We start from the raw sequence: 72,089 nt of genomic DNA, 5'->3' as shown, positions 1-72,089 counted from the left end.
TGAGATGCCTAATTTGGGTGAACACTTCACTCAATTTCAAGGACCGAAAACTTAATATTATGAGAACAATGCCAAACACTGAACAAATAGAACTAGAATACTACCATGAATATGACCATTAGAGATATTGAAAAGAATGTAAACATGGGTGAAAATGATGTTATTATTAATTATTGAAGTTTTAGGGAAAAAAAGTTAAAATGATATAAAATAAAATTAATTTAAATAACTATTAATAAAATTAATTTAAATAACTGTTAATGAAATCAAGTAATAAAATAATAAATTTATTTAATGAAATTAGTTTGGTCCAAAGATTTCGTCAAAATTATATTAATGTTAAAGGGATTTAGTTTCATTTAGAATCCAAAATAAGATTCATAATTTAATATTAAATAATATTAGTACAAATTTGTTTCGGGAACAATGCCAAGCACTGAACAAATAGAACTAGAATACTACCCTGAATATGACCATTAGAGATATGACCAATGCATATGAGATTGAGTTGCTAGAAGGGATTAGAATATCCCCCAATTTTAATGTTGTAGATTTATATCCATACAGAGAGGCAGAGACAGAGTTGCAGGAAGAAGCTACAGGGGATGAAGTTCAAACCATGAACTGGGAGGAACAGGTACCAAAAGTAGTCAAGAAAGAAGTTGAAGCTATTTTGGATCAACAATATCCAAGAAAACCAGAGGGCAGACTTATTTCCAATATCTAGTCAAGTGGAAGGGACAACGAGTGGAAGATTCCAGTTGGTTAATAGCAGCGGAACTATAGAAGTATGGAGTAAGTCCTGAAAGTTTGAAGGACAATTATTTTCTTCCCCGGGAGTCTCATGCAGGAGCATCCAGACTTATACAGCAATGTGAAAACTTGTTCACATGTTGTGGCTAAAAGAGGTTGAAATTCATTGACTTGATTAGTAAAAAGTCAGTTTTACTGAGAGGGTTGGATCTCTCAAGAAATTAGTTATAATTCATTATTGTAATAAGTTAGAGACTATCTTATTTTAGATTCAGAGATAGGGATTGTTAGCATAGAGCTAGGAATTAGAAGATTGCTGTTAGATCTATTAAAAATAGAGATTTGTTGTTAGATATTGTTAGAGTGTTTATCGATTGATAAAAAGGAGGAAAATGTAATGAGCGAGGGATGAGTGGAGCGAGAGCATAGAGAGAGGGAGTGAATTGCATTATTTTGGAGACAGAGGTCTTTTTTTGTGTAATCAGGCCTAAGGCTGAGACTTTGTTATTGTTTATTGTGAATAAATCAGTGTTGTGTATATAATGATATAAACTGCCCATGGAGGCCCTCAAATGCTTGCTTTTCTCTGATTCAGATGTTATTGATGCTCTCACTGTGTTTTTCATACTTTATAATGGAGATATTGTGTTAAAGGATCGATTGGTGAGTGCATTCCATTGTTCTGGTTTCGCAGGCAGAAAACCCAAAATACACTAAGTATCAGGCTCAAACCATGTTTAGATTGAGAATCCAGACCTCAAATCTTTTAGACAGAGGTTTTGAATGTTATCGGGTCCGTAGAACCCAATCGCATCGCCTCAGTGTATATACCCTGTTGTATCACCGAATGCCATTTATATAAAGAAATAACGCTAAACACTTAGCGGATTCAAGAAAGTGGACTTGGAATTTTATGCTTGGGAGTTTTGGATCCTATCGGGTCTGACACTTACATCGCATCGGCACTTCCGAGCAGGAGTGGTAAAGTGTTAACTGACCATTGAAAGCGCTGATAGCGATCAGCGATATCGCATCGGACCTCCGTCGAGGACTAGCGCTGATAGTGTGGACCATTGGAACCCCGATCGCTGATATTGCGATTGAATTATGTCTGTCCAATCGGCCAGATCTAGATCCGCGGCGCTACACATATAATTGGTGGAAAAGGTGTTAAAGTGTTGTTTTAACATTTTGAAGGGTATTTCGGTCCTGAAAGGGAAAAAGCAATGTTTTAAGCCTTTTCATAGGCTTTTCGGTTCCGATAGGAAAAAGGGCTTATATTTTGTGTGAAAAGGGGTGATTGTTGGATTTTGTAGATCCACTTGTGGGTTTATATAACACCATTATTGCTGCTGCACCATCCCTTTTTGTGCGTTCTCAACTAGAGAAAAAACTCATGCTACAGAGGCATGTAATTACCCAGGTTAGAGAGCAGTGGAAGCACCACGTCCCAGAGAAAAGGCTACTTGGGAGATGGAGATTTTATGTGTGAGGCATGTTCTAGTATGCTTTGAAGCCCAAGAAATAATGAGGATGGTGTTTTGCTTGAGGGGGGGAATATAATACCCCTCGGTGAACAGTAAATATTTTATTTACTTTTTACTATGATGGTTGGGCGTACCATTGGCTAAGTGGAAGGCCTAGTGATAAATTATATGTATTAAGTTTATTTAAATTTTTAAAAAGTTGGTTATGGTAGCCATGGAAATTATGGGAAGAAGTCACTAAGTGAAATTTCACTTACTAGATAGTTAGAAGATAGTTACTCCCAACCCTAGAGATAAATCATCTCAGTTGGGGAAGAAAGAGCACGAAGGTATCAGAGAAACATGAGGTAACTCAGAATGGAGAGCAAGAGAATGAATCCTTTGATCAGGATATTGTTAAGGGAAAGGCAAGACACTGTCATTTAGAGTGTTCTTGAGCTGGTTGGAGCCCGTGGAATCCCTAAATCAGACTTGTGAGTCTGTGAGTTCCTGGGATGGACTTGTAAATTCTTGATGCTTGTGGAAAAACCTTCCTCAGATATTTTCAAACTACTGTTATGGAAGTGCAAGTCGCATAGGGGGAGAAGTGGTAAAGACAACCATTCTCATTGGTAGGACGGAGTGAACTTTATTACTTATGAACTTCTTGGTAGTCTAAGATTGAACAAATAAGTTTCTTTATTGATTGTTTTCTAGAACTTAGTGTTTATTTTATATGTTTATATATATATACATGTTCTTGTTGTTACAATTGAAGTGAACTAGCAATAAAATTGTTAGTTCAATTATATAGACCAGTTTATTTATTGAACATACCTCATTCTTTAAAGTAGACTATACCTAATTATTATAGTAGTGTGGATAGATGGACCCGAGAGACACTAAGTCTCTTCTACCCTCAAATTCTAGTAAATAAAAGTAGAGAAATATGTGAGTAAGTGGAAGCTCAAACTGTAAAACGAGTGCAAGAAAAACTGAAGGTCAAAACCGATAAAACTAATAATAAGGGTTATGTGCAACAACCATGTTAAGCTAACAATTTTTCGAACTTTACCTGGAACCATTTTAGTTCTAAGGCCAAGCCAATTAGAACCGGAAACCTAGACCATTCCTGAAACCATGCTAGAAAATGTGATAGGTAAGGTAAGGTTGCCTTAAAATTTTAACTAAGAATCAATATTATAACTCTTTTAATGAGAGTCTTGCGAATAGAACTAAAACTAGTAACGATTAATTTAATACCCGCTGCAGAATAATAAAACAAAAATTTGTAGAATGTTGACTTCAACCCTTAGAGGGCTAAGGGCACCATGAAGTGTTCATGAGCTAACACTTTAAAAAATGTAACCAGAAGATGGGAGTTCTTAAAAAAGTTTCACATTACTTCAATTCTAATAGAAACCCTTTACAAGAGGGGAGTCTACATTTTTAAATAGAAAAACTCTTAATTAGTCTTGTCTTGAAGAAGTAAGATACATAGGAAAAGTTATTGAGTGTTGAAAAGGATTCACAAATTTGAGTTGGAAAGGATTCATTTGAATTGTATTAGACCTTTTAACTGTAGGTAAGTTTGGTACAAATATTTAAATTCTTGGATAATAGTGACTTTGCAAAATCAAATCTATTACATAAGTAATAAATACAAGAAAATAACAATAGAGGTTGTAGTACAACTATTTCAGTGAAATCACATAACCAAAATTTAGAGAAGAACAAGTAAAGCACAATTGGTCCCTGTGACAAAGGACTAGAATAAATAAATAAACCAATGAATTCATTCTAGAAAACAGTATAACGCATTGTATTAATAGTATTGAAAGGATATGCAAGAGTTGGACTAACATTGAGCTCGATCATAATAGTACACATAAGAAGTTTAATGTCAATTACACATAAGAAGTTTAATGTCGACGAGTACATAATAGAGCCAACTTCTTGAAAGGAGCTAATAGGAGCATAACTTCTCCAATAAGATTATATGTAATATGTCAAGTACCATTGGTGAGAATAATCCATAATTATGCATACGACAGTGGCAGCTTCAAATAAAAGAGCAATTTCTAGAGTTTTAGAAACCTACACATATAACTATGTTTTAGAAACCTACACATATAACTCTGATCACGGGTATACAAGAATGATTAAATGGCAACTCATTTAGAGAGGGTTTAGACCCAAGTCTGTGATGATTAGACTAGTAACAACCCCTAAATTCATTCAGGTATCTCCACTCGTACCTACATAAGGAAGGAGAGAGTGTGTTATGAGATGAACATATGTAATGTAATACCCAATGCCAAAGGAAATGATCGAAAGATCCATATCTTAGCCATACCAGCTGACAACATGTAATGTGTTAAAGCAGTGTGATAATTAAATCAACAAAGAATAAAGAGGGTCGACTCGTTTTCAAGAGCCTTTCATTATTCCTAAAATTAAATAAATAAAAAAATCAATTCATCGGCAGAAAAGAGATACATATATATAAAACGGTGAAGTTGACCTTGGATATTGCGGAAGGAAAGAGGAGTTGAGCTCTCAACAAACCCCAGCTGCGAACCTGGAAGGTGACCATCCATGATTTATCTACTGATGAACTCAAAACAAAAAAAGTACCCATTGTCATAATATATGGAAGGAAATATTCCGCTGGGGCCATATTCTGCTGGCTTCGGCAGTAATTCTGTTGGCTTCGGCCATTGATTGTAAAAAATATCTGTAGGCTTTGGTCATATGCGGATTTTTCCTCTGAAAAAAAAGTATATGGAAGGAAATGCACCAAGAAACTCAAATTCATTGTAAAAATAAATTTATACAAAAAAATTCCTTGCAATTATCCTTGCAATTATCCATTGAAATGAATGTGAAATGAATGTGAAAACCTCTGTGGTATTGTACATGTCTGAACAAAGTGTTGGCATCAAATATGGTTCACTGAAGCGAGGGTTTCTTTTCCAAAAGTTGCAAAGCCATCCTCTGGTATGGGATCAATCAAATTAGGGTTTCCTGGCGCCAACCTTGGAGAGCGGTTACCCTCTAACCGACCACCCTCTAACTGACCCTTCCAGATGGGGACCGTGGATCTAACACTAACATTTCGAACCGTAGATTTGGCATCCTACAAATCCCAATGCCTCTCTTCATACAAGTGGAGGACAACTCGAGTGGGATTTCGGGAGTTTTTGGAGACATAGGGAATAACAAAAAATATTAATTCATAGACCTAGTCTTTAACGCGACTTTTTGAAAGCTTTTCCGGCGATTTTTTCCGGTGAAAATCCGGCAGTAATTTATTGAAATCGAAGTTTGATAACTAGTTTCTGCACAATGAAAGCGTCCCAGGGGTTTTTCAGGGTGCTGAATCTGAATATGCAGTTAAAAAACCATTTTAACTGCAACAAATCATGATTTCATCTCAATTTCTTCCGCCGGATTCCGTCACCGGAATCTCAAAAAATCGCATTATAAACAACTCCTTAATTCATATATATAAGCATATGGATAATAACCTTGGTTGTATAAAATCTAAGGCCTGTGCACATGTGCATTCATACGAGTCCTTAGAACTTAAGATTAGGACCTTGTGTGTCATGTCAATATAAATACAATTAATTGAATAATTAAGGAATTACTTGCACTCAAAATATCTTATTAGAGAGAGAGTAATGTTAAAAATTTTATAGAGGTATGTTACAATATATATAAAATAAATATCAATAATTAAATATAAAAATATGTAATAATTTTTTTTATACTATTAAAAATATCGATATTTAAATAAATTTATAATTTTATGATTCTCAAACTTAATATTAAATGTATATGAATATATGGCTATATTATTAAAATAAAATATCAATATTTAAATATATGCAATTGAAACTCTAATTATATTACTATCTAAATAAATTAAAAACATACAGCAATCAAACTTAATATTAATTAAAAATAAATAAGTAAACTAATGTTTATATCTAAATAAACTAAAAACATGTAGCAATCAAACTTAATATTAATTAAAAATAGATAAGTAAACTAATAACGAATAATAAATAACTATAAGTAAGCTAATACTCATTAACTATAAGAAAACTAATAACTCATAATAAATAACTAAAACTAAAAAAAAATATAAACCATAGAATAATAGGAAAATCATTATTCTCTCTTAGCATTATTATTTATGTAAGATATAGATAAATATATGTCAAAAAGTATAAAAACAAAACCAATTAAAAATTCTAATGCATAATAAATGGAATTAAATTATTAAATTAAAAATAAAAATATAGTTAGATAAATTAAAAGCATAATAATAATAAATAAATAAATAAATATAAATAAAATAAAAATTAAGAAGAGAGGGAAGGGATCCAACGACTATTAATTTTCTAATATTAATCTTCCAATCATCATCCATATTCAAATATTTGGTTTTCTCTCAATCTCAATAGCCTCCCTCAACTAGTAATAATCTTCCAACCATCATCCCTATTCAAATATTTGGTCTCTCGATGATGGAAATGGTCAATCTTAGCAATGACTTGGGAGTCTTCAATACATATATAGTGTTTTGTCTTCTCTATATGGTGTTTTGTCTTCTCTGTCAATGTTGAGGAGTGGGTCCTACCATAATTGAGGTCAACTGCATGTTAACTGCTTTATGGAATGACCAATTTCTCCAATGTATAGGGTCATACAGGAACATGGGATGACATAAACACCTTTCATATTTTGAGGGTCTATAGGGTCTTTAAAAGATTTAAAGTACTTTCAAATGATTTTTAAGGGCCTAAATGTTGAAAGAACCTTGTGCTTTTTAATTTATTTATGTTTAATATATTATTATTATTTGGTTTTGTTACTTTATTTATTATTATTTACTTCTTTGTTTAGGTATTTTTATTTTTATTTTTACTTGTTGAACCCTGTGCTTTTTAATTTATTTAACCTATTCTTATTATTTGGTTTTGTTACTTTATTTATTATTATTTACTACTTTGTTTATGTATTTTTTTTTTATTTGTTGTTTTCCTTTAGATTTTTGAACATTACATCAATCTCTTGACTAGTTATTATTTATTATTTTTTCTTTTTTTAGTGTTATATTTTATGGGTTATGGAACAATTTTCTTTCCTTCTCTACATTATTTATTTTCAAGTTGGGATCAAACTTTCCATCTTAGTCTTGATGATGAACTACAATGGGTGGTTTGAATGAGTTGACCCAATAATTTGAACATGATTTTCACTAAAAGACTTTATAGAATATTATATTAAAATTTCAAAATTTTAATATAAAATTTAATTATTACGTAAAAATGGAAAAGTATTATGATGATGATGATGATGATGATGATGATGGTTAATGTTCATTGAGACAAAACTTTGGTCTATCCGACCTATAGAAACGAATTATTAAGTTTGATTTAAGATTTTATTCCTATGCTCAAAAAGCTTGGAGAGAAGTCTCTCGAGCTCACTGTAATTTTGACAACATAAAAGGCTAGGAAGGTCAGTATTGCAACAAAGATTTTGAAACTGAGATCTAATGTGGTTGTATGCGGGGAACTCTAAGAGGAAGTGATTTTCATCCTCGATGTTCGTATTCTCACAGAGATGGCAGAACCTTTCCATCCATGCTGTTTTAGGAACTGCCTAATGACCCGTTTCACTATGGAGCTCATGACAGTTTGTTCTAATCTTGGCTATATTAATTTTCTTCTTTGAGCTAGTTAAAACAGAGAGATACTTTTGATTTTCGTTTCACTATGGAGCTCATGAGAGTTCATTCTAATCTTAGCTATATTAATTTTCCTCTTTGAGCTAGTTAAAAGGGTGGGGTTGATGACCTCCTTATAATATCTTAATTTTCTTTTAGCTGTTAAATCTTTCTCACACCACATTTTTTCTTTGAACTTAGAAGTAACAATACTTTTAATGTTATTAATTTTTTGCAATGCAACATTCTCGTCGATCTCCCAATGGTTTAACCAGGCCCTGGTGTCTTTATACCAACCTCGTTTGAGCCTTAGGTGGTTTTGGCTGGAATTTAAAGGTAGCTTAGGAAGTCTATGGTCTCCTATGTTATTGAATTTGTGCTTGTACAACAGAAGCCTAGTCATAGCTAGGCTCTCGATAGGGGAAAGACCCACTTCTATAAGGAGAATATGATAAGGTGTGTTGCTTTTAATTTTGAGTTTATACGTTATAAAACACTTCTAGATTTTCTCAGTCTTTCTCCAGGATTCTCTAGAGATGCTACAACCCCAAACCTCACATCCATATAAGATAACAAGAGTGACTAAAGTTTCAAAGAGGAACTTCTTTCTATCCCACATTACGAGGTTTGCTGCTTTACAATTATTTTCAAGCCAAAATAAGTTTTCCATCCCCCATTAATCCTTTGCTCAATGCTATAGTTCAAGCTTGTGATGAATATCAATTCTTAGGTACTTGTAGGAAGACACTTCCTCCAAGTTACTATTGTCATACATAAAATTAGCGTAAGTGTCCTTCTTGGATTTGATAATCATAACTTTTGTTTTGTCAGTGTTAACAATCATACACATGGTAGAGCAGAAATCCTTAAGTATAAGTTGCTTTTCAAGATTAGATGGGCACCTTGCGAGAAGAACAATATCGTCAGCGTAGAGAAGAAGGATGATGACTATCCCAGCTAAGATCGTGCCAGCACATCCTTCTTCCTCTAAACAACCTTCTATCTTGTTGATGTAAATTCCAAATAGGGTAGGGGAGAGGGGACAACCTTGTTTAACTCCGATATTACACTTAATATCTTTCGAACAACCCTCATTGCTCTTTAACTTGGCAATTACATTCTCGTATATTAAATAGTCAAAATTTAAATTTTTAAATTTCCATAGTGATGAGTACATATTTTTGTGTTTAAATTTTTCTCCTTTTCATTAATTTCTTAAATTTAATTATTAATTTTATATATAAATATTTTAAATAAGATATAGTTTCATTAATAAATAAAATAGCTCTTTTTCAATAATTTAGAATACAATTTTGGATGAGATTGTGATTTCTTGTTATTTCAAAAGTATTTTTAAATGCATAAATGGATTGAACATCCTATAAAACTCTTCCGGGAATTTGAACTTTATAAATTAAACAATTTAAACTTATGAATTCTTAAAAACGTCTATTGGATTTTGACAAAATTAATTAGGAAAAATTCCCCAAAAAATGTCATTTTTCTATTAATTAGACTACATTTTTAATATTTGTAAAGTTAATAATAAATGAATTGAAATAATAATAATAATATAAATTTGTAAATTAATGATTGCGTAGAGAGGTGCTCTCGAGGGTAGTATGCAAGAGATGTTATAACGTCCTTTTAGTAAACATTTTGATGTGGTCAAATTACATAAAAATAAACATAAAAGAAAAATAAAATAATAAAATTAATAATTATAATTATTAATTAAAATGTTTTGACTCAACCAAATTAAATAATAATAATAATAATAATAATTAAACTAGCCTAGATCCATTTTAACTCCACATATGTCAAGGGCGAAGAGGGATAAAATATCTTGTCTTGAGGCTTTGTAAATCTAAGTTAAACTTTTATTAGATATTTTTTTTTACTATTTAGTAAAATGAATTATATCCATTAGTTTATTTGTTGGTCAAATTTCCATTAAATCGAGTAAGGATTATCACAAGCTTGAGTTTTGAATTGTGCATAGTTTTTCAGGGGGAAGAGGTCAATTAATAGAATGACTTTTTCTATTAAAATTTGGAAATACAATTTCTAGTAAAATTGTTATTTTTTTCTTGTTTAAAATACATGACTTCTTTTTTATCAAATTTTGGAAATACAATTTTGAGCAAAATTGTTATTTTTCTTGTTTAAAGTACACTTTTAAATGCATAATTAGATTCAACACCTTTAGAAACCTCTACAACACTAAAAATTTACATATTAAAGGATTTTTAAAATCTGTATAGAATTTTGGGAAAAATTAATAACTATCTGAAGAAAAAAAATGCCACTTCTCTATTTAGACATCAAAAAAATTAAATAATAAAAAAAAACATGATCTAACTAACAATGGTTTCGCCTATTCCTACCAAAACCTTCGAAACATAAAAGTAGTTAAAAAAAACTTAAATTATATATTAAACCCACTTAAATTTAAATAAATAAAAAAAAAAATAATTCACAAAATATTGAAACCTAAATTCACAAAATCCTAGTTATGACGTCTGGCGAAACCCATTACCTCTAACTAACTCTTTCCTTCTTATGACCGCTGAGCCCATTGGAATCTTTTATTAGGTGTTTTGGGGGGTTTTTAAATAGATTTTAGGCGTTGGAGTTTTTAAATAGATTTTAGTTATTTTTAATTTCCATTCAATTGAATTTTTATACCCAAAAAATAAGCAAATAAAGCGCTGATCAATTGAAAATTTCAGTTGATATTAAATTAATTTTATAATTGAAAAATCCAGAACATATAAATTTAACTAATTTTAAAATGTGATTGAAGGGTATAGTTTTATTTATAAATAAAATAATTTTAAAACAATTTTTTTTTAATTTGTATATTTTCACCATTTATAATTTGATGTTGAAAATTTCTAGATAACTGTGTGTTCTCATTGAGATGTCTAATTTGGGTGAACACTTCACTCATTTTCAAGGACCGAAAACTTAATATTATGAGAACAATCCCAAACACTGAACAAATAGAACTAGAATACTACCATGAATATGACCATTAGAGATATTGAAAAGAATGTAAACATTGGTGAAAATGATGTTATTATTAATTATTGAAGTTTTAGGGAAAAAAAGTTAAAATGAAATAGAATAAAATTAATTTAAATAACTATTAATAAAATTAATTTAAATAACTATTAATGAAATCAAATAATAAAATAATAAATTTATTTAATGAAATTAGTTTGGTCCAAAGATTTGGTCAAAATTATATTAATGTTAAGGGGATTTAGTTTCATTTAGAATCCAAAATAAGATTCATAATTTAATATTAAATAATATTAGTACAAATTTGTTTCGGGAACAATGCCAAACACTGAACAAATAGAACTAGAATACTACCCTGAATATGACCATTAGAGATATTGAAAAGAATGTAAACATTGATGAAAATGATGTTATTATTAATTATTGAAGATTTAGGGAAAAAAAGTTAAATTGAAATAAAATAAAATTAATTTAAATAACTATTAATAAAATTAATTTAAATAACTATTAATGAAATCAAGTAATAAAATAATAAATTTATTTGGTGAAATTAGTTTGGTCCAAAGATTTGGTCAAAATTATATTAATGTTAAAGGGATTTAGTTTCATTTAGAATCCAAAATAAGATTCATAATTTAATATTAAATAATATTAGTACAAATTTATAAAATCCTAATTTTATTAAACTTGTAAATAAAGAACAAAGTTACATCCTATGGATGCCATTGGGCATTTCATCATGTCCATATTACAGTTATGCACAAATAGAAGAAAAAACTGTAAAAAAAAATACATAATTTTGCTTGGGGCTGTGTGTGATAATAATTACTTACCTTCCCCTTTTTCCTTTCTTTTTCTGAAATTTTTTTCAAAACCCATGGCTGGGATTAGTTCTTACTATTGCTAATTGATTTCCACCTTCCTACACAGAGTCTTCTTGTTATAAATATTAACTCTCTGATACATGGATTATTTTTATAGCCCTCAATCCCTTTTCAATGGAGGTATCATTTTTCTATTGCTCTCGTATTTTTATTTTCGCTAATTCTATACCTTCTGGATATGGGTCACGATTTCTGACTGGTCCCCAACTCCTTCATGTGCCTAACTTCCATGTTGTTCCTAAGAAACCATATTTGGAGTATCTTCCACAAGCTCTTCTTCTTCATCCTTAGAACTATCAGGTACTTGCCACTTGCCTCAATTTTTTTTGGGATCTTTTTTTGCCTATGGGCATGTGTTTTCTAGTTTTCATGTTTGGAAGAAGATTCAACATTTAAATGTGGTATTCTCACAATCTAGAACCTCAGCCCATTGAAATTTTTCATGTTTTAAATGAATATGATCAGGTAAACCTTTATTAAGGTCTATCTCCACACAAATTATGGAAAATGTAAAGAGGTCTTTTACTGTTCTATTAGTGTCCATGTTTTTGAATTTTCCAAGAGTATTCCCAATATCTTCCAAGACTTGATGGTGCTAAAAAGGCAGAGGGAGATTTGGTAATCTCACCCAGATTTGCATTGTAGTGACCACCATGCTTGTAGCATTAAATTATAAGAACCATGGGGGAATGAAGAACCCAACTCTACCCCAAAGACATGGCCCATTATTTTGGACTCCTACTTAGCTTTTTGTGTATCAAATTGACAATGAAGAAACCCTTAGAACATAAGTAAAGTTCACAATTAGGTGTCCAAGAAGAATATACCTACTAATGTAAGTCTTTAGTTCTCATCCAAATTCCATTAAATCTGCATATTAATGTTGTAGATTGTAGATCAATAAAAAATGATTTTCCTCTAGGGGTTTAAAACGTCCATTGCTGGTGCTTTTTTCGCTTATTTGATTATGGAAGGTCCCGACATATTTTGGATATAATATACAAGAATGGAAGACTTCCTCTTCGCTACATCCTTGAACAAGACTAATTCATTATGGTTTCTAGAACCTATATTAGGGTTTCTAAGACCTATAGCTCCACACTGCAGCCTTAGATTTAATATTATGGTGGAATCCTTTGTCACGCCATAATATTTCAGCTAGAAATAATCTTGGAGAAATTTTCCTTCATATAAAAAAAATGAAGAGTTGTTAGTATTCCCAAGTCATTTTGAATCCTTTGATTTAGGGATTACACTAGATACACACCCTAGATCCAGACGATAGATGTCTTCCCATTAAATTTTTTGAGTAAAATCTGGTATTTTTCTTTCTTTATCCATATTTTTTCTAGATCTGGAGATAAAAGATAGAGAGGAGACCCATAGGAGGGAAATTCCTCTTTGTGAGTTTGATCTAACACTGGATTTGAAATGGTAGCCTCCCTTTCATGAAACACCACTATCAAAACTTTCTTGTAGTATTTTCCCTCTTAAACCCACTCAGCAACAATTGTTGATACACTTCATCCCACACATTGAGCTACAGGACCAATGCCTTCTCACAGCTAGATCGATACACAACCACTCCTCCCTACTTATCTCACAACTCCCTACGGATACCATTTTCGCTGAAAAGATTTCACCCTTTGTTGCCACTCCCAATGTTCTTTTTGTTGGCTTGACCCAAGGGAAAATTGAACCTTGAATAAAGTGTTTTTATATAATACTTCATAAAATTTCCAAATATATTTTACTATGTGGTATATTTCAAAATGCATATTGTGAAAAATACTTCAAAACTTAGAAAAAACATATGATATATAAGTTGTAGATCAAATAATATTAGTACAATCAAATTAATATAGATTGGAATAAAGCCGTTCAAATAAATATAAGAGGAGAAAATAAATAATTTAGGTTTAATTAGTATAAATTATAATTAGAATTCGACAAATTGAAAGACCAATTTAAATTAATACTAGAAATTGGGGTTGAGTATAGATATTGGAGTAGAATTGATGAATTAGCTAGTGATTAGATTCAAGGTATTAAATAACATTAAAAATTAAACAAAAACAAAAAAACATTACACTAAAAAAATAATTAAGGAAATAGAAAGAAAAAATTATAGGATTAAATTAGGATCTAAAAGATAATAAATAGAGATTGGAACAAGCAGATTATAGAAAATGGATAAAAATGAATGATCTAAAAAGGGGGGATCAATAATAAATACTAAAATTAATATTAAGAGGATAGAGGAAGGGGGGAGAAAGGGGTTTACAATAGGTAAGTGACTGAAAGAAGGCAGGGGGGCGTGGGTACAAAGGAAGAAAAAAAGGAGATTGAGAGAAGGGGAGAGAGGGGGAGGGGGTTAAGAAGTCTTAGCGTTGACTTCACAAGAAAAAAAATGAATAGTAGGCTTCCAAGAATGACTTAATTGGAACCAATCTTCACGATTGAATCTTTTCAGGTGCTTTTTGATTTCAAGAGCTTCCCTAATGACACGGTTCAAGTGGAAGGGGACACGGGTCAATATTTTGGTTTTGTCAAAATAAATTAAGTGCTTGGTATTGTGAGAGTGTTCTGCGATGGAGGATTTAAAAATTTGATTACAATATATGTCGGATATATGCTCTTTAAGGTGGGTTTTGAATGACCTCCCAGTTTGTTCTATGTAGGACATTCCATAGGAGCTAGGGATCTCATAAACCCCAAAGTCAAGCATAGGATCATTCTTAACGTTGGGCGATTTTTAGAGCTAGTTGAGGGTAGTCTAAGGCTTAAATATGGTTTTTATGTTCCTTTTAGAAAGGATTTTGGAAATATGATGAGTAAATCCTTGAATGTAGGGAAGGGATACTTTGGCTAAGGGTGGATTGTTGGAAAGGCTTATGGGATTTGGGTGAAGAGTGGAATGGAAAGCCTTTTTAATCTGGGAAGAGGAGTACCCATTGACTTTGAGGGCTTCGATGAGATGAGATTTTTCATTAGGAAAGGACATAGAAGAAAATATATGAATGCCTTTGGAAATGAGTGTTTTAAGCATAGATTTTCTTTTTGATAAAGATGATGGTGAGAGTTGGCATGGAGGTACATATTGGTATGAGTCTTCTTCTAATAAAATTGGTGAGTAAGGGAGCCATTAAGGAGGAAAGCTACAAGGAGATCAAGAAATGGAATGGAATTTCTTTCTTCAATATCCATAGTGAATTGGATGTGAGGAGAAATTTGATTGAGATGTGAAATGAAGGCTTGGAATTCTTGCATGCTATGGGAGTACCAATGTGTCATCAACAAAATGCTTCCAAAATTTAAGTTTTAAGTGGAATCTCTCTATGGATAAGGTTCCAAAGTGCTCCATAAAAATGTTTGACACAATATGGGAAAGGGAGGAACCCATGGAAGTGCCCTCAATTTGCTCGTAGAAGAATCCATTAAAAGTGAAAAAGGTGGTGGAGAAGAAAATATTGATAAGGTTCAGGGTTTTAGAGTCAACCAACTTGGAAATGAGGTAAATGGCTTCCAACATAGATATTTTGATAGATAAGGACATGACATAAAAGCTAACCATGATGTCATTTTCATCAAGTTTTAGGGGCTTGGTATTCATAATGAAATCAATTGAGTCTTTAGTGAAGGAGGCAGAGCGGTACGAGAAGGGATGGAATCTATTAACAAGGAATTGGGAAAGGACATGGGTGGGACCACCAATAGTGCTTACAATAGGTTTATAGGTAATATATTTCTTATGGATTTTAGGTTAACCATAGATCTCGAGGGTAATGGGATTAAGGGGAATGAGAATATGAGGTCAAGGGAGGAGGATTTGATGCATTTAGTGAGCTTATTGGTCACTAATTTGATGGGATTCTTGTTTAATGGTTTGTATGAAGATAAGGAAAGGAGCTCAAGCATCTTATGATGGTAATTTTAGGAATTCATGACAACAAATGCATTGCCTTCGTCATCTTTTAATATGAGAATGTTGGGGTTGGAATTGAGTTGATGAAAGGTTATAAATTCCTCTTTTAAGAGGTTGGTCTTGGGGAGCCTGGAGCCCTAAAGAATGCATCCACATTCTTAGAGCCTTGTTAGAGCCTTATTTTTCTTTGAGTATATTATATTGCTTCTATGGTAATTATTGATGATGATGATGGTTGTTAACGTCCACTGAGACCAAATAATGATCTATCGGACCTAAAAAAACAAATTATTTATTTTGATTTAAGATTTTATTCCGATGCTCAAAAAGCTTGGAGAGAAGCCTCCCGAGTTCACTATAATTTTGGCATTGTAAAAGGCTAGAAAGGTCAGTATTGTAACAAAGGTTGTGAAATTGAGATCTAATGTGGTTGTATGCAGGGCACTCTAAGAGGAAGTGGTTTTCATCCTCGATGCTCTTATTCTCACAAACATGGCAGATCCTTTCCATCCATGGTGTTTTAGGAACTACCCAGCGGCCAGTCTCACTATGGAGCTCATGAGAATTCGTTCTAATCTTTGCTATATTAATTTTCTTTTTTGAGCTAGTTAGAATAGAGAGATACTTTTGATCTTCAAGGGTGGGGTTGATGACCTTCTTATAGTAACTTAATTTTCTTTTAGACGCTAAATCTTTCTCACACCACAATTTTTCTTTGAACTTAGAAGTAACAATATCTTTAATGTTATTTATGTTTTGCAAAGCATCATTCTCATTGATCTCCCAATAGTTTAACCAGGCCCTTGTGTCCTTATGCCATCCTCGGTTAAGCCTTAGGTGGTTTTGGCTGGAATTTAAAGCTAGCTTAGGAAGTCTATGATTGTCTATGTTATTGAGCTTGTGCTTGTACATCAGAAACCTGAGCATAGCTAGGCTCTCAATAGAAGAAAGACCCGCTTCTATAAGGAGAATAGGATAGGGTGTATTACTTTTAATTTTCAGGTTATAAGTTATAAAACGCTTCTGGATTTGCTCAATCTTTCTCCATGATTCTCTGGAGATGCTGCAGCCCCAAACTTCACAGCCATATAAGATAACAGGAGTGACTAATGTTTCAAAGAGGAACTTCTTTTTATCCCACATTACGAGGTTTGCTGTTTTACAGTTATTTTCAAGACCAAAATAAGCTTTCCATCCCCCATTGATCCTTTTCTCAATGTTATGGTTCCAGTTGAGCTTGTGATGGATATCAATTCCTAGGTACTTGTAAGAATACACTTCCTCCAAAGTATTATTGTCATACGTAAAATTAGCGCAAGTGTCCTTTTTAGATTTGATAATCATAACTTTTGTTTTGTCTGTGTTAACAGTCATACCCATGGTAGAGCAGAAATCCTTAAGAAGCTTGAGTTGCTTATCAAGATCAGAAGGGCACCTTGCCAGAAGAACAATATCGTCAGCATAGAGAAGAAGGATAATCACTATCCCAGCTAAGATTGTGCCACCACATCCTGCTTCTTCTAAATAACCTTCGAGCTTATCGATGTAGATGCCAAATAGAGTAGGGGAAAGGGGGCAACCTTGTTTAACTCCGATGTTACACTTAATATCTTTTGACCACCCCTCATTGTTCTTTAGCTTGGCAATTACATTCTCGTATAGCCTTATAGCAGCAGCTCTTAACTCAAGAGGAACCTTTAGCTCTTCTAACCTATTCCAAAGGTTGTATCTAGGAACCGTATCGAAAGCCTTTCTAAAGTCTACAAAGCAGCAGAATAAATTGGATTTATCATTACGACATTCCTCCGCAATGATCCTTAGCGTAACAAGGTGGTCTGTTGTTGAGCGATGCCTTCTGAAACCTGCTTGGCCTTTAGCCCGCTTATCTTCACTTTCAAGCCACGTGCTTAACTTTTTTTCCAGAATACTACCATATAATTTGGCTAAGAGAGGGCTGATCATAATTGTTCGATAATTAGAGGGGTTATTTGTATCTCCACTTTTAAAAATAGGGATAATGAGGCTCTCAGTCCAAGGTTTAGGGAAACCTTGCTTAACAGCTTGATTGAAAAGCTTGTGGATGTGGGGGATGAGGACAGGGCCTCCAATTTTTAAGATTTCTGCCTGGTAACCTTCAATGTCCTTAGCTTTCCCATTCGCGAGGCGATTAACTCCAAACTTAATGTCTTCTAAAGAGAAGACTTCTTTCGTTGTGAGCAGGGTTTCCAAATTATCCGTGGCATTAGGAGATTCATAAAGCTTTTTAAGATAAGAATTCCAATCGTGAAGAGCAATTTTATTATTATCCTTAGTCTTCCTAGTCAGAATCTGCCTCCAAAATTTTTTAGGAGCTACCTTAGAGAGGTGTAAGAGATTCTCCTGTCTTTGACGAATGTACTGTGTCTTTTTTTTTTTTTTTTATTAATGTGAGAATAAAATAGGTTGATCTGTAATTTGATGTGTCTTCTTGTGGTGAAAAAGGTGCCTATAATTGGTTAATCCATGATTTAAGAATAAATGCATGTTCGCGATTTAAGAGTAAATGCATGTTGTTGTGACAAGTGCTACTTCATTTCTATAGTAAGCCTTAATGAGAGAATGGCATAACCACATTGTTGAACTAAACATGTCTTCTCGTAGTAAAGTGGGTATCTACTTCATTGAATTAATTAGTAAATCTATGATTTAAGATCATTTATTCTACAATTCATTAACAAAACACAAGGATTTATATATAGGCTGCAATAGAAATAACTTGAAAGATATGTCAAAAATGTTTTCAAGAAAGGGAATCACAATTTCTTTTTCAAAATAATCTCAAGTTTTTGAGAAAGAACATCACAAAAGCTTTTCCAAAATTATATTTTTTTCTTTTCATAAGAAAAAATGCTTTATATTCCAAATCAAGAATATAGATATTTCATTCTAAAAAGATTTTGTATCTTTGAACCCCTAACAAAAATAACATGTTATACAAAAAAAAAATCTCTTATTATACATAAAGAAATCCCCTTGAACAATGAACAAAACTATCATAAAACAACAAAAAATGTCCCTGACTTCTTTCCCACCACAGATTGTATACAAAATTAGTAACTTCTACAAAAGAAAAAATTAGGTGATGTTCAGAAGTGAAATATGGTTTCATCAATTTCTTCCCCATCCAAAATTTGGTGTTATTCATGGAACCTGGAAGCATTTCCAACACTTCCTTGAAAAATGTGTCCATTTTTTAGTTTAGTTCCTAATAAATGTGTGTGAAATATATCCATTCAAATGACCAGAGTGCCTCTTGTATGATTTGCAAGATGCATTATAGGAAAATATTCTCTAGTGCTATTTTTTTATTAACCTAATTGATTACTAGTTTTGAATCTCCAAGAAGTTGAAGTATGTTGACATTTTTCAAGGATGTTGTGTAGAGAAGTTTTCTCAGGGAAATGAACTCTAATTTAATAGTACCACGACCTAGTGCATATTTCCCATGATTTCTGTATTTGGTAATGCCTATTATTTCCTAGGCACGAGTGCTTATTGACCCAATATTTGAGCACCAAAACATAGGTTTTTCCATTGAATCTAATGATAGCCTTGTAAATGGAAACATGACAATGATTACCACTTAATAGAATATGGTGATTGAAACATTAAGCTATAGAGAAAAAAAATAGATGAAGATTTTAATTACCTTTGTAGAGGAGCTTAATCTAGTTACAAAGGGTATCCTTCAATAACTTATTAATTAGTGAAATCTGTTATAAACTAGGTGAAAATGCTTACTTATCACATTTATTCAATCAAAACACTATTATATATTTGTCCATTAAATTGATACCTAAAAATATTCTTGTAAAATCACTCACAAAAATCCTCTCCCAAAATTGATAATCTTATTACTGAATAATATTATGACTTAAATACAATTATTCACACATAAAACTAAAGATAAATAATAAAATTACATTTCAATATAATATTCAACAAATAATGCAAAAAAAAATTGGACTAAAAGAGAAAATGTGAATGAATAGAGCAACACCACAATTGTATATCTTAATAGTTTAAATAAATTTTATTAACAAAATAAACCACATATCTTAATAGTTTGAATGAATTTTATTCACAAAATAAGCCACATTAACTAGAGATGATTTTTTGAAAGACCTCTCAAAGCACAAGCATCCCACAAGGAAATTGGATCGAATAGAGCGAAGGAACAAACAAAGAACTAAGAAGAACTTGAACGGAATGGAATCGATGGATAAGGAAAAACAAAAGTGTGAATTAAATCGTTTATCTTGTTGAGATTTTCTGTTTTATTAAATTTGGGAAAAATCTCATGTATGTGACAACAATAGGATTAGTTGCTATATTAGCTCCAGTATCTTTTGAGGAGGAGTTAATGCATCCTATATTTGTTGTGAGGGAATTTATGATTCAGTTTTATGCTCCAGCTATATAGAAATGTAATCCCGTAGAGGATGGAGAGAGTGTGTGTAGAGAAAGTAGAGAAAATAGGGAGAGATGAGAGTATGTGTGAAGAATTAGAATTTTTGTAATCTCCTTTGAATAATAAGATTGTTGATGCCTCTGTTCTAGTGGATGTAGCCCAGATTGGTTGGGTGAACCACGTTAAATCTGTGTGTTATGGTTTTGTGTTTTTTAATGTGCTGCGTATGTTTTGTTTAATTTAATTTCCGCTGTGCATTGTTAAGTCTAACGAGTGGTATCAGAGCGGCGCAGCAGAGCGTGGAGGGCCCATAACCTACAAGTCTCTGGTTGTGGAGCTGGTGAGTGTGACAGATCAGCTGAAGGTGGAGTTTTGGCGATTGGCGTAGTTTTAGCAGAGACAGTCGTGCCAATTTCTGGCAGTGAATGGGTTGGCGCATTTTATTTTGGAACAGAAGTGCCAATTGGCGCGGATCCAAGTCTAATACTCGTGCCAGAGCTATAATATCCCGATTGGCGCGGAATCGACTGGATTAAGAGCGCCAATTTTTCCTCACTCATACGGATTTTGCTCTGGCACGGAGCAACCGCTGTCAAAGGAGTGCCATGCAGTGGATTGTGTTTTAGGCACGGGTTTTTCTGCTGTCAAGGAGCACCCGACAGCTTTTTTTCTTTTTTCTGGTAAAGCTGCAATTTTTTGTTTTTTCTTTTCAAATTGCATTTACACGGTACGACAGAGGCATTTTTAATTTGGAATTGGAGATTTTTTTGATTCAACATGGCAAAAACTCAAAGTGCTCGTTTTGAGATCGAGAAGTTCAATGGTAAAAATAACTTCGAGATCTGGAAAGTGAAGATGCATGATCTTCTTGTGCAATAAGGCATGGAGAAGGTGCTGTTGGGAAGATCCAAACAGCCTTACCCCATGACAGATGATGAATGGAATGAATTGGATGGAAGAGATCTGAGCGGTATTCGACTATGTTTGGTGGATTATGTTTTGTTTAACATCGTGTCAAAGAAAACTGCTGCTGGTTTGTGGACAAAGCTTGAGAAGCTGTACATGAAAAAATCCTTGACCAATAGGATTCTTTTGAAGCGACAATTGTATAGTCTGCGCATGAAGGAAGGTACATCTATTACTGATCATTTGAATGTCTTTAATACTCTCATGGTGCAATTAGAAAGTATAGAAGTAAAATTTGAATCAGAAGATAAAGCTATAACTTTATTGTGCTCGTTGCCCGAGTCATGGGATCATTTTGTTACTTCTATAAGTCTAAGTATATCAAAAACCTTGAATTTGATGATGTTGTTGGAGCTTTGTTGTTCGAAGAGACAAGGAAGAGGTCAAATTCCAAAACCTCTTCATCAGAAGCAACGATGGCTAGAGGTCGTTCTAGAGAAAGACGCTCCAGTAAGCACAACGACTCGCGTTCAAAATCGAAAGGGAAGAAGAGTAAGGTAAAGTGCTGGTTTTGTGGTAAATTGGGACATTTGAAGAAGGACTGTTGGAAGAGACAGCAAGCATCCAAAGAAGACTCTTCAACAGCGAATCAAGAAGCAAACATGACAAATACAGGTTCTGCATCCGAGACAGGTATGAGTGATGAAGTGTTATCAGTTGATTTGTCTAGTCATGATCAACATTGGCTGTTAGATTCTGGTGCATCAAATCACATGTGTATTCATAGGGAATGGTTTAAAACTTATAAACCAATCAATGATGGAGTAGTTTACATGGGAAATGATGTCACATGTAACATTGTGGGAATTGGAACTGTTCAGCTTAAAATGTTTGATGGGACAAATAAAATTTTAACTGATGTAAGACATGTACCTGAACTAAGGAAAAACCTCGTTTCATTAGGATTACTAGACACAGATGGATATAAAACCTTTATTCAAGGTGGAGTAATGAAAATTTATAAAGGAATTTTACTAGTAATGAAAGCAAAGAAGGTTGGAAATCTTTTTCAGTTAGAAGGAAGAACAAAGTCAGATCATGTTTCTATAGTGTCTGAAAATGACAGTATTTCTATTTGTTTATGGCATCAAAGGTTGGGCCATATGAGCGAATGAGGTTTAAAGATTTTATCTGATCGTAAGTTACTTCCTAGTTTAAAGTCTGTTAAGTTAGATTTCTGCAAACATTGTCTGTTTGGGAAACAAAGAAAGCAGAAGTTTCAAACTGGAAAACATACTAGTAAGGGAATTCTTGATTATATCCATTCTGATGTTTGGGGTCTGTCTCCTACAACCTCATATGGAGGTTCGTCATATTTTGTATCTTTTATTGATGATTTATCTAGAAAAGTGTGGGTATACATGTTAAAGAAGAAGTCTGATGTGTTTACAGTTTTCAAACAGTTTAGAGCATTAGTTGAAAGCATCACTGGAAGAACTATTAAATGTTTAAGAACTGACAATGGTGGTGAGTTTACTTCAAAGGAATTTGATAATTATTGCAAGGACGCTGGGATCGAAAGACATAAAACCACTGTGTATACTCCTCAGCAAAATGGAGTTGCTGAACGCATGAACATGACTCTTTTAGAGAGAGCAAGAAGTATGCTGATAATTCCAATTTGCAGAAGGAATTGTGGACAGAAGCGGTTGCTACAGCTTGCTTTCTGGTAAATCGATCACCATCAACTGCAATAGGATGCAAAATTCCTCAAGAGGTATGGAAAGGTCATCCTTGTAGAAAGAGGAGGAATGACCTGTTGTGGAGTTTTGTGAACCCAACGTTTCGGACTACAAAGTGAGTCCATCATCAGGGGATGCGACAATACATCATTAATGTTAAAGATTATCTATTGTCGCATCCCCTGATGATGGACTCACTTTGTAGTCCGAAACGTTGGGTTCACAAAACTCCACAACAGGTCATTCCTCCTCTTTCTAAAACCATCCTCACCTGTATGGATTCACTATTTAACAAGGTCATCCTTGTGATTATTCTAAACTGAAAGTTTTTGGTTGTGATGCATATTCTCTAGTTCCAAAACATCAGCGTTCTAAATTAGATCCTAAATCAAAACGATATATCTTTGTTGGATATGGTGATGGGACTAAGCGATACAGATTGTGGGATCCTACTACTCACAAGATCATCATTAACAGAGATGTTAAATTTAATGAATCCTCACTTGAAAGTTCAGATGTAGATGATAAAGTGAAACAGGATAATGTATCTAAGCTTCAACATAGTCAATTTGAAACCAGTCCAAATATTGATGATGGTCAAGATGAACATGGTTCAGATGTAAGTCATGAACAAGTTTCAGATGCAGGTCATGAACAAGTTTCAGATGTAGATCATGAACATGATTCAGATGCTGGTCATGAAGAAGTTCCTACATATAATAATCAGCCAATTGTGGAATTACCAGAAACATCTTTAAGGAGGTCCATGAGAATTAAACGTCCTCGTAGAAGGTATGATGATTATGTTACTTCAGTTGCTTTAACCGCTAACGATAATGAACCTTTGTGTTATCAGGAAGCTGTAGAAGGTTCTAAAAGTGAAAAGTGGAAAGAAGCTATGAAGGACGAGATGATGGCATTACACAAGAATGACACATGCGATCTGGTAGAACTTCCTAAAGACAGAAAAACTGTGGGATGAAAATGGGTGTACAAATTGAAAAGGGGTGTTGATGGTTCAAAGGACAGGTATAAAGAAAGGTTGGTCGTGAAAGGTTTTTATCAGAAAGCAGGCATTGATTTTCATGAGATATTTTCACCAGTTGTAAAAATTGTTTCAATTCGACTTGTATTAGCATTAGTTTCTTTTGTTGATTTAGAATTACAGCAACTAGATGTTAAAACTGCATTTTTACATGGAGACTTAAATGAGGAAATTTACATGGAACAACCGGAAGGGTTTGTTCAAGATCGCAACAAGAAATTTGTCTACAGGCTCAAGAAATCATTGTATGGTCTGAAGCAGTCGCCTCGACAATGGTACAAGAAGTTTGATTCTTTCATGTTGAGTCAAAATTATATAAGTGAATATGATCATTGTGTTTACTTTAAGAAATTGAGTAATGGCATGTTCATTATCTTAGTGTCATATGTTGACGATATGCTTTTAGCAAGCAAAAGCATAACAGAGATCAACAGGTTAAAGGCTCAGATGGCCAGGATGTTTGATATGAAAGATCTAGGAGCAGCAAGACAAATTTTGGGCATGGAGATTTTCAGAGACAGGAGCAATGGTAAGCTGTGGCTATCACAACAGAAGTATATTGAGAAAATACTCTTGAGGTTTGGTATGAACAATGTGAAGCCTGTTTCAGTCCCTTTAGCTTCCCATTTTAAGCTTTCTTCAAGTCTATGTCCTAGTACAAATGAAGAAAAGGAATATATGTCTCGAATTCCATATGCCAATGTAGTAGGTTGTTTAATGTATGCGATGGTTTGTACTCGACCAGATATTTCACATGCGGTTGGGGTTGTCAGCAGGTATATGTAAAATCCAGGAAAAGAACACTGGTCAACAGTGAAATGGGTGATTCGGTATTTGAGAGGCACAAGTGATTATTATATCACTTATAACAGAAGTAGTGAATTTGTTTGCGGTTATGTTGATTCCAATTTTGCAGGTGATTTGGATAAGAGAAGGTCAAATTCAGGATATGTCTTTACTCTTGCAGGTGGAGCTATTAGCTGGATGTCAAAGCTACAGAATATTGTTGCTTTATCCACTACTGAAGCAGAATACATAACTGCTTCACATGCTTGCAAAGAAGCGGTTTGGTTGAAAGGTTTGATTGGTGAGTTTGGTAGGTTACAGGACAACATCAAGCTATTTTGTGATAGTCAAAGTGCAATTCATTTGGCTAAGAATCCAACCTATCATAGTAAATCAAAGCATATACCTGTCAAGTACCATTTTGTAAGACAGGTTATCACTGAAAGGGGTGTTTCTCTTGAAAAGGTGCATACGAAAGAAAACTGTGCAGACATGTTCACGAAACCAGTTTTATTAGAGAAGTTGCATTGGTGTCTGGCTTCTCTTGGCTTGCAGAAAAGATAAAAAATAATAAATGAACAGGGCATCAAGCTAATTGTGGTCAAGGTGGAGATTGTTGAGATTTTCTGTTTTATTAAATTTGGGAAAAATCTCATGTATGTGACAACAATAGGATTAGTTGCTATATTAGCTCCAATATTTTTTGAGGAGTTAATGCATCCTATATTTGTTGTGAGGGAATTTATGATTCAGTTTTATGCTCCAGCTATATAGAAATGTAATCCCGTAGAGGATGGAGAGAGTGTGCGTAGAGAAAGTAGAGAAAATAGGGAGAGCTGAGAGTATGTGTGAAGAATTAGAATTGTTGTAAATGTGTGAAGAATTAGAATTGTTGTAATCTCCTTTGAATAATAAGATTGCCGATGCCTCTGTTCTGGTGGACGTAGCCCAGATTGGTTGGGTGAACCACGTTAAATCTGTGTGTTATAGTTTTGTGTTTTTTAATGTGCTGTGTTGTTTTGTTTAATTTAATTTCCGCTGTGCATTATTAAGTCTAACATATCTTTCCTCGCACCAATGTTCCAATGTATATATGGCATAAATTAATACCATGTCAGTGTACTAATTAATGGTATAATCTAATTAATAGATCAAATAATTTTTGACGGAATTTAGTAATACAATTTTTAGGATAATTGTGATTTTTTGTTATTGAAAATATTTTTTTAATGTATAAATAGATTTAATACTTTGCAAAACTTTAAATGCATTTTATTTTACAAATTAAACAACTTAAACTTATAATTTTTAAAAATATATACAACAATTTATGAATGTCATTAAAAATTTTAATACATTCATAATAACATGACATAAAATTACATTTAAAGAAATTGAAGTGTGACTTTAAATTTATTTTAACTAATTAAATTTTAGAAAAACAACTATTTTATTACTTCAACATCTGTATCTAAAGTTAAAACTAAAATTACTAAAATCCTACACAAAGGGACTTTATTGGACTAATAAAGGAGGGATCTTGATTTGAGTCCCTCTCATAGAAATCCCAACGCAATCCCTTCTCATCGGAATCCCAATTCAATCCCTTCCACACCAAATAAACTAACCAAATTTGGTGCAATGGTTGAGCTTGTGATTGATTCCCAAAGCAATCCCTTCTCATAGGAATCCCAATTCAATCCCTTCACACAAAATAGACTAACCAAATTTGGTACAATGGTTGAGCTTGTGATTGATAGTGGGAGAAGAAATTGACACTATCATTGGATTTTAAATATATGATTAATGGTGCAATTGTTTTTTAATTAGAGCCCAGTAATATAATTTTAAGTGAAATTACAATTTTTTTTGTTTAAAATGAATTTTTAAATACATAAGTAAATTCAACACCCTAGAAAAACTGTAAAAAAATTCAAAATTTGCAAATTAAACAATTTGAACTCATGGTTTTTTAAATTTTTTTATCAAATTTCAAATAAAATTGAAATGTCACAAAAATACAATTTTCGAATTCAAAATACAAGAGTGGTAACAATCATAATGCATCTAACTACCATAATGTCATATACTTAAGTTTAAAGGCATGCCTATTTTGGAATAAAGTTCCATAATTTTAATTAAATTTTTAATAGTTTATAAGTAGATGATACTAGTCATGAATAGAGAGTTTAAGTTTATTTCAAAGATAGTTATGTCTTTTTTACTTTTCATTTTTTTTTTATATAGTTAAACTAAAATACAAAAATATTAAGTGAAAAATAAATTATACATTTTTAAAAATATAATATTAATAATCAAATATTAACATATAATATTATATCAAAATTAATATATAGATTAAACTAGTATAAATTTCGATAATCATAAATTTTATTATGAATTTTATATATATATATATATATATTAATTTAATTAATTTTTACAATTTCCTTATTTTAACACTATAAAAATAATAATTAATTAATTGTTTTAATGTTATCGAGTCTTGTTCAGATCTGCAAACCAACCATTTAATATAGCGATGCCAGTGTATGGACATGAAAAACAACGTTATACATATGCAGATGTTGAAAGTTGCAATTACAGAAAAGCAAGCTTTTGTGTAGTCACAAGTGTATCCTAGTGGTAAATTGGTCAGATGTAGCCAACTTATCTTTGTCTCCAATAAATTTGACAAAGCTAGACACCATTTACCTTTACCCCGTTTCCCGAATCAGCCGTAGTTTAATGTTATATTTTTCTTAAGGTTTTTCTAGCATATTTTCTAATTTAATTGGTTCACAATTTAGTAGAGTTTGTTCAAATTATGACTTTGAATGGTAAATTTTCTATAATTAAAGTTTTCTAAAAGTTTTTGAGTGTATTAAATTTATATATAAAATCAAAAATATATTTTAAATAATAAAAGATTAAAATTTAATCAAAATTTGTTTCACTAGATTAGTTAAAAATTCTAAAATGTATAATAATTAGACAACATTGAAAAGATGTGTATCAATATTTTTAATTAATGATTTATCTTTATTTTATCATGAAAAATTTTAATTTATAAACAGACTCTTACAACATTATGGTCCAATTCCATGACTTATCAATACTTTATATCCAAAAAATCATAACTCATTAAAAAAAAATCTTATTTATATGTATTATTAATATTCTAAAATATTCTATAAAACTTAAATCCCTACCAACCATTTAATAATTATTATCATTCAATTAAAATTTTCAAAATCTTATTAAAAAAATACCCTCACTATTTATTAACATTCACCGCCAATTTCTCCTCTGCAACTCTACTCGTTTTATTTTAGCCGCGGAGGATGTGTTAGCGTTTTTGTTATATTGCTGGAATTTCCCGAGTCAAATCCGGCATAAAATTAGTTGGTGAAAATAGTATAAATCCATTTAAAAACACAGAGCCTGTAACGTACAATTTCAACAGAGTTTCTTGATCATGACATTTTATTAATAGTGCTTACTAATTTTGTAATTGGAAAAATCGAGAGTGCTTACTCTAGCCAAACTACTATTTATTACATAAATTAAATAAATGATAAATATCAAAATAATATACATTTTATATTAACTCTATTATTATATTCAGAATATATTTATATATATATCAAAATTCATGATGAGAAAGATTTATTTTTATTTTTACTTTTATTTATTTGATTATAAAAATTATATATATATAAACAAGATTCTTAATTACTAAGATTTATTTTTATTTTCACTTGATTATGAAGATTTTTAATTTGTAAATATGCTTTGTTAAAATGCTTAGGGTAATACCATGGTTTATCAATATCACATGCAAAAATTCATAACTCATGTGACAATCAAAATATCTCTAAAGAGTAATACTTTTGAGATAAGTTTTAATGTTTTATTGAGTTGAGAGGGGTTCTCCAGCCCAAATATGTTAGAGATGTAATGTAATGTTTAACATTTTTTTTTTTAACTAAAACGGTTATGATTTTATTGATTTGAAAAACCTTGGATCTATGCCCAAGCAGCTCCAATTACATTACAGATTTCTATCTGTTGCTGTTTTAAATCTGCTTGATTTTCAGGGCATTTGTATATTGCTTTCACTGTTGACAATTAGCAGTCCTTTCAACAGATAATTGCCTTTGTTTGCCAGTTGGTCCGCTTCACCATTTGACTTTCTGAGAATATGATAAAACTTACATGTATCAAAGTCTAGAAGAACTCTCTTCAGCCTGTCCAGTATTTTGTTCAGGCTCTTTATTATTAACTCTGAATCTCCAAAAACTTGGAGGTCTTTAACTCCTTTGTCTCTTGCAATGTGGCAGGCTTTGAGTAGCCCAAGAATCTCTGCTTGATTGTTAGATTTCTGGCCGAGTCCCCAGCTGAAACAGTCTTTTGCAATCCCATCAGTGGAGTATATGACCCCCCCTGCACCTGCATCTCCGGGGTTACCTTTAGATGCTCCGTCAAAGAAAATTGTGGTTAAATTTTGTGACCGCCACCATAGTTGGAATTTGTCATCTTCTTCTCTTATGCGCCATTCCTGATTTGCCTTTTGTGGGGAGAGGAGCTGCTTGTGCGGACAGGGCTCTAGCGTGCCAAGCCATCTTTTTTCTTCAGGCAATAGCAGTGGATCTTCTTTAAAATACTGCTGTTGGGCTGCTTCCAGTAGGAAAGATTTAGCTTTTGCTGCAACTTGCAGTGGAGTGTGCCTCATCTCTCTGAAGATCTGCTGATTTCGAGCTAGCCAAAGCTGCCAGCACACATACTTTGGGATAGCTGTCCATATTTTTTTCCAGAATGATTTGGAGGGGATGCACTGAGGATAGATACTATTCCAAGTGGCATATAGATCTGCAACAGAGATTTGTGAAGGCAAAGTAATCTGAAAATTATGTAAAATAATACTCCATACCTCTTTTGCAAAATTGCACTCCAAGAAAAGGTGTTGGGCTGTTTCGGAGTTGCTGCTGCATAGTACACATCTGTGCGGCCCTGCTATATTCCTTTTTTCCAGGTTGTCACCAGTTAAGAGTTTGTTATGAGCCAGGGTCCAGAAAAAGAAGTTCACTTTTGGAAGGGCTAGTGGATCCCAGACATTCTTCCAAAAGGCCGGGTTTTGACTGCTATTTCTTGAAGCCTGTAATGCTCTATATCCTGCTACTGTCGTGTAAACTCCGGACTGACCCCATCCCCATTTGTCTTTCATGGTTCTGTTGGTGGGCGCTGCTTCCTCCAGCAAATCTTCAAGCAAAATTTGTTGGTGTGTTAACCTCTCTGGGACTCCATGGAAATCCCATCCTATCCAATCTCCACGATGATCCCACTTTGACAATTCGAATATGGTATTAACTCCTGCCTGCTTCAGCCAATCCCTGAGATCAGCTATGTCCTCATTATCCTTCAGGGGTTCTTTCCCCATAATTCTGTCAAGCCACAGTTGGGTGCGCTTGCCATTGCCTGGAATCCTGTAGGCCTGTTTGTTGAAGAACTTACTGCTCCTGCAGCATAGTTTCCACACCTGCGTGCTGTTGGCTGCATTTTCATTCTGAAGATTGCTAAGGGCTTTGTTGGGTCTGTATTTGGAGCTCAGCAATACACTAACCGGATGAGTGGGTTCATGGATCAGTTTCCATAAGATCTTTCCTCCCAATGCTAAATTTACGAGAGTTGGATCTCTGATTTGCAGCCCTCCATCTGCCTTTGTTTTTTTAACCACGTCCCAGTTCACCAGATGTATTTTATTTTCATTTCCCTTTCCTCCCTGCCACAGGAAGTCTCTGAGCAATTTGGAAATTTTCTCCGTCACATTTCTTGGAGCTAAGAGGAACGCTGCCTGGTAGATTGGTAGCGCCGACAGCATTGCTTTGATTAAAATTACTTTGCCTCCCTTCGTCAGCCAGTAGCCTCCCCACGCTGCAATTTTAGCTTTGATTTTCGAGATTATTTCACTCCAGAGCGATCTTTTATTTGCTCCTGATATAATGGGAAGGCCCAGATACTTGAATCTGTCCCAGTTTACTTGTCCTTTGAATCCGAGGAGAGAGGTTATGTCAGAGAGCTCCCTCTGATCTATGTTCCAGCTATACACTTCGGTTTTATTCTCATTTATTAATGCCCCAGAGGCTCTGCAATAATTATTGAGGACTGCGTTTATGGCTCTGGCGATTCTAATGGTGGCTCCACCTAGTAGAAGTGTATCATCAGCAAATAACGCGTGGTTCTGGGCTTCAGCTCCGTGGAAGGGCTTAAGACCCGGGATGCTGCCTTTTATTTTTTCCGCAGTAAGTTTTCGACTGAGTGATTCCGCCATTAAGATGTACAAGGATGGGGAGAGGGGGCATCCCTGTCTGATGCCCCTCTGACTTTGAAAGAAATTCGTGGGGCGGCCATTGACTAATGGGGCGATCCAAGGTTTTTCTATGCAGGCTTTAATAAGTTTGACAAATTGATGCGAAAAACCAAATGAAAGCAGGACCTTGCAGAGGAATGAGCGATCCACTCTGTCGAAGGCGCTTGCCATATCTAACTTGACCAGCATGCCTTTTTCATTCCGCTGCTTGCTGGAATGGATGATCTCCTGAACCTGAATTACGTTGTCTAGAATATGCCTGCCTTCAACGAATCCGCCTTGTGGGGGAGAGATCAATTTTTTTAACAGCGGCTTAATCCTGTTAGCAATCAGTTTTGCCAGAATTTTGTATGAAGCGTTGCACAACGATATCGGCCTGAACCTTGCGAATGTCTCCGGATTGATGTCTTTGGGGATTAGAGCGAGATATGTGGAGTTTGTTCCTCCACCTACCTTGGCTTTTCTCATGAACCAGCGTATCATTTTGCAGAGATCAGCTTTTATGATGTGCCAACACGACTTGTAGAAATGGATTGTAAATCCATCAGGCCCGGGAGCCTTGTCTGCGTCCATGGACCAGATAACTTTTATAATTTCCTCCTCCGTGGTTGGCCTGCAGAGGGCTGCGTTTTCTTCAGAGCTAATAAGAGTGGGGATATTGGCAGTGAAGTCAGCGACTTCTTCATCATTGCTGTGGGTTTCTTCCCTATAAAGATTCCTAAAGTAGGTTTCTGCAGCTGCTTTGATCTGATTATAACCTTTGCAGACGGTGCCCTCTGAAGTTTTAATCTCTGCTATGTGATTCCTAGTCAATCTCGCTCTGTATTGACGGTGGAAGTAGGAGGTGTTTCGGTCTCCAGCCTTCAACCACAAACTCCTGGATTTTAATCGCCAGTATTCTTCCTCCTTTCTGAAGGTTTGGTGTGCAGAACATTGGGCTTTCGTTTCTTTCTCCAGCAGTTCTGTTGTAATGTCTTTGTTTTCCATCTCTGTTTGCAAAGTCTGCAGTGCATAAACTAACTCCTTTCTTTGCTCAGTAGGAGTGGGTCCTGGTCTCTTTATCCAGTTCTTCAACGCATATTTAGTTGCTTTTAGCTTTTGCTCCCAGACATAACTAGGGGATCCCGTGAATGTTTTGTCCCAGGCTGCCTTTATTGTCTCTGTATAGCCTTCCTTCTCAATCCATAGGGGGCTGAATCGGAAAGGTATGGGCCCTAGATCTTCTTCATCTTCCAGGAGGAGCTGGATGGGTTTATGGTCCGAAGCTAGTTTGGGCAGAATTTTAGTAATTATTATCTTTTTGTTCATCATTATGGAGCTTTGTACCATGAATCTGTCTAACCGAGCTGAGATATGATCCGTTCCCACTCTATTATTGGACCAGGTGTAAATGCCTCTGATAGGATTGAAGTCCAGCAAGTCCCAGCGCTGAAAGAGTTCCTCCACCTCATCTAGCATGGGGTCTCTGTTACTTGTCCCTCCCCTCTTTTCTTTTGCTTTCATAATGATGTTGAGGTCCCCTGCTATGATAATGTTGCTGGGGGATGTCTGCTCTAGAAATGCTGAGAGGGAGTTCCAGCATTCTCTCTTTTCATAATAAGAAACAGGGACATAAAGATTAAAAAGGGAAATAGACAGCTTACTTGTTTTGTGCATCAATTCAGTTTGGATCCAATGCTGTGTTTCCTTGTGGTTTTTCAGCTGAAAAAGGTCATCGTTCTAGAGTGTTGCCAGTCCTCCAGAAGTACCCCTTGAGCTGACCACTTTGCCTACTCTTTTATTCCACTTTGAGCTGCTGATCTCTAGAAGGGCATGTCCTTCTATTTTGGTCTCTTGTAGCATGAGGATATCTGAGTGCTCCACTTTCATAAGATCCTTGATTGCTTCTATTTTAGAGGGGTTCCCTAGGCCTCTACAGTTCCAAGAGACGAGATTCATTATTTACTTGAGGGGGTATTGAGCCCTCCCTTGGAAGGCCTTGGTCTGGTGTTTCGCCCAATAGTCATTTCTATGGTAGCTTGGCTTCCTTGTGTTTTGAGTCTTTCTGCCTCCTCCTCCCTTTTTTCTTTGTGGGATTTCCTTCCAGCTTTTTTCGTTTGGCGCTCATAGGTTTCATCCTCTGAGGAACCAGAGCTTTCGACTGGTTTTTTCCTTGCTATCTCTGCATATGAGGGATTGGATGGGCTGCCCTGATTGGCCTCGCTCTGGATTGCTTCCCCTACCTCCTTGTTTAGTGGAGGAATATCCACTTGTTCTTCATTCTCCTGGGATGGGATAGCTTGATTAGTCTGAGCCTTCTCTGTCCCTTTTGGGTTTACTTCCGTTTCCTGGTTGGCTTTGCTGCTGCTAGGGTCTCCGTCCGTGAAACCTTTACCAGTTCCTTTTTTTTTGTGGATGCGTTCTTCTGGACAAGGGTCCATTGTTCCCCATTCTGTTTGTTTGCTTGCTCCTCTGCTCTCTTTTTACAATTCTTTGCAAAGTGGCCATGACTATGGCAATGTCTGCATTTAAAGGGTAACTGTTCGTAGTCCAACTCCTGGACATGCGTCCACCCAGCTACAGTGAGTTTGATGGCTTCCTGTAACCCCTCCTCTAGGTCCACTTCTACACAGATACAGGCGCATGAATACTGGTCTTTTCTCGCTGCCTGATCTATATATTTTCCCAGGGCGTTACCTATGATCTGAAGAGATTTTTGGTTCCAGCAGTGCAGAGGCAAATGAGGGAGCCTAACCCAGACCGGGACAGCAGAAGGGATGTCCTGGGTGGGATCGAAATCCGGGGACCATTTGTTCAAATAAAGGCCCTGGGGCCCCATGAAATACGGTCCATTTCTAAAGATCAAGCCTTTATCATCTGGGTTTTCAAAGACAAACACGAAGAAACCCTTACCTACGAAATAGCTTTTAACTCCTTCTTTGATCAGGGGCTTCCAGTTCCTTTGGGTCCAATCCTCCACCGACTTGGGAGATGGCCAGAGGCCTGTGAACTGGCCTATAAGGCCTCTCTCCGCAAGGTTCAATGCAGCTTTGCAAGTTTCTTCTTCAGGTAAAGCTACTGATGGAATCGAATCCAGCTTTTTAACAAACTTCTGCTGTGAAACTGAAGGGGGGCGCTTTGGACCTGAAGCTATCATTGAGCGGAAGGCTGTCACCTCCGGAGGTGTAGGTGGAGGATCAGGGTCCCCGCTGCCCTCCATTGGAGCGACAGAGCGGACTGAAGGGTGCACGGCTGGCGGGGAGCAGAGCAGGCGCGCGCTGTAATGTTTAACATTTTGACTAAGTCAAATTAGACAAAATAAAAATAAAAAAAATAATGTAATGTAAATTTTTGAACTTGGTGAAAATAAAAATAAAAATAACAAAATAAAATAACCGTATAAAAATAAAATTAACCCATGGTATTCATGTGCAATATTGATCCATTGTATTAATGTGGAATATTGATCCATAGTATTAATGTCGAATATAGTCTATTTAAATAAGAAATTAAACCAAGGTAAATCTATCTTAACCCACGACATGTACATCTATCTTAACCCACGACCTGTACATCTATCTTAACCCAAGACCCGTAGATCTAACATAACCCAAAACCTACCCAAAAACCAGAAAATCCTTTCTAAACTGAATAAATACAAAGTTAAAATAAATTTTGATTCATCATGAGTATAGCTAAAAATATTTTATATTCAGAAATAAAAACATCAATCAATTAATTAAATTGTAATCCTGAAACAAACGCATCTATACAGGCAATTAAATTGGGATCATAAGCAATTAAATTAGGATCATAATTTCTTAAATAACTCATTTAAAAAATATATATAAAATAAACCAAAATATTAATTATAAAATGTTAACCCAACCAAAAACTAACCCAAAGACTGGATTCCGAACCGCGGGCATGGGCTAACCAGCCCGGTACCCTCTTCGGATGGTTTATCTATTTAAAAATTAGAATACACACGGAAGAATAAAAGTCCATTTCAGCTTTGCACGTTTAAGAAAATGGTTTCTGTATTACTCGGGTCAAACCTAAACAATTGAGATGGAGATTAAAGGCGTTTAAGAGTGGGCTGTTTTAGAGATTCTTGTGCAGGTACAGCAAAGAGTAAGCAAAGTAGATTTCAGAGTCTTCAATCGATCGAAATCTGCTGTAGATTTCACATCGATATACGGTTCAATCCAGAGGAAAGTGGCACACTAGTGCTTTAAGGACTAACAGTGCAGGTGTGTTTGTGCGAAATAATAAGAATACAATGGTTGTGAGAGAGATATCAGAAACAATAAAATATTTGATTGGCGCAGCAGGGCCTAGCGGCTTTGGCTCTAAATCCACTGCTGAAGATGTCACTGCTGCCTGCAACCTTGACTCTCTAACAGCAATAATCACTGGTAATTGTAGGCTTCCTCTGGTGGCTAGCCTCATGTTTTATAACAAATCTTTTATCTGCTTCGCTTAGATTAGTTTTAGTTGATGATCTATTATCAAATCTTTTTGATGTACAGGGGCCACCTCTGGAATTGGAGCAGAAACGGCAAGAGTGTTGGCTAAACGAGGCGCAAGATTGATCATTCCTGCAAGAAATCTGAAAGCAGCAGAAGATGTGAAATCTAGTATTCAGACAGAGATTCACACAGCAGAAATTATAGTGATGGACCTGGATCTCAGCTCCTTTACATCGATAAGAAGATTTGCCACAAACTTTGAATCCTCTGGCTTACGGCTCAATATTCTTATGTGAGTCTTCATTAAAATTCCCTATAGCTAGATATTAAATAAACCGATCAAAATAAATTGGATACTCTGAAACAGTCAGTAACGAACGCAGCACTGTGTGTGTGTCTTTTCCGCTGTCTTTCTTGCAGAAACAATGCAGGAAGGTTTTGTCAAGAATTCCAGGTATCTCAAGATGGATTTGAGATGACTTTTGCTACAAATTATCTCGGTAAGCATACACACTTTTTTTGCAATCTTGTAATGTTACAGAGCAGAACTCAATTAAATCCCTATAAATTAAAAACACTACACTGCTCTGACTAGCTGTGCTTATTTGCAGGGCACTTTCTTTTAACTAAGCTGTTACTCAACAAAATGATCCAAACCTCCAAGGAAAGCGGCATTCAAGGAAGGATCATCAATGTTTCATCTTCTGTTCACAGCTGGATTGGGAAAGAAGGAATCCAGTTTGACCAGTTAAAGGATCCTAAGAGGTAAAAGCCCTTGAGAATTAGGCCTTTTTTGTTCCAGAATTAGGTTCAGTGTTAAGATACAGATCTATTATTTAATATATTAACCCTAAAAGCATGACAGTTATGATGCCACCCGTGCATACGTTCAATCTAAACTGGCAAATATTTTACACGCCAAAGAGCTTGCCTTGAGACTGGAGGTATGACCTTGGAATCTTGACCTACGTTTCTTTGATCACTTAAATCAAAGCTTTCCATAGTATAAACATTTAACAGTGGTAAAACGCAGAAAATGAAGGCCAATGTGACCGCGAATTCTGTTCATCCTGGCGTTGTAAAGACCAGAATCACCAGAGAACGAGATGGACTTATCACAGGTGACATGCTAATCTCTGTTTTACTCTTTGTATTTACTGCTGGGAAGCTTTGCAGGAAAAATTGATTAAGGAATTGCTGCTTCTTTACAGATTTGGCTTTCTTCCTCACATCAAAACTCGTAAAGTCAATACCTCAGGTGAGAATTTTTCATACATCTTTGGCGCCAAAATTCCTAGAATCAATTCATGTGGTGAGATTTTTTTTTATACATCCTTTTTCTATAACCCTTGCATTCATAACTCGTTTCTTTCACCTGTAGTTTTTTCGGCAATAAAAAAATTTGTTGCTTCAAACCTCTTTATTTAAAGAAATCGCATCCATACAGGTTCTAAATTTCCATATACAAGGAAAAGGAGAGTTAAAACAACCTGTTTTTGAATGAATATTTCAACAATGTAACTTGCAGCTTGACTTTTAAATTTGTTTACTTTAACAGGCGGCATCGACAACGTGCTATGTTGCAGCTCATCCCAAACTGAAGAACATCTCCGGAAAATTCTTTGCAGACTGTAACGAAGCATTCGCCTGCAACGTGGCAAATGACCCAGATAAAGCTCTGGAATTGTGGAGGGAAACCGAAGCTATGATAGAATTGACACAAACACATTAAATACATTTAATGGATTCAGTTATTATTTAATGGATTCAGTTATTCAATGTATTTAGGATACTATTCAATGAATCAGCGACCCGTACTTTGTTGGGCCTCGAACTGATTGATTTATTTTGATGATGTATATGAATTTTGTCATTCAACGTAATGTGTTTTTGTTAATTATTTGGCTTAGATTTAAAATTAATTTTGCTAGATGAATCCAGACGGTTATGAGCTTAAATAGAAATTAAAATGATAAATTTTATAATTAAAAAGGTGGATAAAATTAATTAAATTATTATTATTATTATTAAGGAGGTTTATGATTATGAAGAAATATTTTTGCCCAATAGATCACATCAGTTTTTGAATGCAGGCTTTTTGAAAAGATATAACAAAAAATAATTGTTAACGTGTAAATAAATTTCATTACGGTATCATGATTCAATATCATGACATAGTAATACCACATGCTAATTTCTTTTTTAATTAATTATTCTAGTTAAAATGACACAAAAAGTATAATTATTTTTAAAATAAATTTATAAAAATATAGAAGGCATAATTTATGTTGATTCAATACTATGACATAGTAATATTACATTCTAAAAAATGTTTTTTAGTTAACTAATTTAGTTAAAATGACACAAAAGGTATAATTATTTTTGAAATAAATCTATAAAAGTATAGAAGGCATAATTTGTGTTTACTCGTAAGAATTTTCTATAGCATTTGGTGGAGGTTAAATGCCTATCATCCACCTCATTGCTATGTTTTAATTTAATGTCTTATAAACATTTTCACTTAGTCAAAATAAAATAAAAATAAAATAACCCTATATTAAAATAAAAATAACTTTATATTAAAATAATAAAAATCACAATTCTAAGTAGTAGTAGTAGTAGTAGTAGTAGTAGTAGTAGTAGTAGTAGTAGTTGTTGTTGTTGTTGTTGTTGTTGTTGTTGGGAAGTTTAAGGGTGGTTTTTTATTCCAAGTTTATGAAAACCAGAGGGGGTAGAGTATGTATGCCTTCGGAGACTTAACAATCAAATCGTTGTGTGGAGGTGGGTCCCTTGTTCCACAAACAAGGGGGTGTCATACACCAATTTGGTGGCTAGGCTTATTCATATCAAATATAGGCTATTTAAAGGGGAAATCAAACTAGCCTAGATCCATCTTAACTCTAGATCTACAAAAAACTAAATGGAAAAATCTCTTGAGATGAGATGAACACCTCTTTTAAAGTGAAAAGAAATATGATCTTTCTCACACTTATTAGATCTAAAGTTAAAATAAACCTAAATAAATAATTATTTATAATTTAATTTAAAATTATGAAAAAATTGTTCCAAAATTAACATACAATTACATTTATTTATTTTTGTATATTAAATTAAATTTAAAATATATATTCCATTATTGTTTTATTATATATATATATGAAAATGGAAACTTTAAAATTTTAAATAATTATTTTATAATTTAATTAATTTCTAAATTTAATATAAATTTTATAATTAAAAAAAATAATTTTATAAATAAAATATCAATTTAAATCAAAATTTATTTGGAATAAAACTATTAAACCATTCAATTTTAAGAAGCATTCTTTTTACAACTCCAAATATGGTCCTCATAATTTGAATGTTTTATCTAAAATTATTTTCTACAATCTTAAAATGTTAAAACATTCTACAAAGGAAAAATACAATTACAACTGATTAAAAAAATTCAAATTCAAAATTCCAAATTGAAAAGTAGTTATTTCCATGCGAAAATGCTACAATTTTTTCCTCTCCTTTTATTCATTAAATGTTTCCTTTCTTAAATCCATCCTGTAGATTTAAGAACGCAAGACACTGTTACCTTTTTGTGACTGGTCTAAGCTCTTTCTATTGTACAAACTGGCTCATGTGCACGTTAGATTCCTAGTTTCGATTTGAATAGGGATATTCGGGTAATTCCAAGATTTCTAGTTCACGTTAGATTCCTAGTTTCGATTTGAATAGGGATATTCGGGTAATTCCAAGATTTCGTAGAACTAGAGGTTGTAGAAACTCGTAACTTGGAAAAGGTTGGTTAACATATTTTCTCATGTACTAGAAAATGTGTAGATGAAATATAAAGTTAAATAAGTTTATTTTTCATTTTAAATTTTAATTTCAATATAATATTGATAATGCAATTTTTTTAATGATATAAAAAAATAATTAAAGTTATAGTTTTCAAGACTAAAGTTCTGTAAGCCCATAATTTCTAAAGCCATGGCTAGTGAAAATTTTTAAGATTATAGTTTTGTAAGTCATAATACTTGAGGTTAATGTTCTAAAGGTAAGCCACAGTTTTGTGGCCATAGTTAATTAGTGAAAATTTTTAAGATCATAGTTTTTGAAGTCATAATACATGAGGTTATTGTTTTAAAGGTATTTTGATTTTCTAGTAGAATCTATTAAAAATTGGAATGATTTTGAAAATCTTTTTATTGATAAATTTGATAAAGGATCTAATCCAATTACACTTTTAACAGAATTAATAGTATAAAAATAGATATGAAAGAAAGAATAAAATATTTTAACTAGTAGTTAGCATTTATATAAATTTTTAGCAAATTTTGTCCTAGTTTTTCAAATAATAGTGAAATATTATACTAATGTTTTCCAATCCCTAATTGCCATGTTTAATAAAAGAATTAGAAAGAATACATTATCTAAATATTTTGAAGAAGACCGACATTGAAAAAAAAAGGTGATTTTGGCATGAAAGCTAGAATGAAGAGGCTAAATCACGGGGGCTTAACTGGGGGAGAAATATCATACTATGTGGGTTCATATTAGGGGATATATATTGAGGGGAAAATGACATAATATATTGGGGGTAAAGGATTTTTATATTGGAAAAATATAAAAAATGCAGCTCAAAGTTAATGAAAAATATAAAGGGGTGTAAAAAATGTTAATGAAAAAATGGATACTTACAATATCTAGAGAAAGTAGGGGTTTTTTAAATTGGGAAGCTATATTGGGTTTATATTGGTAGGAGGTTAAATAATGTGATTTTTAGAGGGATTTTCCAATATGTAGTCAAATTAAGGGTATTGTTTAATATGCCACGAACGCACATGGTATGTTAGAGGTTCACTAAGTGAATCCCCTGTGAGCTAAATTCACTCCTAAGAAACTATTTACTTTTTCCAAAATTCCTCTTTAAAATAATGAGTTTCAATACAAGGATCTTATGAACTTATATACATTATTACAAAAAATCAAGATCACTTCAAAGGACCCCAAACCTACCATTTGTGATTTTAATTTGGAGAAGGTAGTCATGGATAATTATTGCAGTTATTAGCATGTTAATCATTTGGAAAGGACATGTTCACAATAGTTACACTATGACATTGGTGTAAAATTAGTTTCTTGATCAACAAGAAGCAATGAAGTATTAGTGCATGACGATGAAAATTAATAGGTTGAGGAAGAAGAAGGAAAGAGTAGAGGAGAAACCATGTTTTTAAATTCCATATTGCTAGCTATAGAAGATGATGAAGATTATATGGGTGATCCAAATGATACAAATGGATTACATCATAAAAACCAAGGGACTCCAACTACATCTTAACATGCTACTAATCCTAAGGAAGCTATTTTTCCCTCACCCAAGAAAGAAACAACAATAAATGTACATTTTCCTATATAGATTATAATGTAATTGAGGATATGAAAAATAAAAAGGAAAATATTTATCTTTTTGGCATTTGCAAAATTCTTCAACAAAGAAAGATCATCTTACAACATTTAATGCCATCCCTAGATGTATTTCATAGTTTAATGGTAAACTGCGAGATAACAACACACTTGTTTATGATTAAACTAAATTAAACTAAATTTGAAGGCAAAACATAATGTTTCCATGCGCGATGCTATAATTGGCAATTATTCTATCTCAAAACTCATCATTTAAGTTGAATTTTGAAATTCAAAATCAAAATGTACATAATTTCTTGGTTGACTCAATATTTTTTTTGTTGACTAGCGGAATTGGCAATGGCAGTGGTATCATACTCGTGTTACACAAGGTCAAATCCCACTGGCTACCACTATAACCTCTAGGAGGAACTGCCCACCCCGTAAGAACAACCCTCAGGTAAGACGAGACTCGAACTCATGATCTGCACAGTGGCACAGACAACTTAACAGATCATCCGCTGGCCACAAGACCAAAACTCTGTGGGCTTGGTTGACTTAATATTATCATCAAATGTCATGCCTCTTTTAATATATAATAAAATAAATTTTACTACAACCAAAAATACAACTCAAATTGTTCAACTTGATAACTCGGATGTTAAGGTTGTAAGGGAGCTTAAATATGTTCAAAAAAATAATTTTACTTAATCCAAAAGTATAACATATCATTAATATTATTGGTGTTAATATTTTAGAATTTTATGGTATGTTTCTTAGTATATATTGGTCATGAAAACTATGGGGATATTTTGCAATTAATTGTTCTCATTTATGGTTTCCATTTGGTGGAAGATAAAATCAATTCTAGGTAGTGTTGGTCGCCAGGTATGAACAATTTATCCACTCCTTTTCCTACATTAAATTATCTATCCAGGTGCGTATTCTTTTCAAGGCAACACACAAGGTTTATGCAGGGGCAACATTACGATTTGCCCTCAACCAAGGGTTCGTGATTGGCAATCAAAACATTGCTGAGACAGAAGTAAAACTCAACTACAGAATGTAAAAAGGTATTCACAGTTATCTAAGAGATCTGCAACAACAAACAAGAAACAAACATAGCAATAGAAAACACACACAACACAAGGAACACACAACACCTGATCAGAAGAGCGGGCCCAACTCTCTAATCAGGGTTGCGTTACTTGCAATGAACGATAGATCAACAAAGGGTTATATCTTATTAATCTGAATAATGTTGTTACAATATCATAACGGGGTCCCCTTGATACAGGAATGACCCATCTTTTATAGAATACAAAGGAGAATAATTCTCCTCGAAACCTAGAAACTATATGCTTAAAGATATACATAAGTTGTATCGCAGCACTAGAGCCGAGAGAACCAAGAACAAGAATGGTTGAAAATGGGTTGAAAGCACCTACATTTAGTTATGCTATTTTGTCATGGTCGGTCAGCTTCTGTGAATCACATAATTGTTGCGATATGTTGCGCAGTCAACACCTGTGCTCCATAATCTGCGATCATCACAAGTTTTAGTGGTTTGTGTAGGTAGAAACCTTCATGACTCCACTTCATTAATTAAATATCCCAAGAAATGATAAAGGGGAATTACCTCTTAATGTTACATAGTAAATATATGTGAATGAATGCAAAAAGGGTGAAAAGAGGAGTGGAAATGCAAGGAAACGATAGGCCAATTTGGTGCCTAACATCTCCCCCAAACTAGCCTTCTGCACGCCCTCATGCAGCTCACCATCTCTGCAGGTCTGGGTTGGATAGGCTGTGTGCTTCTTGAAGCCGAGCGAGATCATATTCCTCGGCCATTTCTATTCCTGGAACCTTGAATCCTTCTGAGAGGAGAACTTCCTTCCACCAATCATTTGGTACATTATAGGCTGGGGTGTAGTATTCCACTGGTAGCCATAGAATAGGGTACTGGAATAGAATTCCCATCGATCATACCCCACATGTTTGGATGCATGCCACATACCTTGGCACCTTGTTGAGTGCCCGTGAAAAATTTGGTGCTCCAAATGGTTCTTTGTTCCAAACGGATGTGGGTGACATCATCCACCTCTTCTGACAATTATCTAGGGCCTCAGCCTGAAACATGACTAACTGTTTGATGTAGAGATCGATGCACCACTTTTGTGTGCTCAGCATCCAATCCTTATTTCCCATAATTTCCAAAAATGCAGTGTGCTTATTATACATAGTCATTGATCTCTTGGGTTCTCCTCTTACCATAAAAGGCTTCATGGCTTGATTTGACTCGAACGTGTCAGAAGCCTTCTGCCAACTTATCTGATTAAAAGTGTAAGAGGTAAGGGCCCTTAAATGAATGTCCCCCACATATGGAATTGGATTAAATTCTTTCTTAACATGCAAGAGATACCCATTCATATAAAGCTCACATATCAACTACTGAGTTGGCACATCAGGGGCTCTCAATATCTAGAGGAATTGTACACTGTCCTCAATATCATGACTAATTTCTTTCTGGATTCTTTCCAAAAAAAAGAAAAGAAAGCCTTCATGCAAAAATAAAGAGTAATAGGAAGCAGGAGGGAGACATTCCATTGCTTCTTGTGCTAAATGGAGCATCTGCTCCTTATTGGTTTTTAATTCTGCTACTTGCCTTTCCAACTACTCCACATTGAATTGCTACTTCACATGCCTCAGTCACATTATATTAATGTGTTCTACATATTCAAAGATAGTTGTGGATGCTCACTCTTGGGCTCTCTTTGCTTCATTCAGATATCGTGCTACGATGGACTTCCAGGTCTATACCTCAGCCAAAAAAGAAAATTAATGACCCCCAAACAAATATTCTATTGGGTCTGTCTGAGTGGCAACAGAAGTCGTTGCCACTTCCTCTACCTACGTCCCTACTTCAGTCGTCATGGGTTTTGGCTTCTTAGCTCGTTGCTTATATTTCTTCACTTGGTTCTTCAATTGGTGCATCTGTTTCCTCAGCTTCTTAACCTCTGTTTTGAGTCGTATCGTTTATTTGAACTGAAACTAATATTTCTGCTTCATAGGCAGCCTTCATTGTTCACACAACTCCACCCATTCTTGTTTAACCACCACCTCATCTGGTACTGTAGCTGGTTCGATAGGTGGTGATTTACCTGAGGGAGTATCCACAGGGTTACTCCGCGGGGCTTCCTTACTTGGTTTCTCTTCCTAGGGAGTAGCCATTTCCTTACTGTCTCCTACCTCGCCCTATTGTGAAGCTATCTCGATAGGTGGCAGGCTCATTCGGTGAACGTCCATCGGTGGTTTAGCCAAATTTCTCCTTCCAGGTTCCCTTATTTTAAAAACATCTGCCTCTTCCTCTGTTTTGGGTCCTTGAGAGAGGTCTATGTGGGGATCTGTGGCCAACAAGCCTATGGCAGCTGGTCCCTTCTTCAACCCATCATATTTCAAAATCAGCGAAACGACCACCTCCTCTTCTATATGTTGGGTAGAGCAAGACACCCTTGCTCCTTTCGGGATGGAGAAGTACGAGGAGAATTGAAAGAATTCTCCTACCTAATCTATCCCAACACCAATTATGATCTCAGGCCCCTTCTCTCTGTTTGTAGCGTCTCCGCTCTGGGTTAAAACCTTTGACTGTGCAGTCCCCTGTTCTAAGGTTGACGTTGGTTCCTTTGGAATAGCATCAATCCTGACATTTAATTCCTCTGTGGTCTCCAAAGTCAGACAGGTTGATGGTGGTTCTTATGGGACACCACCTTCCATGTCCAACATTTCTTAAATAGGTGATGCTGGCATTCTTTCTTCTAGCACAACATTGATGCAGATGGATTCTTGCATAATCACATCAATTTCATGCATTAAACCCCTATCCTCTTCTTCTGTTGGCCCCATAGTTCTTTCAGCTTCGGGCCCTTCTCATTCTGGTTCTTCCTCCATTGGTTCTACAGTCGAGGGTGGTTCTTGTGGGACAACCCCGGTCGTAATATTAATGGATTCCTCTACCTCAGCCTGATGTGGTCCCTCTTTTCTTATTATAGTGCTGCTAATTTTCTCTATTGGCTCTATAATCGAGGCTGATTCTTGAAGGACAACCTGGGTCATGGTGCTAACGGCCCTTTCTATATTAGCCCCTTGCTCTAGCACTTATTCTTCCATTGGTTCCGAGGTCGAGGCTCGCTCTTGTGGAGTAGCCTCGACTGTCTCTCCTAGTTCACATTCCTGATTCTATTCCTACTCTTCAAGTTCCATCTCCATTTCCTCTGGTTCCTCTTGATCTATGTATTCATCCTCTGCTCCAGTTCCTTCCTCCATTGCTTCCAGCTCTTCCTCTCTAGCAACTCTAGCAGCCATTATTTCTTTCTTTGTATAATCCTGAATGTTTCCCATGGGATTTTAAATCGACCAATTGCATGCATGACTAGCAGTTGGACCAGGCCATGGTTGGTAATGACTTCTACCACTTTTCGTGAACGTTGAGCAGAGTACACCATCAGCTGGAGAATTCTTAACAGGAAGAAAGGCATACTCAATGAGAAGGCTTCCGCCTGTGGGAACTGGAGGTGAGCCAATATTCTGAAATGGTACTTAAACATGGTGGTATACCTCCCCTCGTAGGTTATGTATCTCATTACAAAACCTGCTACCTCACCCCATGGGTGTGGTAATGAGTTTCAGTCGTACCCTCGGCCCTTCTGAACAACGTTTTCTCCAGCCTATAAGAATGCTTTGGGGAACTCTGGAAGGGCGGTTCTTCGTGAAAACCATTTATGCCCCTACTAGGGTAGCTCGCTGACCTCTGCAATGGTTTCTTCAGTGACAGGGATTTCTATCCCCCAGACCCGAGAGCTTTCTTCTTCTAGATTGAGTGCGAATTCAATCGTAATTTCCTTGTTAAATCCTTGCAACCTGTCAAAATAAATGTTCCACCTTGCATTTACGAAGACTTGCCATACCTCTGGATTGTTTTTGACCATTTTCGTGCCCTCCGGCTCATGGCGCACAACCAATCCACCCATCACTGTAAGAACTGGATCAACATGATGGGTACAGTCAGCTGGTAGGGGGGAGAGTAACAACAACCCAACTGATGATGATAATTTTATTAGCATGGTGGTTACAGGGTGAAAGGATAATAATGACTAGTACACCTTGAAAAAAACATCAATTAATGGTAGGGTGTGGCAATATAGGTGAATGATTATGGAAACTCAATACAACGTACTGGGGAAATGACCGCTAAAGTTCTTGGTGTATGTTTTCAAATTCCAATGCATGGGAATCATGATTACGAAATCACACAATTTTTTTTGGTTTCTGTTTTCATTGGATTTGGTAATGATGTGATATGATTACAATTTAAGGTACGCCATCGTTTCTTTATGACGGGACCCCCCCCCTCCCCAACTTAAATGCAGTCATTCACGACACGTACTAGTCTCCTTTTGGAATATTTTGATTAAATCCATAAGAGTTAATGAAGGCGTACCTAGCGACCTACCTGATGGTGGAGTAGCAGCAAAGATAACCGACGGAGTAACGACAGTAGTGGAGTAACATTGTCGACGGAGTAACAACATCAGTTGAGTAACAACGCGGTGGAGTAATAGCATCGGCGGAGTAACAACAATAGTGGAGTAACAACAATAGTGGAGTAACAACACCAACGGAGTAACAACACCGGCAAAGTAACAACAACAGTGGAGTAACAGCACTGATGGAGTAACAACAACAATGGAGTAACATCACTAGCCGAGTAATAGCACTAGCGGAGTAACAAAAACCATTGGAGTAACAACAACAGTGGAGTAACAACACCGACAGAGTAACAACAATAGTGGAGTAACAACACTAGTGGAGTAACAACACCAGCGGAGTAACAACAACAAGTGGAGTAACAAGAACAGTGGAGTAACAACACCGACGAAGTAATAGCAACCAACAAAGTAACATCACCAGTGGAGTAACAGCACAAGTGGAGTAACAACAACCGGTGGAGTAACAACAATAGTGGAGTAACAGCACCAGCGGATTAGTAGCAACTAGTGGAGTAACAACAATAAATGGAGTAACAACACTAGCGGAGTAACAACAACCAGTGGAGTAACAACAACAGTGGAGTAACAACACTGGTGGAGTAATAGCAACGACTGTTACTTAAAAAATTTCTCCATTTCTCCTTGTCATAATTCAGTTCTTATTCTTGCAAAAAGACAAACAAGTATGTAGTAACAACATATTATTATTATTATTATTATTTTTTAAGGCAGAGGGAGCATTCTCTGCACCAACAACCATCAAATTAGATGTATCAGAAAGATGTTTTATGAAGGAATATTTAGAAATTGTACGGTGGTATAACTTCAGACGGTGTCTGTTCACTAGGAAGGAAGTACGATTTTCATCTACTATAATGAATCTGATTGTGCCATTAGCAAATACAACGTCCACTTCATAAGGTCCCATCCAACGAGTGAGAATCTTTCCTTTAAAATCTTTGAATCGAGATTCAGATAACAATGCCCAGTCCCCTGTATGAAACACCTTATTCTTGATAAATTTATTGTGCCATTTCATTCTATGATGTTCAGTAGTTCTCTAGATAGCTTCTGAATGAATCTCATCTATCTCATTGAGTTGTTCCAACCGATGTTTTTGGGCCTCTGATAAGTCCAATCCTACTTCCAAAGCTGTTCTGAGTGTACTGATCTCGAATTCAACTAGAAACAAGGGAGATTTCCCGTAGACTAGCTCAAATGGGGAAAACCTAGTTGTATTTCGCCATGTCGTCCTATATGCCCAAAGAGCCTCTGGGAGTTTCTGTGACCAATCCTGACGATGAATTGCTATAGTTTTTGTCAAGATATTCTCCAACACCTTATTTGTACTTTCTACTTGTCCATTCACTTGGGGATGGTAAGGAGTTGTCACTCTGTGTCTGACCCCATATTTCTGCAGAAGCCTCTCTATCATGTGGGATGTGAACTATGCTCCTCCATCTGAAACAATTTCTCTCAGGGTACTATATCAGGCAAAAATATCTTCAAAAAGGAAGTCTGCCACCACCTGTTTTGTTGCCTTCACAACCGCTCTGGTTTCCACCCACCTAGTCACACAATCAGTACATACCAGAATGTGAACCTTCTGATGGGGGTATGGGTTGATGGGTCCAACAAAATCAATGGCCCATTTCTCAAAAGGTTATAGGACTATCTAGGGTTGTAATGGCATTTCATCTGATTTCCCAAGTTTTCCGATACGTTGACAACTGTCACATCTTCAGTTTTTAGACATAATCTCTGGCATCTCGTAAGATAGAAGGCTTGTGGTCAGGGAAAATTTTAAGAACCCCCCCTAGATTTATAAATATAATAAATGGGCGAATCTACATGGTATATAGGAAAAATGGAAGGCCATTTTATCAATAATATAATATGTATATATAATTTTTTGGCGAATCTCTCACCAGGCATGGCGAATATTTTACTCAATAATAAAATCTTGTAAGATCTTGGCGAGTCTTTCACTAAATAATAAAACTTTGTAAAGTCCTAGTGAATCTTAGCATAGGCTACATGCTGGTTTAATTCCCTCATTTAAATAGGCTACATTCCAGGTGAATACCATGGGTCAATACCATGTGCCCTTTTGGTGAATACCATGGTTCAATACCATGTGCCATTTTTATTTTTATTAATTCTAATATTAGGGTTAATAATGGTTTTTTGCATGGTATTAATAACAATCTAGTCCATGGTATTTGTCCCATAGTATTTTGGCCATAGGTTTCACCTAAATATAACCCATTTTTTGAGTGTTCGTAAATATAAGGTGACTTATGGAGTAAATATAAAAAAATGTTTTATTTGTTTACTATAACTCTCATTTATTTATATTTTTATTAATTTACCACACCTCTTTTACAAATATGGTATTTGGCCCATAGGATTCACTTAAATAAACCTCTTTCTTGAGCCTTCATAAATAGAACGAGGGTTATGGACTAAATATAAAAAGAGGTTTTATTTATTTACGATACATCTAGTTTATTTATATTTTTATTTATTTACCATACCTCCACTTTACTTATATTTTTATTTGTTTACACCGTTACATGTGAGGTGACATATGGAGTAAATATAAAAAATGTTTTATTTATTTACCATACCTCTCATTTATTTATATTTTTATTAATTTACCATACCTCTTTTATAAATATGGTATTTGGCCCATAGGATTCACTTAAATAAAACCTATTCTTGAAAATGGGAAAATGGATTCACTTAAATAAAACCTATTCTTGAAAATGGGCGAAGGAAGGTTGTAAGTCCTAATTTCAAGGGCTAAATTTACCTTTTTTACCCTCTCCCTTAAAATAAGGTGGGCTATTTGAGGTGATTTGTAAAAATGTACTATGATACAAAATATTCGCCCACTAAAAATTTAAAACCCCTTAATTTCGCCAAAGGGCGAACATTCGCCCCTAAAATTATCCTTGCTCGTGGTATCTCATTTGTAGCACCTTGTGGCTTGTTCTTTTATCTGCAAAATGTCCTCCACACGGCCCACTATGGCCGGCCTTCAATATGTCATAGATATCATCCTCTGATACACAGCGCTAAATCTGTTGATCCACCCCCGTATGAAAGAGGTATCTTGCCATCCATGAATATCGGGTACTATGATGAATAATTTTCCGTTGGTCCTTGTATGACAAATGACGAGGTACCTTTCCTGTAGCAAGATAGTTAGCAATATCTGCATACCATGGAGTGTTAGTGGAAATTGCAAAAAGATATTCATCTAGAAAGCTATCTTCGATAGGTGTACCTTCAGTATTGTTTTCTAATCTAGACAAAAAATCCGCAACCACGTTGTCCTTTCTTGGTTTATCTACTATGGTAATATCAAATTCTTGAAGTAGCAAAAGCCATCTTGTAATACGACTAGGAGTAATAGGTTTATTCATCAGATACCTGATGGCTGCATGATCCGTGTGTACAAAGGTGGGGTAACCAGTGATATAGTGCCGAAACTTGTTGATGGTGTAGATGACAGTGAGGAATTCTTTTTCAGTCACTGTGTAGTTTAACTCAACAGAGGCCAAGTTCTTGCTAACATAGTAAACTGCATATGGTACCTTATCCACCTGCTGCCCTAAAACTGCCCCAATTGTTGTTTGGGAAGCATCAACATGAATATGGAATGGTAATGCCTAGTCTGGTCCTCTAAGGATCAGAGCACTACAGACCAGTTTCTTGATCTTCACAAAGGCTGCATCACAGTCATCTGTCCACACAAAGTCTACATCTTTTGTCAGTAATTGAAAAAGAAGATGTGTTGTTTTAGCAAAATTTTCTATAAAGCGCCTGTAATAACTAGCACAACCGATAAAGCTATGTACTTGAGTGGGTGTTCTAGGTATTGGAAAGTGTTATATTACTTTTATCTTGGCCGGATCCATTCGGATTCCTGAAGCTAAAAGCAAGTGTCCCAAGACTATTCCTTCATTCATCATCATATGGAATTTTTCCATACTTAAGGAGAGATGCACCTGCTTGCATCTTTCAAGAAATTTTTCTCTCTTTCCTAATGCTTCTTCGAATGAATCTCCATATGCCATGAAATCATCCATGTAGATTTCAACACTATCATCCATCAGATCAAAGAAAATCCCCAAAATTTCCCTTTGAAATGTTGCAGGTGCATTACAGAGACCAAATGGGAGGACTCTGTATGCAAATGTTCCCCAGGGGCATGTAAATGTGGTCTTATCCTGATCTTCAGGAGCTATCTAGATTTGGTTGTACCCACTAAATCTGTCCAGGAAGGAAAAAAACTTCTTCCCTGCTAATGTATCCAAGACTTGGTCAATGAATGGTAATGGAAAATGGTCTTTCTGAGTTGCCTTGTTTAATTCTCTGTAGTCCACACATATTTGCCATATACTATTTTTCTTAGGGATAATTACCAATGGGGAAACCCATTGGATGTCTGAAATGGGGTAGATAAATCCCACATCTAGTAGCTTTTGGAGTTCTTCCTTAACAATGTTTTTCAGGGCAAGGTTCATTCTTCTCTGGGGTTGCCTTACAAGATGACAATCCTCCTTAATGTATATGTGATGAGTGCACCTATTAGTAGGAATTCCCTTCATATCTAAGTAGTCCCAGGCAAAGGCTTCTTTGTGTTTCCGAAGAACATGCAGGAGTTATTTTTTCTGGGTATCTGACAGTTCTGGATTGATATTCAGGGTTTTTCCTGGTTCTATTTCCATGGAAACACTGTCATGGGGCGTGGCTATAGGTAGCTCCTCGAATCCATCAGCTGCTCCAATACTTTCCTAAGTCTCATAGCTCAAGACGGACTCCAGGATTTGCTGATTCAAATCTAAAACAGAACAAGGATCACTGATAAAGGTAGTAATTGTGTCATCTTCTGTTTCATCTTTCAACTAGAGTGCCTGCCCAATAGTGAGAACTGGTCTTAGCTCCTTGTTTTTTGATTCAGACTCTTTCTTATGTACTGATTTCTTGTGGCTTGCTGGTTTTGCTGATGGGTTAGGTTCTGCTGGAGGATATAACACCAGATTCTTAGTGTTTTTCCCATTTGAGATGATCATATGCCCAGATCGATACCCAATATAAGCGTCTGTGGTTGCTAACCACGGTCTTCCTAGGATTAAGGGATGGCCTCTAGCTGGAGATTGCATTTCAAGTACTAGGAAGTCCATAGGGTATTGCCATGAATCCACTGAAATTGTGATATCTTCTAATTTCCCTATTGGTTTAACTGTAGATTGATCTACCAGTTCTAACACTGTAGGTGTATGTTTCAAGTTACGAAGTCCTAATGCATGCATGGTTTCAGTAGTGATGACATTTATGGCAGCGCCCAAATCTACCAGTACATTTGGAATTTCTACCCCATTAATTTGAATGGTCAAGATTGGGGTCTCGAGATCCCCATACTTTATAGGCATGGACCTTCCCATCATGAAAAATGATAGTTTCCCCATTACATGAATGGTGAGCGGATCTCTCAATTTCTTTTTAGGCTTCTTAGCACAATATTCCCTAAGATTTTTCACGTATATAGGTACATCCTTCATGGCTTGCAACAGGGGAATCTTGACAAATAAATTTTGTAGCTCCCCTAACAAGTCAAACTCAGTTTGAGCAGTTGGTTTACTCATAGCCAACCTTTCTGGATAGGGCGGTTCAACTTGGTGTTTCTAGGTAGCTAGCAATTGAGGAGGTGTATGATTTTTGTTAACTTTGTTTGGTTCCTCTTCGACCATTTCTAGTTCCTTCTCCTCACTATCAATATGTTAAATGATAACTGGTGAGGGCTGAGTTCCTACAGGTTTCCCATATCATAAATTCATCTCATAGAATTCTGCGGTGGAGATGCTGTATGAAGGCAGGTTGAGGGTGTCAGCTTGCTGAACCCCTTTATTGTTAGGATTCAGATTGGGTTGGATAGGGAGTTGAGGACAAATAATCTGATTACTAAGGGGCACATTAGAGGGCAAATGAAGTTGTTGTTGTGGCATTGACTGGGAAAACTGACCAGGAGGGGAAGGTCCTCGCTAGTTTGGAGCCCATGAGGAGCTTGAACTAGCTTGAGGAGCCCACTGCTGCCAAGATGGAAACTGGTATTGGGGCCATACGAGCGAATAAGGCATAGTCTAGGGACCCATATTAAAATTGCTAAAATATTGAGATGGATCTGGAAACATACCTTGATTTCCCATCGACAGTCGAGGTTGCCATGGCTTTTTAGGTCCCATAAAGTACAACTGCTCCATATCTTCTCCTGTTCCTTGAAAAACCACTTTTAGCCTTGGCAAAGATGGGCATGAACTTGTCGCGTGCTTTAGTTCACAGATTGCACACTCCTCTACAGAGTTCAATGGACATTCCCTTTGTGGATGTTTCTTTCTGCATGTGGGGCAAAATATGACCATAGTTCTTTCTAATTCTAGCTGTTTCTATTTTACCTGCAGTGTGTCCATCTGTTCAGACAAGGTACTCAGGATATCAATCCTCAGGTTGTCCAGCAGGTTCCCAATTTCTGCTTTTGTAACACCTCCGCCAAATACCTTTGTTGATCAAATCCCTCGTTTATTTCTTGCAACCCCTCTTGAGCACTGAATACACAAATCATAGATGGTATCAAAGTCCTCCTTTGATATATCCCCTTTTCCGACTATATTCAACAATTCCAAAGAGTCTTCTCGGAAGGCCTGGAGGAGGATAATTTTCAAAATGTCTTTATCCAGGTCGGAGTGACCTGACCTCTATAATGTGTATTTGAAGCGTTCCACACAGTCTTCCATATTTTCGTCCTCTTTCTATATAAATTTAAAAATCTCTTCTTTAATATCCCGTGATTTACAGTAGTCTTGGTATTTCTCCAAGAAAGCAGTTCTCATTGCTTCCCACGTGGTGATAGACCTTCCCCCAAGACCCATAAACCACTGTAGGGCTATCCCTTTTAGTGTAGCAGGAAAAAATTTTAATTTCTGAGCATCCGTTATGTAATCATACCCTTGACACACAATGTCAAATTCAAACAAAAACATGTCAGGGTCTTCTGAAGTAAGCCCATGGAAACTGGGTAAAGCTGTTAAAGGGATGGGCTTTGTTGGGGCACTAGTCCCCAAATCCCCAATTGGGAAGTCAACAGTAGAGGTTGTAGGTGCCATGAATATCCGCAAATACTCACTAGGGATTTCAACTGGCTCCACCGGAAGGGATTTTATTATAGGGGTTTGAGTTGCCTTAATAGCGCTTCCTCTATCCTTCGGTGATCAAAATGTTTCTACAATATCTTCCCCCTTGTCACTGTGGCTGGACCCTTCGGATATCCTCTCTATAATTTCTTCTTCCCTATTAGGATGGAAAATTCCTCCAGATGATTTACTTGTGACCCCTTCTTCTTCTGTTGCAAGCAACGAGATTCCTTTAGCAGGCATACTGTTGCTTGTTTCTCCGACTGCTGGAAGGGTCTATTGTATTGAACTGGCAGGGGGTGCTATGAACAACACTGGTTGATCTACATATTGTCCCTTCAATTTTGTTCATGCACCTGGCCTCACGGCTGCACAGGAAGATGCCTCTGACTCAGCTTTTGCAATGATTTGCTGGATGTAGGTGTTCCTTCCCAAATCCTGTCTTCCCTTCTTTGGGGCTCTCCCTCTGCCCCTTTTATTTGGCTCTCTATTCATACAAGTTGGTGTGGCGGTAGAAATCAAACCACTATGCTCAAAGCCTGGAGTAGGGTGTCAAAAGACCATTCCCTTCCCAGGACGAGAGATTGCTTTGAAGAGAGGGTTGTTGACGATAGAAAAAAAAGAAAAGAAAAGAATATAGGAACCTAGGGTTCAGGACCTGGAGTAGGGCATCAAAAGACTCCTCCCTCCCCAGGACAAGACCCAATCAAGAAACAATGCACACATGATAGAACCTTAATACTTCAAGACCTGAAGTAGGGTGTCAGAGGACCCTTCCCTCCTCAGGGTGAGAGATTGGGTTTCTCGAAATCAAAACAAAAATGCTATAAAAATCTAGGCTCAAAGACTGGAGCAGGGCATCAAAAGACTCCTTCCTCCCCAGGGCAAGAGATCGGCCCTACCAAAAAAAAAGCTCAAAATAAACGAAATACCTACGCTTAGGAACTGGAGCAGAGTGAGAAAACTTGTTCTCTCCCCAGGACGAGAGATTGACCCTTTGGTTAACACAGATCGTGTCTTGCACCTCGTTAGCCTCCCCGACAATGGCGCCAAAATGTTGGTGTCCAGGTATGAATAATTTATCCACTCCTTTTCCTACATTAATGTATCAATCCAGGTGCGTATTCTTTTCAAGGAAACATGCAAGGTATATGCAGGGGCAAGGTTACGATCTGCCCTCAACCAAGGGTTCGTGATTGGAAATCAAAACATTGCTAAGACAAAAGTAAAACTCAACTGTAGAACGTAAAAAGGTATTCACAGTTATCTAAGAGATTTGCAACAACAAACAAGAAATAAACACAACAATACAAAACACACACAACACAAGGAACATGCAACACCTGATCAGAAGAGCGGGCCCAGCTCTCTGATCAGGGCTGCGTTACTCACAACGAACGATAGATCAACAAAGGGTTATATCTTATTAATCTGAATAATGTTGTTACAATATCATACCAGGGTCCCCTTGATACAAGAATGACCCATCTTTTATACAATACAAAGGAGAATAATTCTCCCTGAAACTTGGCAACTATATGCCAAAAGATATACATAAGTTGTATTGCAGCACTAGAGTTGATAGAACCAAGAACAAGAATGGTTGAAAATGGGTTGAGAGCAGTTGCAATTAGTTATGCTATTTTTTCGTAGTCGATCTACTGCTATGAATCACAGAACTGCTGCGATATGCTGCACAGTCAACACTTGTGCTCCATAATTTGCGATCATCACAAGTTTTAGTGGTTTGTGTAGTTAGAAACCTTTATGACTCTACTTCATTAATTAAATATCCCAAGAGACGATAAAGGGGAATTACCTCTTAATATTACACAGTAAATATATGCGAATGAATACAAAAAAAAAAGGTGAAAAGAGGAATGCGAATGCACGGAAAAGATAGGCCAATCAGGTAGATCACAAATCCCATATAAAACATATTTTTATAGAATTAGAAGGAATTAAAGGACAATTCAATTAACACAATCAATTTTCAGTAAATACGTTTTGGATTTAATAAAAAACGACACCACAAAAGAATTGATTTATCAAAATAATGAAGAATTCAAACTCTTTCATTTCACTTAACCTAGGAAAATGATGATCGTGTTATACTAAATGTACAAAGTAGTGTTTTAACTAACTTATATGTAAATATTGGCTTTTGGACTTTATATTTTATGGTTCTAAATTATAGGAAGGCACAAGAGGTGCTTGTATTTGATTAATCCGTAGTGAAGAAAACACTGATATTGCTTGCAAGATTGAATTTAAAGGTAATGATAATACTATAAATTATAAAATCATTAATTCAAGGCTCGAGGTATGTTATCGATTTAAAGTTGAAATCTATAAAATTTTCTAATGATTATAGTCATTGTAAGGAAAGTAACGAGTATTATTCACTAATATCACTTCATTTAAAAAGTTATCTACGGACGCTAATCAATTAATCTGAAGGTTTTAATATTACTTATGTTTTTTATAAAAAAATGTAGGTGTTGACATGTTGGCTAATGCTACCTCCAAATTAACTCTAATAAATAATGAGTTCATTGCTTAATTACATTTTATCTTTATCAATTCTTAATTTTATGAATAAAAATAGAGTGAATTTGATGATAATTACTGGATCATCCAATTCTGGAACAATAAAGACATATTCAAGGATGTAATGATTCATATGGATATGTCGAAACTTGAGTTAGAGCCAACACGAGATGCAAAATTTTAAAGGAAATTTCATTCCAAGAAATGTTTTAACATTTGAGAGATTATAGGATCTCAAAGAAAAATTTCAAGGATCCCTAAATGGTAAAATAAAGAGCTTGTCCATGAACCATCAATTGATCAATTTGGGCATTACTAAAAACCTAAAGAATGTCAATCTTGGAACTTGTTGTTCTCCAACAAAAAAAATCCAAAATAGATATGTTTATCCATGTGATATATGAATGTGTTTTCTTGATTTTATGGTGACTTGAAATCATATGATACATGTATTATACAATATGTCATTTCATTTAAGGAAGATGTCAGGCTATGCCATCAAAAACTGAGAAAAGTGCATCTAACATTACAACCTCTAATCTATAAAGAATTGAAAAAATTAGTAAAATCATTTTAAAAGTCAGACAATTATAATAGATAGATAATATGATTCGTATTTGGAAAATGTTAAGAGAAATTAGATTATATATAGATTTTTTGAATTATTGTGCTTACAAAAATTCCCCTTCATTTTAGAAAAAAAAGGAAGGGGTCCCCATTGAATTCTAAAATTGCTCTCTATTTTTTGTTTTCAAGTCGTGGTCCTTTATTGAATAAATTATTATCATCATGTTCACTAAAAACATTTTAAATGTTTTGATGATTGATTATGTTGATTTACATTTGAGAGTAAGAGTTATTTTCTTTATGGTTCACTTGATCCATTGCCCTTTGGTTGCTTGATGACATTCTATTTGATTCTACTTGTGCCCCTTGTTATTAGTATTGGTTTGGTAAATTAATGCTTAAATATTTTTTATTTTCCTAAAGTTGTGTGTCCTCATAATTCATGCCTAATTGATTTTGGTTTTTGTTTTGTTCTTACTCCTTGCTTCTATCCTGTAATTATGGTTTTTTTTTAACTCTCTTAAATGATTTAATTTATACCAGGCTCATACTAAGATATAAATAAGACAAGTTAAATATAAGTTTGAAACTAGACATGGAGTCTTATGAGATTTAATCTAACCATGTTTGTTCTTAGTAATAATATGACCCTAACCTATGATAAGATCTTTTCTTAAATGAGGTTTGTGTGGCGATATTTTCATTTACAATGTCAGATAGAATTTTTGTATGCACACTACAATATTCTCTTGATACTTTGTAATAGTCGCAGAAAGGTTGCATTATATTCTTTTGATATCCATGCTTAGTTAGGAAATAAAATTTCTATTTACAAATCACTTAAACCCAATACCTTATTGAGATTCTAGGATCATTTCTCCTCATGTTGACATTTTAATGATAATTTTGAATACATATGGGTCTATGTTATTTTCTGGTCCTGTGTATTGATTACTTTGATCCCTTATGACTTGTATATTACTAGGGTTTTGATTGATTATTCTATTCTCATTGTTATTTTAATTTCAAAGGTTTTTTTGACTTCCAGTTTTCTTTAAGTTCCATGTGCAAGAACCTTCACAGAAAGTCATAATATTATATATGGATTCTAGTGGATCGTAGGTGAAGTACACTATATCCTCCTTCTCCATTGTTCGAACTCCAAAGGGGAGAGATTAACAATATATGGTGATACTAGATTATTTGTTCTTATCAAGGAAAGGGGTTTTGTTTTTTTATTGAAAAGATACATGTATTCATAAATTTGATTTATGAATAAACATTTTCACATAAATATGAATTAAAAGTTATTTTTAAAATTACATTTAAAGTCAAATTCTTTTCTACATCCTATTTTTATGTGCAATTTATAACCAATTAAAAGATTCACTAAAAGATATAGTAAGTGTGACATTTTGTAGTTGCATTAAAATATTAAAGTAAATTAGAGTAACTCCACCTAAGTAGTTTGATTCTTTTTCATTTGGTGATATTTTATAGTTGCATTAAAATATTAAACTAAATTATAGTAACTCCACATAAGTAGTTTGATTCTTTTTCATTTGGTGATAGTGTATAAAGAAATTTGTTAGATTAATACTAATATTGGTTTTTTGGTTTATACTTTTTATTCATATTTTATGAATAAAAGTTCCATTTCTTGGAATATCGAAATTATTGACTAGATGTATTGTCAAAATAATTGGTTAATTATTCTTGATTATAGGTTTAGTTGATGGAGCTAATGGTCAAGGAATTCAACCATATTAATAAGGAAATTCAATTACTAAGGTGTGCCATCAAAATGTAGTAATGGAGGAAGTTACAACAAATTCATAAATAAGTGAAAAATACCAACTCATAAAGAGGTGGAAGGATTATGTTTGAAAGGCAAAGATCATAATCACAAGGTGCAACCATGCTATCATGGATAGGTTTGAATTATAGTCACATTATGGAGGAGCCACCCTATCGCGGAGAGTATGGAAATATTGTCATGTTGTAGAGGAGCCACATTATGATGGAGATGCCACAATGGTAGTCACATTGTGAAGGTGTCGCACTATCATGAAGATGCTATAAATTATAGTCATAATATTCAATAGCCACACTATCATGGAGAAAGATGGAAATTACATTTCAAATGACAAGGTGATTCATGCTATTGTGGTGGAGAGCACTAGATATTGCAAGGAAAATGGTGTGAAGAAATGATTGATTCAATTCTAAGATGGATGAGGATTGGTTGCTCAAGTTCTCAAGGAGATTTTTGAAATACCAAATCACAGAGAAGAAGGGACATGAGTGCTTAATTTTGGTGCAAAGAGATATCAAAAGCATGAAACCATATCACATATGGATGTGTAATGAGGATCATAGTATTCTTTGGAGCCCCACCATGTTATGGAACCAGCTCAAAAAAAGATAGAAAAAGAGATCCACGCCTTAGAATTCAGCCTCTTCGAGGGGGCAACCTCCTTTACATTACATAAATGAACAATTCTTGGATGATACAAATGAAAAACCTCCTTTCTATATATAGGAGTCTAAGGGTCCCAATATAATCAAAGCCTACATAACAATAATATTGTAGGGCACAAAAATAACAATAGAGGGATTCTATGTGGCACAATAGTAACAATATGGGCACTACATGGGTACAACAATATAAATAAGGGGTATAACTACAATAGTAATGGGGTAATCACTAGTATTATAGGGACCCAACATGCCCCTCTCCTTCAAAAAAGTGTTGTCCTCAACGCTTGAGTAGTTCTGGATACTTCTGCATAAAATTCTCATCCTCCCATGTGGAATCTTCAGCGGATAAGTTCTTCCACTTGATAAGATACTCTGAAATTGATCGATTTCGTAGCTGTCGAGTTCTTGTTTCTATGACTGCTTCCGGTTCCAATATAATTTTTCCTTCCTCGTCAAGTTCTGGCAATATTGTTTGAACTGGGAGCTTGTCGCCTATAACCTTCTTTAAACATGAAACATGGAAAACTGGGTGCAATCGAGAAGCTGCAGGAAGCTCCAATTTGTATGCCATAGTACCAATCTTTTGCAACACCTTGTACGGACCATAATACTTTGGTGATAATTTATTATCCTTCTTAGCTTGCTTGAGGGACATTTGCTTATATGGTTGTAGCCGTAGGAATACCCAATCACCTACATCAAAACTTCTTTCACTGCGATGTTGATCTGCCTGTTGTTTCATTCTATTCTGTGCCAACACGAGGTTATCCTTTAAGAGTTGGAGGACTTGTTGTTGATGTTCGATGTGATGTTCCACTGCCTGAACCTTAGAATTTTCTCTTAAATATGATGTGATGGATGGTGGTTGATACCCATAAAGTGCCATAAATGGGGTCATTTTTGTTGCTGTATGGAAGGAAGTGTTATACCACCATTCAGCCAGAGGCAACCATTTGACCCATTGTGTCTGTTTATCAGATACAAAGCAACGAAGATATCCTTCCAAACATTTGTTTACTATCTCAGTTTGCCCATCAGATTGAGGATGATAAGATGAGCTATGAGCTAACTGAGTACCAAGACAAGAAAATAATTCTGTCCAAAAATTTCCAGTGAAAATGGGATCTCTGTCACTTACAATAATCTTTGGGTTTCCATGTAGCTTTTGAATTGTTTCCATAAATGCAGTAGAAACTGTACTGGCTTTAAATGGATGTGATAATGCACAAAAGTGTGCATACTTGGTAAGTCTGTCAACTACCACCATGATGACACTCTTTCCCTCAGACTTGGGTAAACCTGTGATAAAATCCATTGAAACCTCCTCCCAACGTTGGCTTGGAATGGATAAAGGTTGTAATAGACCCGGTGTCTTAATTGTTTCAACTTTATTTTGTTGGCAAACCAAACATTCCGCCACAAACTTTTGAATATCTGATTTAAGGCCATCCCAAAAAAATTCCTTCTTAACCCTGTGGTAAGTTTTTAAAAATCCTGAGTGCCCTCCTAAGGGAGAAGTGTGCAATTCCATAAGAATCTTTTGTTTTAGCTGGGAATTCTTACAGAGGTATAAGCGATCTTTGTACCATAACGAATCATTTTTCCAGCTAAATGTATCAGACGTACTGGAATCTTGTTGTAGCTTTCGAATAAGTGCCCACACTTCTTCGTCATTCTTCCATTCCTCCCTTGCTTCATTTATCCAATCTGGTTGGATAATAGAAATGGCACACAACAATGCTTCCACATCCTCATCCTTTCTTGAGAGTGCATCTGCCACCACATTTTGCTTCCCTTTTTTGTAGATGATTTCAAAGTCATAACCCAACATCTTTGTGACCCACTTTTGTTGCTCTTCAGAGGATAATCTTTGTTCTAAAAAGTATTTAAGGCTATCATGATCCGTTTTTACCTTGAAGTGTCTTCCCATTAGGTAGGGTCGCCATTTCTTAAGTGCATGGAGTATTGCCAACATTTCCTTCTCATAAATAGCTTTGCTTAAAAACTTTCCCTTGATTGGACGACTTTCAAAAGCAATGGGTCTTTCATCTTGCATTAGAACACCACCAATTCCATTTCCTGAAGCATCACATTCCACAATAAAGGTTTTTGTGAAGTCCGGTGTAGCTAAGACCGGTGCTTGGCACATTGCCTCTTTAAGATGTTCAAAGGCCTTTGTTGCTTCCGGAGTCCATGAAAATGCATCTTTCTTCAATAATGTTGTTAGAGGTGCTGCTATTCTCCCATAATTCTTAACAAACTTGCGATAATACCCTGTCAACCCAAGAAATCCTCGCAGATGCTTTATGGATGTGGGGATTTTCCATTCCTTAATGGCTTTAATTTTGCTAGGGTCTACCTTAACTCCTTCATGAGATACAATATGACCCAAATATTCCACCTCCTGGACTCCAAAGAAACATTTGGATCTTTTTGCATATAATTGTTTCTCCTCCAATAGTTGTAGCACCCTGTCAACATGTTCAACATGATCCTTCCAAGACTTGCTGTAGATTAGTATATCATCAAAAAATACTAACACAAATTTTCTAAGGAATGGTTTGAAAATTGAATTCATCAAACCTTGAAATGTTGAAGGTGCATTGGTAAGGCCAAAAGGCATGACCAAAAATTCATAATGACCCTCATGAGTTCTAAATGCTGTTTTCGGAATGTCTTCAATCTTCATTCTGATTTGATGATATCCTGAACGAAGATCCAACTTGGTGAAGTAAATTGATCCATGCAATTCATCCAGTAATTCATCAATGACAGGAATGGGGAACTTATCTTTAATAGTGAGCTTGTTGAGCTCCCTATAATCCGGACACATGCGCCATGATCCATCCTTCTTGTGCACCAATACTACTGGAGCAGAGAAAGAACTTTGACTCGGTTGAATTATACCAGCCTCTAGCATTTCTGCAACCATACGTTCAATTTCACTTTTTGGGACATAGGGATATCTGTACGGCCTGATGTTTGGAGGAACACTTCCTGGAATCAGATGAATAGCATGATCATGATCACGCATAGGTGGGAGACCTTTGGGAGTCTCAAATACCTTGGAATGATTGTCCAGGACTTTTTGGAGATCTGGAGAAATAGATGATTCCAATGTGGAAACATCTAGCGAACATAATTGTGCAATTACACCCCTTTGCTCCTTTTTTAGAAGCTTTGTCATACCATTAGAGCTGATTATCTTTCCTGGTTTCCCTGCAATACCCCTTAATTCAACTTCCTTTCCTTCCATAGAAAATTTCATGAAAAGTTCTTGAAAATTAAAAGCTATTGTACCCAAGGATTGTAGCCATTGGACTCCTAGTACAACATCAGCACCTCCCATTGGAATGGAAAGCATTGGGCTAGTCAATACATATTCTCCCATGGATAGCTTGATATTATGGCACTTTCCAGAGCAATTTATTGTTCCTCCATTTGCAATCATCACTTGACACTCTGGTGCTGGATATAGGAAGCAATTCAATTCTTTTGCTACCCTACAATGAATAAAATTGTGGGTGCTTCCTGAATCAATCAACACTATTACCTTTTTCTTCTTGATTTGTCCTTCTATCTTGATGGTTTGAGGAGTGGTAATTCCCGCCAATGCATTACAAGATATGGTCGGATTTATTTGTTCTTCATCTAGGCTTTGTTCCTGGAGTATATCTTCTTCTTTTGACCTTTCTTGCTCCTTTTCTTCTTCCTCTTCACAATCTATGTAGAATAATTTCTTCTCAGCACACTTATGACCTTTGTGTATTTGCTATCACAATTGTAACAAAGCCCTTTTGCTCTTTTTTCTTCCAATTGTTGTGGTGTCAACCTTGTAGGTTGTGGAAGACTAGGGGCAACAACACTTCCATCTTTATAGTTGTGAATGGTATGCTTCCTAGTTGCCATAATTTTGCTTTCCATTTTTCTTGCTAACCTGAATGCCTTCTCTAATGAATCAGGTTCCCAAAGGCGAACATCATGTTGGATATTATCCTTTAAAGACCCTATGAACACATCAATCCTATGCTCCTCTGGAATATCTTTTACCCTTATGTTCAATTTTTGGAACTCCTCAATGTGCTCCATTATTGAACCCTTTTGTTTGAGACTTATCAATTGGCTAAAAAAAGTGTTGCTTTTTGTATCCTCATAATGTGCTATCAATTCTTCCGTAAAAATTGCCCAAGTGATAAATTGTTTACGAGAGCAAAGCCATTGATACCATACAAACTGATTTGGTTCCAAATATAAAGTTTCCATACGTACCTTTTGTGTGTTTTGCACATTATTGAGATCGAAGAATTGCTCCATCTGTAATATCCATGTGGCGGGATCCTTGCCATCAAACTTCCTCATATCGATTTTTGGAATATGGTGGGTCTTCGATCCAACATTAGAGTCTATGGAATCATGATTAACATTTCTTTTGTTCACATCATGAGTTTCCTTTACAACCTTTTCACCATTAGTAAGTATTTCTTGTAGAAAATTTGTCAAATCTGTCTTCAAATCTGCCATGTCTGTCTTCAAATCTGTCTTCAAACTTGCCATGTCTTTCTTCAAATCTGTCTTCAAATCAGTCTTCAAATCGTCCATCTTAGCTTCCATGCCCTTTATCTTAGCATTTGTTAGCTTTTGTGAGCGTGACATTTGTTGCACTTGTTCTTGTAATTTTGATATATCATGTAGCATTTCTTCCTCTTCTTCATGAGTCATGCTAGAGCTTTCAGGTTCCTTACTAGGCATTTGCATTTTCTTTCCTCGGGGCATCAGTTACCGATAATAATGCTTTACTAGGCCCTTTGAATTCCTTCAAACCAAGCTTATGCAAAAATAAAAAATAAAAACTACACACCTTTTTTTACTTTGTAGAAGCTTGATATTGAATCTGATGTACCTCTGTAATTTCGAATCATCCAGTTCTGAAATTGTGATCTGTAGTAGCTTTCTGTGTCCTCTTTCCAATGCCACTAGTCTGAACCAAATTGGATTCTCCAAGAAAGAGTTATGCACAATCTCCCGCAGTGACCTGATTATAGACTGGTTCAGTAGAGCAAACTTGTATGAAGTGCCACGTGTCACTTTGAAAAATATATAAAAGAAAACTACAGTTCGTCCTCTTTCTGTAACATCTTACGAAATTTCAATCCGATGCTCAGAAAGAATGTTATGACGATTTTCCCCAGGTCACCTGTTTTGAGTGTAATTCAGGAGTCTGCAAAAAGACCAACTTCCTGAGATTATATCTCCGAAAATATCACGCAAAAAGATCCGAAATTCGGACCCAAGGTTCAACGCGATTTCTTCTCAAATGGGTTTTTTTTGCGACTTCTGAAACGTCACAGAAAAAAAGTTATAGCGAAAATTCCACGATGACCTGTTTGGAGCAGCGAAATCCTAGAATCCAAAGCTCTGATACCAAATTTTATGGAACCAGCTCACAAAAAGATAGAAAAGAGAGATCCACGCTTTAGAATTCAGCCTCTTCGAGGGGGAAAACTCCTTTACATTACATAAATGAACAATTCTTGGATGATACAAATGAAAATACCTCCTTTCTATATATAGGAGTCTAAGTGGTCCCAATACAATCAAAGCCTACATAACAATAATATTGTAGGGCACAACAATAACAATAGTGGGCTTCTATGTGGCACAATAGTAACAATATGGGCACTACATGGGTACATCAATATAAATAAGGGGTATAACTACAATAGTAATGGGGTAATCACTAGTATTATAGGGACCCAACACACCATCATGGAGAAGGATGGAGACTACACTCATAATGTGGAGGATATTCATGTTATGTATATTTATTATTGGAAATTACTGAGAGGGGGAGTGAATCAGTAATTTGAAATCTTTACTTTTTCTTAATTTAATTTTCTTCTTATGCAGCTAGTGGTTTATGTATGTGATTTATTATTATTGAATTCCTTTTTCATGTGTCAGAGAGATAAATTTGTAGATATATTTATTAGGAATTCAATAAAATTCACACAACATTCAAGAACCAACACATGAAGACACCAAATATAAGTGGAAACCACGAAGGGATAAAACCACGAATTTTAGGCTGAAATTGATGTGAAGTAAAGCTACTACTCCTTATTACATCATATTTTTGTAGCCTCCAACCAAAAGAGGCTAAAACTTGTTCTTTATCATGCTACAACATAGAAAGAGACAAAAATATCTCAATCACAACATCAAGTCACAAACGTTGGTTACCTTATATAAAATTCCCCTATCAAGTCTATTGTTGCACTACTTGTCCTTTTCAACTTTGTGCCTCTTCTATTGCTTCTCATAAATCTTCTTATGTAGGCTTCTTCACTTCAAAAAATTTTTGTTTCCATTCCACATTGTATATTTTATAAGAAAACCATATTGGTTGTTTTTATTCTTTGCAGGAATATGAAATTAAGCATTGTATCTTGGACTTCAAAAAACTTCTCTTAAGCTTGCCTCTTCATTTTCAGTTCTGAAAGAAAATTTGTGATATAAAATAGAATTGAAATAAAACAGCTCAATTAGTAATGGTTACAAAAGGAAAATCATATTTATATTATTTTGTATCATACATTTTTATATTTAATAAAAGAATATATTTTCCATCTTGTGTCTCAATATTTTATTTCCCATTTGACAATGTTCAACCTTCACATTGGTTATCATAGCCTTTTCACTTCACATCACTTTCAGCCTTTGCAATTACATCAACAACATTCATTGACATTAATCAATTAGCTTAATGACAACATGTTTCCTTATCATGACCATTTGACATCAATGCCAAGATTACCAACATTCTCCCCCTTTGGCATTGATGGCAACACAACTATTCTTCCTCATGCCTCCATTTGCCTTATACCTCCCCCTTTGACATCAATGACAAGGAGTGGTTGTGACCGGTCAGTCTCTAAGTTTCATGCCCTAGAAAAAATTCCATAACTTTGCATGTAATAGGTAGAAAATATGGAAGAGTAAATGTTGTTACAATGTGTATATGATGACCTATTATTTCCAATGCTACTTCGAGATGAAATCTTACACATAATCTCAATAGTGTCACTTCTGAGAAGAAGAATCCATTTCATATTGTAGAATCTCCATAACCATAAACACAATTGAAGTGACTGTTGGAAGTTGAGGCTATAAAAACATCATCTTGTGGGTAATATATGGTAGTTGAGATCTTGTAGTATCATGTCAAATACACATTTCAATGGATATTCAGTGGATATATCAGCCCATCATGATACAATAGTACTAAGTATGTCAACTTAATGCTCAAATTTTATTCACTGGATGAGTAATGCTCAAATTTTTTAGCGCTATCAAAATGTTGGATTCTCTTTAACAGGAATACCAGTGTTCTCCAATATATAAGTAGAACATTCAAGTATATGATCCAAGTGATCTGATATTGATCATAAACTAAACTGAAGTCGAATTGATTATTTTCCAACAGTGAATTGATCGTTAACCTTATATGTCGAATGTGAAATACTGAAGGAAAGAAATTGATTCAAGACTTAATCAAGAACTTAAGAAATATAATTAAACATGAATTTGTAGCAAAAACAAAGATAAAATACAACAAACATTTATTACGAAGTTTGTCCTTGATGGATTACGTCTTCGGGTCTGCTTTCAAGATGGGTGTCTGCTTTATTAGGATTGATCGAAAGAGGTATTTTACACAGAAAAAATACCATACTAAATATGCACACAGGAACTTCTAGTCTCTTTCAATAGAAATCTCTCTCTCCTAGCTTTCCAATGCTTATCTTGATTCCAAATTCTGCCTCCGAAAGACCAAGATACACTGAAAACAACAACTACCTCTTTGGCTCAGCATCTGCATACAAGTCTCAAAATCACTCTAATTCCATTCTACATGATCAAAAGGTTGAATTTATAGCTCCTTAGTTTCATTTGAAATCCTAATGGAAAACTTGGGCATGTATGGGTTGCATTAAAGGTTGAATGCCTCGGTATTGTTACAAGAGTACACCTTAGGATAAGGTTACATGGTGGTTGAATTAATTTAGAACAAAACCAACAATAAAAACCAAAAATGAACTTTGGATAAGCGTTATTTTGTTGGCGGTATGTTAATGGCATAGAAAGCTTGAACTGCTAGCATGTGACTACTGCGGTCTAACCCTCGATGGACACCTGATGGCCATCTTTGACAATTCCCGCTAATGGAAAGGTGACTCCTGTTCACATGACAACTGTTTGCAGTGGTGGTTTCCTGCTGTGGTTAAGGCTATGGTAAACATAAGACTGTGTGGTGAATACATTGTTGTTCACATGTCACAACCTATGACATGGTTACTACTGACATTTCCACTGTGGTCTAAGCTGCGGTGACTGCCTGACTACCTCTACATTCACTTGCAGTAGCCTCACTGCGGTTATGAACCACCGTTAAGGACTGTATTTTTGCATTTTTTTAAATATATGTTTTTACATAGTCTGATAGGTTTTGTAACATAGGTTTACTATTAGAACTAACACCTTTTCCACTTATCATTTAGGACTTAGGTTATGTAGTATAGGTTTATAAAATTAGATTTTTGGACCTTAGTTTAGGATTTAAACCCCTTTACATCACCTTATTAAAACAAACCATTACAATCGATATTATCACATTATGACAATAATCATCAAACACCATATCGACAATATGGACCACATCCACCATGAATAAAATTGAAGACCATACTGGCGAGCTGACGAAGTTGAAGATGAACTTAATTCTCTGGGTACAATGGACTGAAAATATCCTTTTGGATCGATCCTCTCCACTTGAAAGCTTTTGGACCACAAAAGTTTTGATTTAAGTAGATATCAGGTGCCAGTACAGTTCCCTCACTCTTCCAATCTCCATCCACCTTTCCTTGCTTGGATTCATGCCCTTGAGTCCCACTCGAATATATTCAACATCTCCATGCCTTAAAGTTTGAACCTTCCTGTCGAAGATGGTATCTTCTTTCAAATCATTCATATCATCAGGTGCAAAATCATCAACAGTCAGAATATGTGTATCTTCCTCGGGATCCATGATCACCAGAGGTTCATACAACTTCAGATTTTCTACATTTACAACTGAGTAAATATGCATGTAAGGAGGTAAATCTAATCCAAAATTCATTATTTCCAATCTTCTCAACAATCTTGCAAGGACCATACCTGATGGGTTTCAGTTTCTTACCTTCACCTTTCAACCTGTCTTTACTAATATATAACCATACCTGATCACCAGACTGAAAGTGATGATCGGCTTGATGCTTTTCATGACGCATTTTGTACATGTCCTGACTCTTCTCTAACTGATCCTGCACTCCTTCATGTATCTACTGTATTTGTTGAATGAACTTAACTACTTTGTTTGCATCATCATCTTCACCCACTTTATCCTCCTCACCGAACATGAAATCCATTGGTGACTTTGGTAGATACCCAAAACATGTTTCGTATGGCGATCGATTAGTCAAAGAATGTAAGGCTAAATTGTAAGCATGCTGCACATAAGGTAAAGATTCATCCCACAACTTAGGATGTTTACTACAACAACCTTGGAGGATATGTATGGTTGCCCCATTCACCACTTCTGTTTGTCTGTCAGTCTATGGATGAAAAGTTGCGCTCTTCTTCAGCTTTGTGTCCATGAGTCCCCACAAAGTGGACCAAAACTCTTCTACAAAACGAGTGTCTCAATCAGAAATAATGGAAGTAGGTAACCCAAATTAACCCATACCTATTCGAAGAACATATTTGTAGTCTGTTCAACAGTCACTTACTTTTTGCACGGAACAAGAATGCACATATTGTTGAATCTGTCAACCACAACATACCTGTAATCATTCCCTCTCCTAGACATAGGAAGTCCTCCTAAAAAATCCATGGAAATGTTGTCCCATGGTCATAAAGGAACTGGAAGTGGCATGTGCAAACTGATTTTTTGATTGCTTGGCTTGTTGGTCGAACACATCACACATCCTTTAATGTACTTAACAATTGTTTCATACATGCGAGGCTAGTAAAAATACCTTTGAATTTGTGCCATTCTTTTTCTTACTCCAAAATGTCCTGAAATGCAAGAAGAATGTTCTTCCCAAATAACATGTGCTCTCTCTGTTTGTGGTATGCACAAATTACCTAGATGATATAACAATCTATCATGAATATGATAATTGACTTCTTCCACGTGAGAACCATGAGTTAGTGATTCATAAATATCTTTGAAATCAACATCTGTACTATATTGTTCTATATAACTTTCATGTTTTAAAGAACTATTCTGCAGCACTATTGAAGCATTCAAAGATGGTCTAGACAACATATCAAATATTACTTTGTTTGTGACACCTTTCTTGTACTTAATTACTAAGTGAAATTGATGAAGAAATCCCATCCATCTGTAATGACGAGATTGTTGCAACTTAGTTTGAAACTGAAGGTATTGATGCGGTTGATGATCTGTGTGAATCATTCCTAACCCATTAAATAATGTTTCCATTTCTTAACACTTTCAACCAAAGCAAACAGTTCTTTATCATATGTAGGATAATTCATTACTGCCTTAGAAAATGTTTCAGAATGAAAACAAATTGGTTTCCCTTTTCTAAGTAAGACTACACCCATTGCATAACCACTAGCATCTGTTTCAATTTCGAATGGCTATTGAAGATCTGGTAAAGCTAAGATTGGTGTTATGACAATTTTATGCTTAAGTGTATGAAATTTTTTTTTTTCCTCCCCACTGAAAGGGAACTTCAGAACCTATTAAAGCATGTAATGGTGATGCAATAAAAGAAAACTGAGCAATAAATTTCCTCCAATACTGAATTGCACCTATAAAACTTCTAACTTCAGTCACATTCTATGGTCTTGGCCACTTAACAAGCACATCAATTTTAGCTGGATCAATTTTCAAACTCCCACCTCCAACTATGTAACCAAGATAATTCAGTGAAGTTTTCCCAAACTCACATTTGGAAAGTTTAAGGTACAATTTTTCCCTGTGCAACACTTCAAAAACTTGCTTAACATGCCTAACATGCTCTTACATACTAGAACTAAAAACTAGAATATCATCTAAGTAGATTATGAAAAATTTATCAATGTATGGGTGGACTACATCATTCATAACCCGCATGAAAGTTGTTGGCGCATTACAAAAACCAAAAGGCATTACTAACCATTCAAAAAGTCCCTCCCTAGTTTTGAATGCAGTTTTCTAGATATCATTTTCTACAATGCAAATTTGACGATACCCACTTCTTAAATCTAACTTAGTGAAATAAACAACAATTTTCAGTTGATCAAGTAAATCATCTATCTTGGGAAGAGGATACATGTTTTTGATTGTGATTTTGCTTAAGGTCCTAAATTCGACACACATTCTCCATGTCCCATCTTTCTTAGGAATCAAAATTATGGGTGAGCCACATGGAGATGAACTGGGTAGAATAAAACTGTTTTCAATCAATTCCCGGATTTGTTTCTTTATTTCTTCGTTCTCTATAACTGACATGCGATATATTCTGATATTAGGAAGAGGTGCATCAGACATCAATTATATCTCATGTTGTATTTATCAGTTATGAGGAAGATGTTTTGGTTCTTTAAATAGACTTGGAAAATATTCTACCACTTTAACCAAACTATCTTTAAACTAAGACTCACAACATGAAAAAGCATCATGTAGATCCTTATGTTGTTCTTTTACAACCATGAGTACATACTTCTTACTTGAACTTATTAATCGCTTCATCTGATTAACTGAAACTAAATCCAAATGTGATTTGAGTTTGTGTGCCATAATAATATATTCACTCCCATCTTTCTTAAGGTGATATTTATGCTCTTTCCTATGAAACACTACATCATGACCATAGAGATAAGGACTTCCTAGCACTAATTCACATATGTATGCTAGAATCACATCTAAATCCAGTTCATCAATGTAATTAGTTGTAATGAAAACATTTAATTGACACTGCTTTGTGACATTAATACGAATTTCTTTATTTAGCGAACCTAATGGGTATGGTCTTGGATGATTTTGTGTCTCCAAACCCAATTTCTTAACTAAATCTTCAACTATTAAGTTTTCCTTTGCTCCATTGTCAAATAATGTATCTATTTTATTGTGCTTAGAAGTTATCCTTATATGAAATAATTCAATCCTTTTATCCTCATTGAGATGATTTATGTTTGAAGAAGGTGCAGACGTACAAGAACTTGAACGAGTGTTAGAAGTTTTACCTGTCAAAACCATTGCGGTTATTTTACCTTCATCACCTGAGTCAGAGCCTAGACCTTGTTGGAATTCTAGATTAGCCTTCTTTTCACCTTTCTTCTTCTGGAAATTCTTTGGTTTGAGTTCTGGGTGAATTTTCCAACATTTGGATTCATCATGTCCGATCCTCTGGCAATGAGTACAAGTAGGTCTTTCACTTTCCTTCTCAGCTATTTTTGATCTCTTTCCCTTCAAATTTCTCTTCCTCTTTCTGTCTTTGGAATCCTTGACTTTGAACTGCTTAGATGTTTTCAGTGAACACTTGAAAAGTCTACCACCTAATTCAATATGTATGGCTTGAACATACACTTCACTAAAGTCATCATTATTAAACATCAATAATTAATGTTGTAAATATGAATGTAAACTGCCAAAGTACTTTAATAAAGTTTCACATGTATCCAATGGAATAGCAAGTGCCAAAGCTTTCTTCCTGAACTCCTAAGTAAACTCTTGAATATTCTACCCCT

General features: G+C 35.2%; 2 protein-coding genes across 2 annotated transcripts; one reads left to right on the top strand and one right to left on the bottom strand.

Annotated features, from left to right (window-relative positions):
- Window positions 1-33,411: 33,411 nt before the first annotated feature.
- LOC149219520 (uncharacterized) lies at window positions 33,412-34,296 on the bottom strand. The gene has a single exon (XM_089386847.1). The coding sequence runs from the start codon at window positions 34,294-34,296 to the stop codon at window positions 33,412-33,414; it is 885 nt and encodes a 294-aa protein (XP_089242973.1).
- Window positions 34,297-35,358: 1,062 nt separating this feature from the next.
- On the top strand, window positions 35,359-37,280 carry LOC149219519 (short-chain dehydrogenase TIC 32 A, chloroplastic-like). Its single transcript, XM_089386846.1, has 8 exons — window positions 35,359-35,494; window positions 35,609-35,840; window positions 35,969-36,048; window positions 36,160-36,313; window positions 36,414-36,492; window positions 36,582-36,669; window positions 36,760-36,806; window positions 37,107-37,280. Exons 1-8 carry the CDS (start codon window positions 35,359-35,361, stop codon window positions 37,278-37,280), a joined length of 990 nt encoding a protein of 329 aa, XP_089242972.1.
- The last annotated feature ends 34,809 nt before the right edge of the window (window positions 37,281-72,089 follow it).

This window comes from Pinus tabuliformis, chromosome Q (genome assembly GCF_031772625.1).
Source record: "Pinus tabuliformis cultivar Carrire ecotype Pingquan chromosome Q, CPIR1, whole genome shotgun sequence".
Lineage (NCBI taxonomy): Eukaryota > Viridiplantae > Streptophyta > Pinopsida > Pinales > Pinaceae > Pinus > Pinus tabuliformis.
This window is presented reverse-complemented; position numbering and strand designations above follow the sequence as displayed.

Bases quoted from the DNA above. Each gene is read 5' to 3' on its own strand.
- LOC149219520 (XM_089386847.1), bottom strand. From the start codon at position 34,296: ATGGAGGGCAGCGGGGACCCTGATCCTCCACCTACACCTCCGGAGGTG.
- LOC149219519 (XM_089386846.1), top strand. From the start codon at position 35,359: ATGGTTGTGAGAGAGATATCAGAAACAATAAAATATTTGATTGGCGCA. The intron at 36,314-36,413 runs GTAAAAGCCCTT...AAAGCATGACAG, and splicing joins CAGTTAAAGGATCCTAAGAG to TTATGATGCCACCCGTGCAT. The intron at 36,670-36,759 runs GTGACATGCTAA...GCTTCTTTACAG, and splicing joins ACGAGATGGACTTATCACAG to ATTTGGCTTTCTTCCTCACA.